This window comes from Triticum aestivum, chromosome 7A (genome assembly GCF_018294505.1).
Source record: "Triticum aestivum cultivar Chinese Spring chromosome 7A, IWGSC CS RefSeq v2.1, whole genome shotgun sequence".
In the NCBI taxonomy this organism is placed as follows: Eukaryota; Viridiplantae; Streptophyta; class Magnoliopsida; order Poales; family Poaceae; genus Triticum; species Triticum aestivum.
The window spans coordinates 263785659-263857747 of NC_057812.1; positions in this window are offsets into that span (position 1 = coordinate 263785659).

Here is a 72089-nt window from a genome sequence, read left to right on the forward strand (position 1 = left end):
TTGTCCCATTTGGGGTAGGTTTGGGTATAAGCTTCTCACAGACCAGAGCTTCTCACAACAAGCGTGATGGCTTCGATAGGGAACGTCCCACCTTTGGGGACAAAATGATATACATTGGCTCTTAGTGCTTTCAATTTTTTTTTCTCTTGTCAACATAGAACAACAGGAGTATTGTGTCAATTTTTGTGATTTTTAGGGTTCGTTTGGACATTTTTATGCATCAACTGAGTTTTCAATGCATTTATGTGCATAATTCAAATTTGAACTACATGCACATGCTCCAGTGCATAGAAATTGGCTGAAAAATCATATCTGTGTCGTTGGGTGCATGCTTAGGTCCCATGCAAGAGATGAGAATGAATTTCAAACACCAGGGCACCGTTGATTGCCAGCAAAACGTTGAGATGCCTGGTTTTTAAATTCTAGTAAATCCAAAACTCGTGTGAAATTCATGAAACTTGTCATGCTATCATGGAGCGACATCAACATGCCGTGGTAAAATTTTTGTCCCATTTGGGGCAGGTTTGGGTATAAGCTTCTCACAGACCAGAGCTTCTCACAACAAGCGTGATGGTTTCGATAGGGAAGGTCCCACCTTTGGGGACGAAACGATATCCATTGCCTCTTATTGCTTTCAAATTTTTTACTTGTGTCAACATAGAACAACAGGAGTGTTGTGTCAATTTTTGTGATTTTTCGGGTTTCATTTGGACATTTTATGCATTAATTAAGTTTTCAATGCATTTATGTGCATAATTCAAATTTGAACTACATGAACATGCTCCAGTGCATATAAATTGGTTGAAAAATCAAATATGTGTCCTTGGGTGCATGCTTAGGTCCCATGCAAGAAATGGGAATGAATTTCAAACACCAGGGCACCGTTGATTGCCGTCAAAACATTGAGATGCCTGGTTTTTAAATTCTAGTAAATCCAAAACTTGTCTGAAATGCATGAAACTTAACATGCTATCATGGAGCGGCATCAACATGTCGTGGTAAAAAATTTGTCCCATTTGGGGCAGGTTTGGGTATATGCTTCTCACAGACTAAAGCTTCTCACAACAAGTATTATGGTTTCGATAGGGAACATCCCACCTTTGGGGACGAAACGATATGCATTGCCTCTTATTGCTTTCAAATTTTTTCTCATGTCAACATAGAACAACAGGAGTGTTGTGTCAATTTTTGTGATTTTTCAGGCTTTGTTTGGACATTTTTATGCATTAACTAAGTTTTCAATGCATTCATGTGCATAATTCAAATTTGAACTACATGCACATGCTCCAGTGCATATAAATTGGTTGAAAAAACAAATATGTGTCCTTGGGTGCATGCTTAGGTCCCATGCAAGAAATGGTAATGAACTTCAAACACCAGGGCACCGTTGATTGCCAGCAAAACATTGAGATACTTTGTTTTTAAATTCTAGTAAATATAAAAGTCATCTGAAATTCATGAAACTTGGCAGGCTAGCATGGAATGGCACCCGACATGTTGTGGTATTTTTCGTGTCCATTTTGAGAGAAGGCACACTCGACTAACAGCCAAGAAAGGTATTCTAAAAAATAGCTGCCACTTTAATATCTCAAACGGTTGTATAATTCATATCATGTGCATTTCTGTTAACCATTCACGTGATGCCATGTGTCTTTGTTTTAATGGCTATAGGAGGTGCCGTGCGGACAACTGCTTGACCTTGACTGAATGGGAGGCGTGCGAGCGGAGTTCAGTGCGCAGGCTGACCGAGAGGCATGCATGCTGTCCTCCAATGCGCAGGCTCACCAAGAAGCGTGCGAGCTGTATGTCGCACAGGCTCACTGGGAAGCGAGCCCTTTGACTTCCATGGCCGCCCGCCTTCCTCTCCATTAATGGTGCACCAGCTGCTGTTTAATACAGGCGGCCTTACTGTTCGCCTCCCATTCCCCTCCCTCCCGCAGACCTCCACCAACGCCATGGCGCAGAATGGTCATCTGCCACTAGTCTTCAAGTTTGGTGAAGTCGACTCTGAGCCGGAGGAGATAGAAAATAAGGAGGAATGGGGCCTCATGCACATGGCCCAGAACAAGTTGGCCGCGATAGTTGCTGCCCCCGCTCCTGTCCTAGCTCCCATCCCCGCGCCCACGCCAGTGACCATCCCCGTAGTATTGGCGGGCTGGTCGCGGAGCACTATCGCAGAGCTGGATGCCACGGGCGTTAGAGAGGTCTCCGCAGACCCGTGCGAACTCATGTACATGCCAGTGCCAGTGCCTGTGCCCGTCCCCGTGCGCGCCCCTCCACCTACCGTGGCGCCGGTCCCCGTGCGTTTGGCTGCACCCGCCGTGCCCCTACCCCTGCCCGTGTGCGCCCCTCCACCCATCGCGGTGCCGGTCCCCATGAGTTTGGCTGCACCCACCATGCACATGCCCGTGCCCATGCGCGTGCCCCCCTCAGCAGCATGGGACGCTGCCATCGACCGCTACCTCGCAGCGGCGCCAGTTGCCGTCCTCCCACGCCCCACCCGTCGATCGCACAACGACATGATGTTTGATCTACAAGTGAAGAACATTTTGTGCTACCTTGAAGACTTTAACAACGGCATCCCAAAGGATGGTAACGACAACAACGGCTCGGCACGCCACCTCCACCGCCGCCGGAAATAGTTCTTTTGGAGGTTTAATACTGTATCTCGAATTCTCGATCATATGAATATAAATTCGCGGTGTGACTGAATGAAGGATATGGTTTGAACGAAGTTGCGTTTTTCTCTCTTAATGTACAGACTTATCAAACAATTTTCTTTTGAAAAAAAACGTTAATGGTTTTTAAATATAAAACACTCATCGCAAACATTTTAGTTAGAACACCCGTATGCAAACCGACAGCTTCCCCAGGAAGCCAAGGGAAAATGTGTCACGCAGGATTTCTGCATCCCTTCAACGCAAACAGTTGTTTTGCATGACCCGTGTGCAACCACGTAGAAACAATCTGGTAAGATTTGCATCTATCATTTTGGGTATGTTGCCATTTGTCAAACTCGAAAGATTGACATTTGTTTACCTAGTAACATTGCCATTTTTCAACCTTGTAATACTGCGATTTGTCAAAATATGTAGCTAAACATCACTAGCACTATCTAATTTTTGCAACTAAAATCACTAGCACTGTTCATATGGACACCACTAGCAGGAGTGAGTTGATGGACGCATGTGCAAATGTACCATTGATTACATACAACAAGTCATCAATCCACAACGACAATGAGGATACACGTTGGGCTATAGATCATTTCCAATAAATCATTCTAGTAAAGTAAAGTTTTTCTCACACAAAAAATAACAAAGCGATGAAATGAACTTCAGCTCAACCACTCGTCGGCATTGGAAACGCTTGCATTGAACCAGAAGTGATTCTCTGAGAAGGGCCAGCTACTGTCAATCTCGAGACCAGCGCAGGACTGATCATGCAGGCTGAAGCGGCCTATGTCAAGAACCATATTGGGATGGTAGGGAAGCATAGAAATGTTCGAGGTATAGATACAGTTGCTTCTCATAAATGGTAGTAACGTTGTGTCAACAACAGCTGGATAGACTTCCACCATCATTGGATAGTTTTGTCCAAGGAGGAGCGAGTTTCCTCCAAGACTTTCAATACTGAACCAGGGAGAAGGTGTTGGCGCTAGTACACTAGTATCCATCCTGAATTCCCTGCAACGGATGTTGGAATAGGTCCGGGGAGTGCGACCATGCGAGACAACACCTGCTTCCTTAGTAACATCAGCAGTGCCCTGTATACAGACAAGAAGAGGTGATCCATCAGAATAAGTTGCCAGACGGCACTAGGTATATGGGTCCTGCTCGTCCTCATGCTCGTGATCATCAACATCGTCATCTCCCCCTTGGTTATAAAAAATCTCAAGTATAGGTGGTGGAATGTTCACAGGACCTTGGAAACACAAGAAGGTTAATTAATTAGTAAAGGGAAACTAGCTAACCCACATGCATGTGGATGAAACAATTATAATTACGGTGGAAGACAAACGTACCAAAAGCATGATGATTCCATGCAAAAACAGTGCCACGAGTGGTGGCACCAAACACAAGACCCTCGTATTGAATTGCATAACAGTACTCATCCGTGTACAGATATTGATTTTTGAGCAATATCCATCGAGGCGTGGAAGTAAGGAAGGCAAAAAGCTTGTCGAAGATAGCAACAACTTCATAGTTCGTGTAATACCAAGAGCAGTTGGGAACTCAACAAATTGCTATCTTCCGTAGACGACAGTTACCGTGATCGTATTTGAACTCACGTAGATCATCTGTGTGCTCAACCTCTGGGCAGTCTGAGATTTTTGGAAGTGGAACCCAATGACGAGTGTACACATTCACAAGTCCCCACTCGCAGTTGTACCCAATATAAACAACCCAATCTTCATTTGCGCCTACCCAATCCTTGCCCTCAAGCGATGGCATCTTAATATCACACATATCATTATCAAGTGGCATCAACTTGCACAAGGCGAGGCTTCAGTCGTCCCGCGCCAGTCGGCAGGGTCACGACGAAGAAGATATGGGAGATAAAACCGCTCCTGTACCCTTGGGTTGCTTGTAATGATGTTATTAGTTGAGTCGAGAATGGTCTTGAACGAACCTACCATGCTAGCCAAGTGATGACATTGCACTGCCCTACAAAAAAAAAGAAACCTTTGTGACATTTTGGGCCGAACAAAAAAAATTATGTCATACTTATGACACTTCTATGACAATAATTGTGACAAAACATGGTATCATCATAGATGTGGTGGCGTCCTACTTCTATGACAAAAAATCATGACAGAAAATGGGCTTTTCGTCCTGGGCGGGTCGGAGACACAGCTGCATGACATTCTTTGGGCCGTCCATGACGGAAAAAACCGTGGTAGAAGCGAGGGCAAGCAAAATATCGAGGTGTTCCCGGTTACGGTGGGTGGTTGGGGCCGAGTGTTGCGCGTTTCTCTCATACACGCACGCGCGTGGGTGCGAGGCGTTGGGCTCTAAGTGAACCCGAGCGATTGCACTGCACGCTATGTGTTACTGAACCACAGTGATCGATCGATGGCTGTTAACTGAACCCGATCGAGGGATTCCTTTTCTACTACTGCTAACTGAAGCCGATCGATGCTGCCTCTGGATGAATAGTGAGTGTTGCTGGGGGGGTTTGGATGAACAGTTCCTGGTGCGGGTGGATGAACAGGACCCCGTGGTGTTGCTTCTGGATGAACAGGACCCCGATCGATCGATCCGGTTGGGGCTGGATGAACAGGACCCCGTGGAGGGCAGGATGAACAGGACCACCCCATGGAGGGCTGGATGAACAGTAGATGGTGGAGGCTGGATGAACAGTAACCCGTGGAGGGGTGGTTGAACGGGAGCCCGTGGAGAGGGTTGGTTGAACAGTAGCCGGTGGAGTAGCGCACGGTGGAGGCTGGATGAACAGGAGCCCATGGATGAACAGTCACAGGTGGAGGCTGGAGGAGGTCGACGGTGGATGAACAGTAGCCCGTGGAGGCTGGAGGGGGTCGATGGTGGAGATAAACAGTATCCCGTTGTCGGTGTCAAAACCGGCGGATCTCGGGTAGGGGGTCCCGAACTGTGCGTGTAAGGATGATGGTAACAGGAGGCGAGGAACATGATGTTTACCCAGGTTCGGGCCCTCTCGATGGAGGTAATACCCTACTTCCTGCCTGATGATCTTGATGATATGAGTATTACAAGAGTTGATCTACCACAAGATCATAGAGGCTAAACCCTAGAAGCTAGCCTATGATGTGATTGTTGTTGTCCTACGGACTAAACCCTCCGGTTTATATAGACACCGGAGGGGGCTAGGGTTACACAGAGTCGGTTACAAGGGAGGAGATCTACATATCCGTATTGCCAAGCTTGCCTTCCACGCCAAGGAGAGTCCCATCTGGACACGAGACGAAGTCTTCAATCTTGTATCTTCATAGTCCAACAGTCCGGCCAAAGGATATAGTCCGGCTGTCGGGAGACCCCCTAATCCAGGACTCCCTCAGTAGCCCCCGAACCAGGCTTCATTGATGATGAGTCCGGCGAGCAGATTGTCTTCGGCATTGCAAGGCGGGTTCTTCTCCAAATTCTGAATATCTGCTGAGTAGTCTCCAGTTCCCCATAAATGTTGCACTTCTTGGCTTCCGCGCCCAATAAGGGCTATCTTCCACGTGTCGAGCGAATGCGAGGAGCCAGGGCATTTTTTCATTTGCCACCCTAGCCATGTAAGTAAACTGTCTATTAAAGAGACGGGGATTCTTAGATCCAGACCACACCATCCTCCCACGGCGAGTATCCATCGGAGCGCGCTCGGAAAAATCCATTCCAACATGGTCGGCCATCGCAGCTCCTCCTCTCGCTCCCGTAGCCCTAAGCCCGGTGATTGGGAGAAGTGTTCCATCCTGCACAACCAATTAGTAGAGTTACAGACCCAGAGATTTCTCCCTCCAGCGTATATGGTCCCCGTTCGAGCCGGGCTCGCCACCTATAATGGCGGGGAGCAAGCGGAGAGCTTCCCCAACCCCTCCAAAGCGGAGCGGGTATGCCTTGTCCCTTATTTACTAAGGGACCTTGGATTTCCAATCCATCCGTTCCTCCGCGGGCTCCTGGAGTTTTATGGCGTCCAGTTGCATAATTTCACCCCTGCTTCCATATTACACATCGCTGGTTATGTTGCCCTTTGTGAGCTGTTTCTGGGCCGCGAATCTCATTTTGAGCTGTGGAAGAGGCTATTCTGCCTTGTGCCCTGTACACAGAAGGGGTCAATATATCAAGTGGGCGGAGCCGAAATATGGCGCATCACTGGGACCGGATACCTATCTGCTACCCCGAAGAAGATGTCCGAAGACTGGCCTTCAGAGTGGTTTTACATGGAGCACGTCCCCCTTCTAGATCCTATTCGGATGGGTCTTCCCGAATTCGACAATGCCCCTTTGAAGAAACGCTGAAGCTGGCGCCCACGGAGCCCTCAAGAGGAAGATAATGGAGAAGTCCTTTACCTTATAGGCCAGATAAAAGTGCTGGCTCAATCCGGACTGACAATAATCGAGGTTATGTCAACATGTATAATGCGGGGCATGCAGCCACTTCAATATCGAGGGCACCCCATGTGGCACTTTAACGGGGAAGATGATGCCACCCGCTGCGGGCGTATGGGACCGGACTCAGTTGCTGCTCTAGCAAAAAAATTGTCCGATTTGTACAAGGGAGAGGAAGAGGAGTTCATCCGTATTAAGCCACGGGATGGATTCTCCATGTACAACCCTCCAAGTTGGGTGAGCTGTCACTTTTTACTCCCAACCTTCCCGCATTCTTCATCATAAATACTCACCTTGCCGTTTCATGGCAGGAACTGCGAAAAGCTGTAACGGAGGTCAACAACCCACCTCCACAACCGGAGGACCCTGACCGGGCCCTCGATCCCGGACTCGAAGAGGATCCAGACATATTTGTGGAGCTGATCGACATGACATTCTATCAATTGAGCTGCGATGATGCCATGGTGGCCATCATAGCCAACTATCCTGGGCTACTCCCTGCATCGCATGTAAGAAAAACCAGAGTCCCAACTGCCGAGAAGGATCCCCTTATATGCACTTCACCTACCATACACATATGGTGTCTTACAGGGAAGGCCCTCGGGACGCCATGCTGAACCCGCAGTGACTCGCCAACAAGGCACACCGAAGCCGGGTAGGCTAAAAAGGAAGGCGGTCAGGACTAAGACGCCGACGGAGAGGTATGATACAGAACCTCGCTCCGTGGTTGTCGTCTTCCTTAAAATGTAATGACGTCCATGTTTCCTAGTAGGAAAAACGCTCGCCGGACTATATCCGGAGAGGTTGCCGATCACGCCTCCACTAGTCGGGCTCCAGGGTCGGACATAGAGGCAAAAGCTAACACGGGGCGAATGTCGGATGCTCCTCCTACATAGGATGCGGATAGACTATCCGCTACAAATCCTGAAGTGGAGAGCGCCATGAATGACAGGCGTCGTCGGGCCGTACTCCGTGACGCTTGTTTCTCCCAAGAGGCGTTCAATGCCTTCAACTCAGGAGACGCGTCCATCCGTGCTGCTCAAAACGGTCTTGCCAGAGCCATGGACCAGTATGTAAAGGATATACGGGTAAGAAAATCTGACGATTATATATATCAGTAGCCCCTGAGACTTGAAACAGTTGACACAACTGATTTAAGGATCATTATTTGTGCAGGTTCTTACAGAGAAGAATACCCAATTGTCTCAAGAGCTGGAAGAGTGCAAAGCCCAGCTATGGGCCGCGGTTGCCATGTTGAAGGAGTCCGAGAAGGCCCCCTCTGGTAACACTTGTTTCCATTGCAAAGAATGACAGGTACCAGATAGTATGCGGTATGCATGCAAATCTAACAATAGATGTTGCAGATGACTCCGGAGTGAATCCGGAGGCCATGCCGGGGAATGCGCAACATGCTAATCGACATCTAAATCCTAACGAGCGCGTGCTTACGCGGGTCAGGCAGGAGACAAAATGATCTCCAGGACGCCAATATCCAGCTGGGCGTGGAACTGAAAGATGTCCAAGCCTAGCTTGCGGAATCCGTGAAGGAGAATAAGCGGCTTCAATGCATCATTTTTAGTAAGTGCTTGAACAAACTTTTGAAAGAGTTTGGCGAAGAAGCCGGCTAACCGAGTTATGTCTGCAGGTATGCTGACGGGTCGTCCCGCGGAGGAGATGACCGGGTCTGTGGGTGATGTTCTACTAGAGCTCTCACAACTGCACGAACAAGTTAGGCAGGTGATGCAGGGTATTGCCCAAGCCTTGTGGCAATCCGCCTCCCCGCTAGGAGGCATGGGGGAGCTTATAGAGAAGCTCAAGGGAGCACGGCAGCGCTTCCGATTATGGAAGATATCAGCCTGCCGACAAGGTGCAAGGGAAGCCTGGGCCATGGTGAAGACACGATATACCAAAGCTGACCCAAACCACATGGCCGAGGTCGGACCTGTTGGGCCCGATGGGAAAGAGATCCCCGACAGTTTGGTGTATGACCAAGTAGAATTACCCGCAAGGTATTCCCAACAGGATTGTAGGCTAGACAGCCTGTTAGATGGTATAGAAGAAGAATTTAGTCAGTCTTAGTGGCTATGTACTTTAAGTGACATATATAATGTCCCTAGCCAGATTGTAAATCATTTGTTATGGCGGACCTTTTCGCTTCGACCTCTGGACCCGATAGTCCGGAGTGTATCCGAATACCCGCTCGGTTATGTAAAAACCGGGGTATGCGTGGAAACCAGACGTAGGGGTCATAAGTACTTGAATAGACAAGTACCCAACTAGCTATGTTATATTACATGGATAGTAAGAAACATCTTCCAGGGAGAATAGTTCCGTTAAGGGTTCCTTTCCCTAGGTACGCATGCCCTAATGTGCATGTCCAAACTGTGAAAAGAGACGCATGCTATAAACATCTGGGGGCATGTATCAAAATAAATAAAAGTCATCTTTTGTTCACCGACCGGATATTCCCTTAAGAACGCTAGCTTTTGGCTTCACCTAGTCTGAGGTACACATCCGGCTGACCCGGCAGTAACAATCGCAGAGGTGCTCCCCTTATGCCCTAGCCGAATTAACGGGAATGTAGGGCATAAATACAAGAGCCAGGCAACCCAGCTTGGCCAAAACTTAAGTCATATCGATGCATATAATGGCGAAAAAAGGTACATGTGGAAGAATAACACATGTGTGGGGCATAAAGCCCAGAAAAATAGTTATATTAAGCTTCTGTACAAGAAGCCCCCAGGTATAATGAGCGCGGTTAGCGCGTCAAGATTGTGTAGTCAAGACACAAGTTAGCCTTTTAAGGCCTTGAGGAGAAGAAAAATGAAGAGAGAAAGAGAGAAAAGACAGATAACGGATATGCAAAAAATTGACGGGGGTAAGGAGACGAACATAGAGTCCGACACTAGGCGTAGAATCTTCGGAGTCTGGCTGCGTTCCATGGGTTTGGCTCGAGTCGATTGTCCGATGCATCCCGCAGACGGTACGCTCCACCGGTCAGAACCTGGTCAATAATGAAGGGACCTTCCCATTTGGGCTTGCGTTTGTTCTTTTTCTTCTCCGGCAGGCGTAGAACTAGTTCGCCAACGTTATAGGTTTTGGCCCGTACTTCTCTGCTTTGATACCTTCGAACTTCTTGCTGATAGAATGCGGAACGGGCTTTTGCCACGTCGCGCTCCTCCTCCAGGGCGTCCAAACTGTCCTGCCGATCGAGCTTGGCCTCTTCTTATTCGTATGTGCGCACTCGAGGTGAGTCATGAATTATGTCGCAAGGCAGAACCGCCTCTGCGCCGTACACCATAAAAAAGGTGTGTATCCGGTAGTGCGATTCGGCGTGGTCTGCAGCCACCATAGTACGGAGTCGAGCTCCTCTACCCAGTGCATGTTTGATTCCTTTAAGGACCACACAAATCTGGGTTTGATGCCGCTCATGATAAGACCATTTGCTTGCTCGACTTGACTGTTAGTTTGTGGGTGATAAACAAAAGCATAATCGAGCTTGATGCCCATGTTACTGCACCAAAGTTTTACCTCGTCGGCTGTAAAGTTCGTGCCGTTGTCAGTTATGATGCTGTGGGGGATGCCATAACGGTGTACAACCCCAGATATGAAGTCTATCACTGGTCCGGATTTAGCCGTTTTAACGCGTTTGGCTTCTATCCATTTGGTGAATTTATCCACCATGACTAGTAAGTATTTTTTCTTATGGGTTCCCCCTTTGAGGGGTCCGACCATATCAAGCCCCCAGACCGCAAAGGGCCAAGTAATGGGGATTGTTTGGAGAGCGGTAGGCGGCATATGGCTTTGGTTTGCAAAAAGCTGGCAACCGACGCAACGTTGGACCAGATCCTGTGCATCTGCTCGGGCCGTCGGCCAATAGAAACCTATACGGAAGGCCTTGCTTACAAGGGCCCGGGCTGCGGCGTGGTGGACGCCGAGTCAAACATGGATTTATGCCAAAAGCTTCCGCCCTTCCTCTTCGGAGATGCACCTTTGAAGGACTCCGGTAGTACTTTTCTTATAAAGCTCTCCCTCGTGGACCTTGTAGGCTTCAGATCGTCGCACTATGCAGCGTGCCTCATTTTGGTCCTCGGGTAGTTCCTGCCTGGTTAGGTAGGCCAGGAATGGTTTAGTCCACGGGGCGATGATGGCCATTATCACATGGGCTGAAGGTGTTATTTCGATGGCAGAGCCTCCGATTGTGTCAGAGTGTTCAGTATCTGGTGTTGTGGCCGGGTCCGGAGTATTGTTACTGGTGTCCCCTTCCCATACCATGGATGGCTTAAAAAGCCTTTCCAAGAAGATGTTAGGTGGGACAGGATCGCGCTTAGCACCGATATGGGCGAGGATATCCTCCACCTGATTGTTTTCCCGAGCCACATGGTGGAATTCAAGCCCCTCGAACCAAGCTGGCATTTTGAGGACGGCGTTGCGATATGCCGCCATTTTCGGATCCTTGGCATCGAAGTCTCCATTTATTTGAGATATTAAGAGGTTCGAGTCCCCACGCACCTCCAGGCATTGAATGCCCATGGAAACTGACATCCGGAGACCATGTAATAGGGCCTCGTATTCGGCTGCGTTGTTGGAGTCTGTGTATAGTATTTGGAGTACGTATTGGACTGTATCTCCGGTGGGGGACGTCAGGACGACGCCAGCCCCCAGACCAGCCAGCATTTTAGAGCCGTCAAAGTGCATGATCCAATTGGAGTACGCACCGTACTCTTTAGGGAGTTCGGCTTCTGTCCACTCGGCGACGAAATCGGCCAGTACTTGCGACTTAATGGCTCGCCGTGGTCTATATGTTATGTCGAACGGGAGGAGCTCGATAGCCCATTTGGCAATCCGGCCCGTGGCATCGCGATTGTTTATTATGTCGTTGAGTGGTACTTCTGAGGCCACCGTAATTAAACACTCCTGAAAGTAGTGTCATAATTTCTGGGATGCCATGAATACCGCGTATGCTTTCTTTTGATAATGTGGCTACCGTGATTTGCATGGAGTGAGGAGAATCGATACATAATATACTGGCTTTTGAAGTGGGAATTTATGTCCATCCGTCTCTTGTTCAATGATGAGCACTGCGCTTACAACGTGGTGAGTTGCCGCTATATATAATAGCATTGGTTCGCCGACATTTGGCGTGGCCAAGATTGGGTTGGTGGCCAGGATGGCTTTTATTTCTTCCAATCCGGTCGTGGCTGCGTCCATCCACTCAAAGTGTTCGGTGCGCCGAAGAAGGCGATAAAGGGGGAGTGCCTTTTCTACTAATCGGGAGATAAAGCGGCTTAAGGCCGCCACACATCCAGTTAACTTCTGGATTTGCTTGAGGTCAGTTGGGATAGCCAACTGCGACAGAGCTCGGATTTTAGCCGGATTTGCTTCAATTCCTCTACTGGAGACGATGAAGCCCAGGAACTTTCCGGTGGGCATGCCAAAAACACATTTTTCCGGATTGAGCTTAATGTCGTATGTTCGGAGATTGTCGAACGTGAGCCTCAAGTCGTCTATTAAGGAGTCGACGTGTCTAGTTTTAACGACCACATCGTCTACGTATGCCTCCACCGTTTTGCCGATTTGCTTTTCCAGACATGTCTGAATCATGCGTTGATACGTTGCGCCGGTGTTTTTGAGCCCGAAGGGCATTGTGTTAAAACAGAAGGGGCCATATGGAGTGATAAATGCCGTTGCGGATTGATCGGACTCCGCCATCTTAATTTGGTGGTAACCGGAGTATGCGTCGAGGAAGCACAATGAGTCGTGTCCTGCGGTGGCGTCAATAATTTGATCGATGCGAGGGAGGGGGAAGGGATCATTTGGGCAAGCCTTATTAAGATCCTTGAAGTCGACGAATAGGCGCCAGGATTTGTCCTTCTTTGGTACCATCACCAGGTTTGCTAGCCAATCTGAATGTTTTATTTCTCTAATGAATCCGGCCTCCAGTAACTTGGCTAGCTCCTCTCCCATGGTTTGTCGCTTAGGTTCAGAGAAACGCCGAAGAGTCTGCTTGACCGGCTTGAATCCCTTTAGAATGTTAAGGCTATGCTCGGCCAGCCTGTGTGGGATTCCTGGCATGTCTGAAGGATGCCAGGCAAATATGTCCCAATTCTCGCGCAGGAACTCCCAAAGTGCGGCGTCTACATCGGGGTTTAACTGTGCCCCGATGGATGCTGTTTTTGTCGGGTCCGTTGGATGGACTTGGAATTTGACTATTTCATCCGCTGGTTTAAAAGAGGTGGACATGGATCTTTTGTCGAGTATCACGTTGTCCCTGTCCACTGTGGAGCGCAGCGCGGTTAATTCCTCCGCCGCAAGGGCTTCAGATAATGCCTCGAGGGCGGCTGTTTTGTTTTTGGCGCAGAGTGCTATGTCCGAATCACTAGCTAGAGTGATGATTCCATTGGGCCCGGGAATTTTGAGCTTCATGTACCCGTAATGGGGTATGGCTTGGAAGATCGTGAATGCCTCCCGCCCTAGAAGGGCGTGGTATCCGCTACTGAACGGGGCCACTTGGAATGTAATTTCTTCGGACCTGTAATTCTCCGGAGTGCTGAATACCACATCTAGTGTGATTTTCCCAGCGCAACGTGCCTCCCGACTGGGGATGATTCCTCGGAAGGTCGTGCTGCTTTGCTCAATACGGTTTCTGTCTATTTCCATTTTTTGAAGAGTCTCCTCATAAATGAGGTTTAGTCCGCTGCCGTCGTCCATGAGCACTTTAGTAAGCTGAAAGCCATCCACAATTGGACTGAGGACCAAGGAGGCTGGTGCTCGGGCTGTTCAGAATTTAGGTTCATCACTGGCATTGAAGATCATAGTCGTGTCGCTCCATGGATTTATTGCTGCCACGTGGCAGACTTCGGCAAGGCTGCGGAGTGCTCGCTTACACCTATTATTTGAGGTGAAGGTCTCGAAGACTGTCAATACTGTATTGTTATCCACGGGATGGTGCTCTGCGGTGTTTTGAATGAGGAGATCCTCACCGCTCTTGGCCACCTGCCGGAGTACCCAACATGCTCTAAGGTTGTGTGTTGGTATGGTATCCGCTGTACTATGAATTTTGCAGGGCCCGTTAAGCCATCCCTCCAATACGGTTCCACGCCCTGTGGTGGGATTTTGCTTCTTTGTAATTGAGTCGGGCGACTTATGAGAATGCACCCTTTTAGCTCGGACTGGGGGTTTTGTTAGAGCCGGATTATCCCAAAAAAAAATTGGGTTTTCCAGGCGCTTTCCATCCACAGTACTTCCGTACTATGGCCGCCAAGTCAGCGAAGTGTGCTATGTCACGGCAACTTATGGCGTTGAGGATTCCCTTGTCCGTACAATTGTTGCAAAAGAACCAAATTGCGTCTTCCTCGCGACAATCCTTGACCTTGTTCATTACAAGGAGGAATCTGGCCCAATAGTGATGTACTGTCTCTTGGGGCTCTTGCCTAATGTCGGAAAGATCGTTTATATCTGGGTGGGTGGGTGGATTTAAGTCCAGACCTTGACCTAATCTGAGACCCAGGGGCGGGGGAGTTTCCGATCTTGGAAGTTCGGGCTCCGGGATGTTGCCCCGCAGGTTCGGCATGCTGCCTGATTCTAGGTTCAGGGTTAGGGCGATGTCCTCCCGTGGAAGGGTATCCGGCTCGGAGAGCTCGGGAATTCGGACATAGTTCGTCCTCAGGATAGAGGAAGAATCACCGCATTGCTCCTCCACCACCGCTATTTGATGGGTGACTAGCGGAGAGTTAATCTCCCTTTGGTCGGGTTTAAGCCCAATCCAATCATAGTCCGTAGCGACTCCTAGAGCGGCGATGCGATCCAAGAGCTTGTTCAAACAGGAGAGATCCATTGGATCCATCTGCTAGGTGAATTTCGAGCCGATGTGGAGGCTATTCTCGATGACCCGAGAAGTCATCGTTGGCACAGCGGCCGAGCGGGCGGTCATGACAAAGCTGCCTAGTCGGAGAGTTTGGCCTACAGCCAGGGCTCCCCCAGAGGTGATGTTGTTCTTGAAAACAAGACGAGCCATCCCTCCTTATGATGACGACACAGTGGAACTCTCAATGAAAGCACCAATGTCGGTGTCAAAACCGGCGGATCTCGGGTAGGGGGTCCCGAACTGTGCGTCTAAGGCGGATGGTAACAGGAGGCGGGGGACACGATGTTTACCCAGGTTCGAGCCCTCTCGATGGAGGTAATACCCTACTTCCTGCTTGATTGATCTTGATGATATGAGTATTACAAGAGTTGATCTACCACGAGATCGTAGAGGCTAAACTCTAGAAGCTAGCCTATGATGTGATTGTTGTTGTCCTACGGACTAAACCCTCTGGTTTATATAGACACCGGAGGGGGCTAGGGTTACACAGAGTCAGTTGCAAGGGAGGAGATCTACATATCCGTATTGCCAAGCTTGCCTTCCACGCCAAGGAGAGTCCCATCCGGACACGAGACGAAGTCTTCAATCTTGTATCTTCATAGTCCAACAGTCCGGCTAAAGGATATAGTCCGGCTGTCCGGAGACCCCCTAATCCAGGACTCCCTCACCCGTGGAGTCCCGTTTTACGGTACGCCACACCCCTCCCGATGTACAGGACCCCCGTTTCGAACGTAGCGCTCCAACACAAGTCTGTTTCCTCCGTTTTGCGGTATGCCACACCCGTCCCGATCAACAGGACCCCCATTTCGACCGTAGGAGGTCCGTTTCCTCCGTTTTGCGCTACGCCTGACCACTCCCGATGAACAGGATCCCGTTTCGACTATGGCCGGCCGAACACAAGGCCGTTTCCTCCATTTTGCGGTATGCCAGGCCTCGTTTCCATCGCCTGTTCCGTCCTAGCCCTCCCGATGAACACGACAACGCATTCCGTTCCGACCTAGCCAGTTGGCTCCCCATGAACACGACAACGACGCAGTTTCTCCATTCCGACCCAGCCATGTACATGACACTGCCCGAGTAGGCGCGAGTAGGCATTCGAGACCCTGCCCGTATGTAAGTACGTGGCCGTATTTTATTTCTTGCACACTGGACGCTGTACATACGTGTACATGCTATGTGCGCACCTCTACTATGACACGTGCGCGCCTCTACATCGACCAGTATGTACATACACGTTCGCGACCAGAATGACAATGCTACGTACGCTTCGACCAGGTGGGTCCTGACTGTCAGGCACTTCCTTGCATGTGAAGATGTAGCTGGTGGGTCCCAGCAGTCAGGGGGCGAATCATTTTTTTTGCCCGGACGCACTTCCTTGCGTGCGAAGATGTAGCTGGTAGGTCCCAGCAGTCAGGGGGAAATGTTTTTTTCGCGAAATACAGTTGCCCGTCCGGTGGGTCCCTGCTGTCAGGTGGAGGAATAATTATTTTGCGCGTAATAAGTTGGCACTTCCTTGCTGCGGCTGTGGACCCAGCCGTCAGCCTCTCCACGTACAGTCCATGTCCGATGGAAGCCGTTCCTTGACCATGTTGACCACACAGCGCCGAGAGCACCAGGGCGGTGGATGACGGTGAAGCCTAGGAAGGGGACGACGCGGAGCCCGGGAAGACGCGACAGTGGAAGCCCGCGCGGAGAGGAGTATGATGGTTCACTGGTTCGACTGCGGTGTGAGGCTGCCGCCGCCTCAGGGCCTGGCCAGCGGTGGGAATAGTAGGGGGCGGCGAGGCCTCCGTGGCAGCACATCCGGCCACGGGAGGCAGGAGCATGCGGCACGACCGGTGCTGCTTTGGGCGTCTGGAGCAAGAAGACCAGAGGTTGAAGAAGCACTACGACCGTTGGATGGACATCGTACGGTCACTGGAGCTAGAATCGTTCATATTGACTATTTGACAAAGCACTCCATCCCCGTCAACTTAGTAGGCCCACAAGTCAGCCACCCACCAAGGTGGGTCCCAACTAGCAGGGGGAGTATTCATTTTTTGTGCGTAATAAGGAGGCACTTCCGGTGGGTCCGAGCTGACAGCTGGGGGAACATTTTTTTCATGAAATACGGTGGCCCGTTCGGTGGGTCCCAGCAGTCAGGGGGGAAACGTTTTTTCGCCAAATACAGTGGCCCGTCCGGTGGGTCCCTGTTGTCAGGTGGAGGAATAATTATTTTTCGCGTAATAAGGAGGCACTTCCTTGTGGCTACCACGGACCCAGCTGTCAGCCTCTGCACGTAGACTACTCTTCCGATGGAAGTCATTCCTTGACCCCGTTGACCACGCTGCCCCGAGAGCACCAGGGCGGTGGATGATGGCGAGGCCTAGGAAGGGGACGACGCGGAGTCGGGGAAGACGCATGGTGGATGCCCACGCGTAGAGGAGTATGAGGGTTCGCTGGTTCGCTGCGGTGTGAGGCTGCCATCGCCGCAGAATAACAGGGGGTGTGGGTGAGTAGAGGGATGGCCTGGCCAGCGGTGGGAGTAGTAGGGGGCTGTGAGGCCTCCGCGGCATCGCAGCCGGCCACGGGAGGCAGGAGCACGAGGCACGACCGGTGCTGCTTTGGGCGGCTGGAGCAAGAAGACCAGAGGTTGAAGAAGCAATACGACCGTTGGATGGACATTGTACGGTCACTGGAGCTAGAATCGTTCATATTGACTAAGTTGAAAAAGCCCTCCGTCCCCGTCAACTTAGTTGCCCCACAAGTCAGCCTCCCACTATTGTGGGTCCCAGCTAGCAGGGGGTATTTATTTTTTTGTGCGTAATAAGGAGGCACTTCCTTGCGTGCGAAGATATAGCTGGTGGGTCCAACCTGTCAGCGGTGGGAACGTTTTTCGCGAAATACAGAGGCCCTTCCGGTGGGTCCCAGCTGTCAGGTGGAGGAATCATTATTTTGTGCGTAATAAGGAGGCATTTCCTTGTGTGCGGCTGTGGACCCAGCTGCCAGCCTCTGCACGCACAGTCTACTTCCGATGGTGTCGTTCGTTGACCACGTTAACCACTCCGCGCTGAGCGCATCCAAGGTGGTGGATGACGGCGAGGCCCCGGATAGCAATGAGCCGGAGATGGGAAGGCGCGGGAGTAGAGTCACACACAGAGAGGTGTATGAGGGTTAACTGGTTTTGGTGCGGTGTGGTTCGGCAGTCGGTGGATAAGAACAGGAGGTGTGGAGGGGTGGAGGGATGGCTTGGCCAAGAATGGTGTAGCCCTTCACAGCGAAGCGTGCTAAGCAGAGCTGTTAGCAGCAGGAGGCGGGAGCAGGTGGTCCCGGCGGCGCTGGAGGAAGAAGACGAGAGATTGAAGATGGATGCCTGTCGTTGGATGTAAATCCAACAACTAACGATGTCAGAATCATTTGTTGACTAAGTTGACAACGACTTGCATTGGGTTCTACCTATTGGGCCACATTTCAACCTCCAAAAATGTGGCACGTATTCAAATCATTTTTCAGAATTTACAGTCTTTTTTTGCGGGGTAGAATTTACAGTCCATTTGATCTCTTTTATTTTGAATTACAGTCCATTAGCTGGGCTGGGTGAACAAATAATGTAGCGTCCATGCGGCCCATTTATGTTTTTCCTAAAAAATTACAGGCCATTTGCACTTTATCGAAATACACGATTTTGCTAGGCTTATTCTATTTATAATGTTGGGGTGGGCGCATCATGTTATCAAAAAATAAACAGGGGCTGAGCATTTTGCTATATATATATATAATCAGTGATTTATTATTACATTGGTCCTTAAATCTTACCAAGCTTTTGTACACAATCGCCAGGATTTTCGTTGCCAAAAAAATACAGGATTTTATTGTTAAGAAATTATTTTTATATGTTAATAAGATGTGGGATATTGTTTTCTTACATATGTAAGTATGTGTTAAATATATGATGATAATAACAATAATATATAATAACATATAAAATAATTTAAATATATATAATATAGTTAGAAGGGAAACATAAGTTGGACCAGGCGTTCCTATTCTTATATAGAAAAATAGAATAGACCTCTGCGTTTCTTCAAAAAAAATACATAAATTGGGCTGCCGATGTTTCAGGAAAAATAAAACCTCGGACGGGAGGTCCATAGGCCGGTCGATACATGACGGCCCTCAAGAAAATACAAACAGGCCTATGGACCTCCCATCCGAGGTTGTGGGATGCGCATGTTAAAAAAAAGCCTAGACGGGGCAGCCCAAAACCCAGCTGATACTTGCTGCCCCAGTGATAATAAATGATACCTGCCAGCTCCCCGGCTTCGTTGTGAATTTATCTCCTATAGTAACTATGTTGAAGCACCTAAAAAATTTAACTATGTTGACAAACCCGTGGGCCCCAACATCAGTATAGCATTAGGAGGAAGTATTTTTTTCAAGGAGGCACTTGCTTGCGTACGGCCATAGACCTGGTGGGTCCCGACTGTCCGCCTCTCCACGTACAGTCCTCTCCAGATTCCTCTCGTTTATTCAGCATGTTCACAACGGCAGACAGCGGTGTCATGACGAGCGCGCAAAGGCGCAAGAGAAGATCCGACCACCTGAGGAAGTGCCTTATTAGTAATGAAACAACTGAACTAGCCTAGTGGTCGAATGACACTACCCGACAGCTAATCCGCCCGGGTTCGATTCCACCTATGCAGAGAAAATATCTCCAAATTTTTTGCCTCTGCCTTTATTGACATGTGGGTCCCAATTGTCATCTACGCACACCACGTCCAACACTTTCCAAAACTTCGTCCCTCGTTTTCTATGTTTTTCGCACACTCGACATTGTGTGGGCATCTTGAAGATAGCATATCTTTTTTACTATGCATCATATGAAGATGTGCTATGCATGAATGTTGATCAGCATGATGTTAACTGGCTGGTAGTTCCAGTTTCGACCATGAATAAAACTTCCAGCATGATGTTAACACTATTTGAAAAGACCGTGTTAATATAAATGCTCTGCCTCTAAAAGTTGTAGTTTCTTATCTGATACTGAACTTGGAGTTTCTTATCCGAAACTGAAACTTGCAGTTTCTTCTCTGAGAATCACCTTTCAGCGACCGAAAGGTAGGGGAACCTCTCCTCTCCATCATCTCCATTCCAAAACCACTGTCTCACCTCTCCCTCTTCTCCATTTCAAAACCACCCCCTCTCCTCTCCATCATCTCCATTCCAAAACCACTGTCACGCCTCTCCCTCTTCTCTATTGCAAGACCACCGTCTCTCCTCCCATCTTCCAAATCTAGCACCAGACCACTTAGAAGGACATCTATGGAGGGGATGCAGCAGCAAATCAGGTAGATCGCTGGCGGAGACCAGGCAAAGTTAGCCAAGTTGAAGGAGAGTTTGACAATGAGTGGGAGATTTCAAGGACGATGAGGGCCATGTGGCAATGTATGTGGAAGAGCGAGACGACGGTGATGAGGGCGGCAATGTAATCCTCGGCGGTAGTCACGCCGCAGTCCTTTGAGTTCATCGAGTATCTCCTCTAGGCAACGGAGCAGACAGATTCGCCCAAGGCGAAAGTCAGGCGGAGGTGGTGGGCGTACAGGTCCAAGGTCGAGCACCTAGAGGATAACGAACCGATCGAGTCCGGTGTGCCGTTCGTGAGGGTGCAGAGCCAGCCGGAGCCACGGGAGTATTCGTTCTCCCACCGCAAGAGCAGGCCGGATGGCGCGACGTCGTTTCCCCATCGTTCTCCATGGTTCCCTCGATGCTCGCCTCATTTCAACAACGTCGGTAGGGTTTAAGGTAAGCTTCGCACTAACCTAATATTCCATCTGCTCATGCTTACAATCAGTGTGAAAACTAATAAAAATCGTGCTCACAATCAGTCTCCGAGTACTACGCCAATCACCCTAAAATAGCTCTACACCTTTGGGTCAAAGTTGAGACACTGTGTACAAATAAAGAAAAATAGATTGGTGCTTCTTTCAGAAAAGAATACACCCCTAGAAAACTGCCAATATAATCTACTAGTATTTTTTTAAGTCTAAGCTACCAGTATTTGGTTAGAGGATTTGCTGCCGAGAAAGATCCGTCCATAGTGAGTGCTACACATCCCACTGATGGTGGTGGATGCCAATGCTTAGATGGAGCAGGGTTGGTGTTGGTAATTTTTACTTGGCACCTCGCACTCTCCATATATGCCGGTTCCATCCGTACATTTGTGCAGTTCCACCCAAATGCAGCTGAATAACCCTGTTTGCACAGATAATGAAAAGGCGTGATTACATTATAGTGGCACTAGTTGATGAAACATACACTAATAAACAAAAGAAAATATTACATCATACTGGAAATCGACCCAAGTCTCCCCGATACACCTTCTACTAGTGATGAACATCGGTGTACAGCGGTAGTACAAGGAGGGGCCTTGAGACATTCAAATCTCTATTTTTGTGCAGATCAACTAAAATTAAGCACCCCAGTTTGCAGAAACGCTTAAACGTTAACAATGGGACTAGTTGATGAAACATACATTAATAAAGAGAAGCACTTTCTTTATCTACATTGGAAATGAAATGATAGAGAGGACACTCGCTCTATTTTAACTGTATTATTACTTCATTTTATCAGTGACACTAGGGTCGAGCAGGTGGTAAACGAGGTGTACCGTGCGTCGCAAGGATGAAGGCCGGGGGTGCTTAGACTAGGATGCTGAAGCTGGCTCGTTCAGTCCCTATCTTCCCACTGATGTTTCTGTGGTAGAATTTGGGTTGTAATCAAAACTTGGTCGAGCTGGTGCTGCGTCCCCCTACCTGCCTAGCTTATGTGGCAAACTTGTCTCCTGCTAGTACTTAGTCCGTTCTAGTAGTAGTTGCATAACTGCCCGTTTACACTGAGATGTTGTCGGATAATGGTTCTCTATGGTTGGGTTTCTTTATTGAAATAGGAGGGAACCCCCTCTTTCGATATATAAAAAACAGTGGCACTAGCGGTGCCAAAACATTGCCTTAAATTAATAGTGCCACTAGATTAAGGTGCAAAATAATAACATTACTACTTTATCATGGCAGTGCCAAAACAGTAGCACAAGAGCAGGATCAACATGCAGGATCTTTGGCAAACAGTCAGACCAAAAAGGAACATACCTTGTGATGAACCATATATGCAGTCAACGCCATCGTAGAAGGGATGACACCAGTCAGCAACATGGATGATTCAATTCGTGGGACCTTTTGGTGCAGTTCACCTAAAATGAAGCAATGTCCCATGAGCTAGCAGCTTCTTCTTCTTCTTCTTTTAAGAAAAGGGCTCCAGCCCCGGTTACATTTCCATCATAAAACGAAACCCACAGAGCTTCTTCTTCATTAGTTGCAATAAAATTGAGCAACATCAAGGTTGGTCATGAAGCTCTTGGAGAGTAGGTGGACCAGGAAAGTTGCATCTCTAACGAAAAGAAGCAACTTATCTTAATGGGAAATTTAGTAGGACATGAAAAAAAGTGCCATTGATTCATATTACTGGAGGCATTACATTGAAAACAACATTGGTTTAACGTGTCCTTACTTTTAATAGTGCGACTGCTACATTTTACCAGTGGCATTACATAAGAGCGGCTCGGGGCAACAAACATCAGAATAGGATATCTGGGTTGGCCCCATTTTTGTTCGGTATATAGCCACCTTATACTGTGTGAGGCTAGCAAATCTAGTGCTGGACTTACTCTATTGACTTGTCCCCCATTCCCCACTTCCCTTCCTTTTTCAACCAATAGATCAGGTTTATATTGAGTTTGTACCGCGTTCCCTTTATTTCCCTATTAGACCTAGAGACCAGTTGGATAGCCAGTCTCTGCTACTTTTCGCCCCCATTATTTCCTCTTTCGACCAAGTCCTAGATTCAGGTAACAAATCTCCCCCACCCCCACCCCCTTTCTTCCTTGTTTGAACCAATTACTACTAGATTCGAGTGCATGAACTAGTTTTACCTCTTAACAGTAAAAAATTAGGTGGTTTTCGAACAGCCGATCGATCCTATCTACACGAGGGGAGCTGAGAAATAGTAAAAGATACAAATGCAGCGACGTCAGAAGCTCGGAAAGTAGAGCAAGACCGGTTTCGAAGGAAGTTATACCCGAGGGTCGCTGGGATGTAGCTAGGTGGGCGGCGGGAGGTCGGATCTTCCCACAGTATGGCAGCGAGGAAGAAGGGGTGGGAGGCCCTCCCTTGCCAGCGATGCTTGGGAGAGAACGGCAAGGCACGCTGATCGGGACATGCCAGCAGTGGGTAAGAGCCATCGCCGAGGACGACCGCATGAACGTGGCACCTTCTCACCTTCCTCGGCGGAGAGGATCCGGCTAGATCTGTGACCAATAGTGAGTAGAGAGAGAGAGAGTGTGTGTGTGGCCACCGTTGTCGTGTTTAGATCAGGAGAGGACGAGACAGTGTGAAGAGAGCAACACTAGCAAGCAAGCACGGAGGCTCCTGCCTATATAGTGGAGTACTAGTTTTCTTTTGTCTACCGGCCGGAGCCGGCTTGACCTCGGCAATGACTGTCGAGAAGTCTTCATGCACGTGCCCCGGAGGCGCAGTTGTCGTCATTTTGATTTGAAGCACCGGATTATAACATATAACACGAAAAATGCCACATGACAAGAAATCATAACCTCACTACCCAAAGGAGACAAGATGAATCCCGACGGTCAAACTAGACGAGGATCAAAGTTCAAATTAAAGATAAACTCGTAGAAAAGGGTCCGTCGATAGATGTGTAATTAACATAGCCGGCTTGACCTAGATGGCATCCGAGTAGTCTTTGTGCATGTGCCCCCAATGACTAGCCCAACTCAGTTGTCGCTGTTTAACCCTCGCAGTGATCCGAAGCACATGACACCTAATTTTGCGAGATGACAAGAAACCTTTTTTAGATTTCTTACCAGAACTACAGCCATGTACAACACAGCCTGCATGATATGTAGATGATAGCCAATCCAGGCGTGTCTGCTGGAGTCTGGTCACATGCATGGACGAATTGATCTTCCGTGTCTTGCAGGGATCGTCCAGGTACCATCGTACTTACTACTTCTATTAACTCACCCGACTTGCGGGGCCCCGGGGAGTGTGCCTATGGTCGGTTCTCAATTGCGGTCCCACATGTGTGTGCAAGAGCAATATGACGCGCGTTCCATTCAAAGAGCGGCGTGCCAGACCGACCGACCGTCTGGGGTGCGACGCGAACGCGATGGGAGTGTTGTATATTTCGTACATGTGTACCGCCATTTTCTTGATGCTTTGCTCCATGGCGCAATCCATGGATACAAAATTAGTATACTGTACTATTTAAAAGTTGAGGGTGGGGCTTTTCCCGCGCAGTAGGCGGGGCAGTTCCGCCTAGTTAGTTCGACAAAGACGCGAGAAGATGAGGGAGTAGGCTGCTGCAAACGTAGGGCTGTGTGATTTGACAGTGAGTTACTGCTGGACAGGTGGGGCCCAGTGATTTGACTTGCCATTATCATTTTAACTGCGGCGCTACAACCGGCTTGAGTCTCTCGATTCCTGACCACCTCCATACAGGTGCCTCTCCCGATGCTCCACCATGTAGAGGCTGGCTCTTGCTTGAGAGCCCACTCCTCCACTTGTTCCTTGCCTCTTTCCCCCAGATATGCAAAAATGCCATGTAAAGTGGGCTTATAGCCCACTATTGTACTTGATCCTACAGGTGCTAAGCCTGCCACATAGGCATAAAGTCTAATGTGGCAAGTTAATTAAGAAGAGACATAGTAGTTTGGTGACCCGAGGAAGAAACAATGATAAGCGTGTGTACCTAGATGAAGCAAACTTAGCAACAAAAACTAAGCACCTATGCATTGGGGACTTGAGTTGCTAAGCCATTTAATGCCCATAGCACCTCATTTAAGTACCATTTCATTGGAAGAGCTCACTCCTTGGCAAATGCAATAAATACTATGAAGAAAGAGATAGAGAGAAGTAAACAAAAAAAATACTCTTATAGCCAACTTTATAGCTAACCTTGTTGTATGAGTGACTAAGTGATGACTATGTATGACATGCCAACATCAGATAGCCTAACGCGCCTTGTTAAATCTCCAAGGGCGCGACCGCGCGAGCGAGGCGACGGTCGTGGTAGGCACGACCATGATACGGGCTGCTGGCAGCCTTTGGATCTGAGATCGAATGGTCGCATGCTAAGTTGCTGAAAATTGGCAGAATAACCCTCCAGGATAGGATATTCACCCATAGGTATAGAATCACGCCATGCAACCATTCGATATCATATCCAAGGGCTCTCGGAAGCCCATATCATGGGAGAATGGAAAGCTTTGTATCACCTATAATTTTCCCGATGCTTGACATGACATCGAAAGCCATTTAATGGGCGTCGAGTAGACATGACATCCAATTGGGCCCCCATAGTACTGTGCATGAATCCATTTATCCACCAGGCAAGCCACTACCCTGCCATTCGCACGCGCCCCCCACTCGATATTTTTACAATCGATAAACCGCTCCTAGTCGTCCCGTCCTTTCACATTACGATAGTTGCACTAATCACAACCCTCCTCCCAAATCCATGGCGTCCCAAATCTCCATGATCGGCGGTGAGTACAAGGTTAGAACCATCACCGGCGATGAGTTATACGTCATCTACACCCGTTCTTCCGCAAAGGTCCAAGAATGCCCTGCTCGCTTCAAACGCATTTTCGAAAACTCAAATGATGAGTGGGTCGCTGGGCTAGATGTTGTGTACACCATAGTCCTGGGAAGCGAGAAGAATCTAAAGGAGTCAGAGAAGAAGAAGCCCGCCGTGATCTAGGTTTGCATGCATGACTTATGATTGGTCTACCACATATGCCATGCCGACGTTGAGTGCCAGAATTTTAAGAATTTCCTCAAGGACGGCTGAGTCAAATTCATTATTGTAGACTTTAGGAACAACAAGGAAATCCTGGGTCGTATAGGCCTCGTTGTAGGCGACCCCTTCGACCTCCAGAAGAAAGGGATGGTCCCCTCCCGTGATCAGGCTTCAATGTTGACCCTGGCAGGAGCCATGGTTCATCCTTCGTATGGTACACTGAAGAAACCTCCGTTCGAGTTTCATCATGCATGGGAGTGGAATGTACTAGATATAGACCACATCCACTATGCTGCAATGGATGGCTACCTTTGTTTCAATATCTAAAAGGGTTGGATGAAGAGCAAGAGCCAAGTGTGCGGTTCAAGCAAAGAAGTATCGGCCAAGAGGGAAGTATCGGCCAAGAGGAAGAGGGACAAGGACGAAGTCGAGGACGTGGATGAGGAGTCCGAGTAAGGTGGTGGTGTCGTTTCTCATGGTGGTTCTAATGCAGTGTCTATCAGATTAGTTGCTTAGTTTAATTTCAGGTGTGCTTAGATTTATTTGAGGGGTGTGTTGTGTTGAGCCCCCAACAAAACTATGTTATGTTTCTTCTCGTTATATTTCATACATTTCATCTTTTAGTTGGTATAGTACTACCACTCGTTTCTTCACATTATATACGTACAATATATATGAGCAACATCTTAGCCAGCAGTTTAGTTGTCAAAGAATGTTTGGGTGCTTAGTTTTGTCAAAGAATTCTAGGGTGCTTAGTTTTATTTGAGGGGTGTGTTGTGCTGGAGACCGATAACTTATCATTGTGAGAATCGGCTTATTTTTGTCATGAAACATGGTCAATGGGTTTGATGTGAAAATAACAATGTCTAATGGCATTTCTAATATACGTTGCCTCCCCCCAGATTTTCTTTAAAGAAGCAACATAGAACTATATGAGTGCCCTGTTAAATTTTGGAATTATTCCGGGTTTGTTTGGCCTTTTTTATACATTAATTGAGTTTCTGCTCATTTAATGTGCATAATTCAAATTTGAACTACAAGCACATGCTCCCGTGCACCAAATTTGATTGAAAAATCACATGTGTGTCCTCGGGTGAATTTCTAGGTCACATGCAAGAAACGATAATGAAATTCAAACATCTGGGCATCGTGGTTCAGTTGAGAACATTGAGAAGCTTGCTTTTAAAATTCTTATAAATCCAAAACACACCTGAAAATCATAAAACTTGGCATGATGTCGTGTCATGGTACTACCATGTTGTGGTAAAAAAATTGCAGAATAGGAACAAGTTTTGGTATAAGTTTCTTGCAAACCGGAGCTTCTCTCAAGAAGGCTCGTGGTTCTGAGAGGGAACGTATCACCTTTGTGTGCATAATTCAAATTTTAAATACAAGCACATGCTCCAGTGCACCAAAGCTGGTTGAAAAATCACATGTGTGTCCTTGGGTAAATTTCTAGGTCCCATGCCAGAAATGGGAATGAAATTCAAACATCTGGGCATCATGGCTCAGCTGGAAACATTGAGAAACTTGGTTTTTAAATTCCTGTAAATCCGAAACACGCACGAAAATCATGAAACTTGGCTTGGTGTCATGACATGGCACCAACATCCCGTGGTAATTTTGCTGTCCGATTTGCGAAGGCGCACACATTAACAATCAACAAAGTCATTTTGGAACAAGTGATGTCACGTTACAGTCGAAAACACAAGTATTATTGAAACCGTGGGCGTTCTATTTACCATTACGTGCCGCCACATGTCCCTTTTTTTATTAGCTAGGAGGCACCGTGCAGGGTAGATATTTGAGTACGGGAGGTGTGCGAGCCCTTTGACCTCCATCTGCCGTCCACCTCTCTCCCAAGGTCTTGATTAATGGCGCCTGAGCCTCTGTTTAATGGCATGGCAATGTCTCACTCGACTGAGATTTAAGAGAGAGAAAAGAAAATCTGAAAAGAAAATTTTGCATGGATCTTGATGTAAGATCCGACGGACCTATATAGCATCTACTGCGACTTATAGCAAGACTGATGAATATATATAAGGACGACGAGACTGGATAATAATTGTCTTACATAATTAGGAAGATAATTAAAAAGCCACATGCGGCTACGCCTAAAATACACAAGGGCAAAAGAAGAAGGAAGATGCATACAACGATCTGGCTTGCTGATCTCTACTTTCTTTATGCGTTGCAGGTCACGGAGACTAGTTCTCGCGACGGGCGATGATCTCTTTCATCAGTTTCGTGTCCTTAATACGCTGCTTGGCAGCATCCATGGATTCCTCCACCAGCCTATTGCGCTCGATGCGGAGCATGGCATTCTCGTCCATAAGTTTCTTGATGATGATGCTCGTCCTCTGCAACAAGGCAGCGGTCTCCTCCTCCTGCTTCACCCTTCCGGCGATATTCGCCCTCAGCAGGTCACGCTCGCCTCGGAGCTTCGCATTGCCCTCCCCTAGTTGTGGGATGACGCCGGTAGCCTCGTCATGCATCCTCGCCCAACCGGAGATCTGATCGATCTGGCTATGGACTATCACATGCATGCGCCTATAAGAGTCCTCGCCTGCTCATGAGAAATTTTCCCAGGCAGCCGCGGCGCGGCGGGACCTCCCTGCTGCTTCGGCGGTGCAGCGGGACATCTCTGCTGCTTCCACGGCATGGCCGGACCAGTCTGCTACATCGACAGCGCGGCGGGACCTCCGTGCTGCTTCGGCGGTGCGGCGGGGCCTCTGTGCTGCTACTGCTGCACGGCTGGACATGTCGGCCGCTTTCGCGGTGAGGCGGGACATCTCTCCCTGGTGGAAATCTCTCGACCCAGAACTGACGCTGGCTATGTCTTGATTGACTTGATTGTTTTTTTGGATGATGAGTTGAGGAGGAATGTGCAGTCATCTTAGCATAGTAGTATTTATAACTGAGTACTACTAATACGCTCCTAAGTGGGAAACCATTTAGGTTGTGATCGGTGTGAATAGGTTTGCAATTAAATATAGCGTGGTAGTAGTAGTAATTTGGAATGTGACGGGACGCGCTCAAAATTTATTGACGGTTCTAGTTTCAAAGTGCGGCACTATTCCCGGATGGCGTAACATTGGCACATTTTCTCGGCCGTGGTGTAGCATATGCCATGGTACTAGTTCTTTTTCTACTGCTGTGTACGTGTAAAAACTGGCACCGTCGGATACATATCTTACACTTGGTGTTCGACAGGAATAGCCTCGTGGCGAGCTATAGACTAGTCTTTTTTTCAGACGCATTACACCTATCTCTCGGGACTTCTCGCACGCACCATCACTGCTCCCTAGGTCGATGCCACCCACATAAAGTTGTACTCTGAGAAGAGGTGCACGCACGCACTCGTCCTCTCTCACACACGCATCTGTAGCTACGAATGGTAGTGTTCTCAACCATCCGATTGGCTCTATGATAGGTTTCACGTTGCTCCTTGGCCTTGAGATTGAGAAGTTTAAAACACGGAGGCTAAGATGGAGGCGCGAGGTTTTGGTTAATGTGCGGGCCGCACACAACACCAACACGACACGAGCTTCGTCTGCCTGGTGCGCATGCAGTCGGGTGAGTTGTCCAAGTATAGACACAACCAGGCCCTCATTGGTATCCGCGCCTCGACTTTGGCTTGTCATAGTGGAGAGTAGCATAGACTAGTTACTAGTCTATGTTACTAGTACCTTCATAGTGGGTAGTGTCATATAGTATATGCATAATTTGGCGACGAGCGCTCTCTATATGTACCACATTTTTCCTTTAATTACATCTTGTTAGTTTTGCTTCATGGCGCAATCCATCGATACTACTACTGTACAAATGTATACATTTTTGGAAGGCTAGAGGGCGGGGCAGTCTAGCTTAGTCCTTTTCACGAGAGGTGAGGGCCTTTGTGATTTGATGGCTCATTACTGCTGGAAGGCGGGGCCTTGTGATTTGACTGCTCGTATAAATGTGCCGACGACCTGAGGAGGAGCAAAGAACCATGTGGTATACTCAAGTTTTCCACTGGAGTACGACGGAGGAGCATGAAACACGGCAGCCATGTGCCATATCCTCTACTCTCTACTCTTATTATATATTACTAGCAAGAGGCATTGTTCTATTGGCGATAAAGAATGATCTAATTTGCTAGTCATCTCATTTTTAGCATTGTTCTATTCATGCCTCGCAGAGAAGGTGACATGTGCGACCAAACACGCGAAGCAAAATAAGAAACATAGGAGCCAAAGAAGAAGGAGAATTATCACCCCAAAAAAGAAGGAAGACGCACACACAAGTATGGGGCGCTGCTCTCACTACATGAAAGGTTGCTGGCCGCGGAGTCGTAACTGCTTCTTTATCACCTCCACGACCTCCATCTCCTTGCGCGTCTCCTCCGCCATCTTCATCATTGTGTCCATGATGCGGGATTTCTTGACGTGAGCCTTCATCATCTGTTCCACCGCCGCATTACGTACCTTGACAGCAGCCGGGTGCTCAATGCGGAGCTTCGCCAACTCCTCCTTCTGTTCCATGACAAGGGCCTGCAACATCTTCATCGAGGAACTACTATTCTCATGCAGCTTCTTCCAGCCGGCATTCTCCTCCTTCAGCAGGTCGAGCTCATGGCAGAGCTTCGCCTTGTCCTCCTGAAGTTGCAGGATTTCGCCGGTCGCCTTCTTCTCCGAGGCAATGCTCTTCTTCAGCAGCATCACCAAGCCGGCGGTCAACTCCGCCTGCTCATTGAGCTCAGCGGGCATTTCGTCGAGGCTCTCCTTCAGCAGCTCCACCAAGCTGTGGATGAACCCCTTCTGCTTATTGAGGTGCTTATTGAGCTGATCGGGCATGCCGTCGAGGGATAACGACTCCAGCGCCGCATGTTCGCCTCCGCATCTAGGGCGCTCCTAGGAGCTATCGCCTGCCCGTGAGAGATCTTTCAAGGTCTCTGCGTGGCGCCGAGCCCTCTCTTTTTTTCCGCAGCCTTGTTTGCCGCTCCCTTGTTACAAGTAGTTCTCGACCTAGAGCTCTGCACACCGGCCATGCCAAGGACGGACGAAGAAGGAGGACTTATGAGGAGGAAGGTAGAGTAATTTTCGGTTAGATAGCTCCCCTTTTTATAACCTAAGTACTAGCACTAGTACTAAAACATGCATAGTGGGAACACGTTCAGGTTTGGTACGTACTGGTAGGTGTGAGTAGGCTTGCACTTAATTGTAGCACTAGTAATTTCGAATGTGATGGGAACAAGCTAAATATTAATTGATGGTTTTTGGTTTCGAGGCCCGAAACGGCTCCCGATGAGTTTAGTGGAACATAAATTTCAAGTAGACTACACTGCTCAGATGCGTAAATATTATGTTACTGTCAAAAATTGGCATAAAATACGAAGGAGACCAATGGAAGTACTACTAGCAACCCATGATTTAACTACTCGCATGCGCGCAGTGGAGTAGTAATTTCTTTCTTCCGCCCTCACGTCCACTCAATTTGCATGCGCTGGATTAATTGACCATCAATGAAGTGAAGGACTTTACATGCGTCAAATTATCGCATGGGGTGGATCTTGGTACAAAATTGCGTCCGCCCATGTACCCGCGTGTGCGTGCGAGGGAATGAGTGCGTGCGTGGCGTGCGTGCACATCTTCGTTTCATGCATGTACCGCTAGTGCGGCTTAGGGAGGACGAGTGCATTCTTCTGGAACCAGCAGCATGTCACTGTGATCAATCCACACAAGGATGTCACGACAACGCCTCCACATGTGCCACGTGGCTTCATGAACTGTAAGAGAGACACTATGTAGGGTGCCATTGTGTTTTGCACATACTCGAAGTACTAGTAAGGTACACGTGCATTGCATGCGTCAGATTTTGCAACCAAATTATGAATAAATACCACACTGTAGCATGTAAGCTCCGAGTAATATATGCATGATGTAGACCTTCGTTTAATTCTTATAGTTCATCTCATTCAAAATCAATTAGTTTTTATAAAAAACCTAGGTCCACTTTGATTCGTAGGATTTCCAAAACGCGGGAATAGGAAGAACATGGGATTAGAGTGGAATGTCGTCTTGAATCCTACAGGATGGTACGAGTGTTTGATTGTGCATAGAAAAAACGCAGAATTCTTTCAAAGTGGTTTGACTGGATGGGATGTTTTCTATGAAATCTAGTGCAAATGAATCATATGGAAAAATTCCTATTGTTTACAATCCTACGAATCAAACAACCAAGATAGGAAAAATTCCTAAGGATTAGAATCCTCCAAAATTCCTTCGAGAATCCTTTGAATCAAAGAAGCCCTTAATCTAGTTTATGATTCATGGAATTGTGCATTGTAAAGCATAAAGTAAAAACAAATAATGGCAATTCAACTAGAAAAAAGTTTGGGCAGTTATGATACGGAAGATTCTAGAACAAAGGAGAACCACTGTTGTGTTTAGATTTGTGCATTATGCTTAAGTTCAACCATGGAGTCTGCTAGATTGTACATGTGGAAAATCCGGTGGGGGGCTAGAAGATGGTGCGAGGGGCCGAGTGGAGGGAGACTATGAAGGAGTGCACAACTGCGAGATCGATATTTAGAGAGAGGGGGCGAGAACGTGCGTTGTTGTGCGCAGTGGTGGATCCATGAAAAATGTCCCATGAGCTAGGGGGCCAAGCATTGCTAATCCTTTACGAGGAGGTCCAATTCATCAACTTAAACCATTTTTACCAGCAATTGTCTAATGATCACATTCATATTAGCCTCGATATATAGTGATGTTAGGGGGGGCAGGGCCCTTGCTGCCCCTGTCTTCGCCATTGTGCGCGCGTCTGAGAGATGAAGCGGAAGGCATGGATGATGAGAGGGGGCGTTGGATATATAATTAATGTGGGTGTATTAGCTATATATGTAATCCTATATAGAGAGGTATAGATTGATCGATGTGGACGTGGGAAAGAGGGTGAGACCTCACTAGATATATAGATTGACCGGTTTATGTGGAAAACTATGAAAGACCTAGCTATACACACACACACACATAGAGGAACATCGATCGTTGCGCATGCACATGAGAGATAAAGAATGCCTGATATGATGGAGAGGGGATGTGTGTGTGTGTGTGCCTTCATGGGAGACCGACCTGAAGAAAAAGATTGCATGTGTGCGATGGATAATGCCGACTGGTAGTGTGTGTGCATGCATGCACGAGAGAAAGTTAGTAGTACAATTATAAAGAGAAGACCAATGTGTGGGTGTAAAAGACTAGGTGAGGTCATAATCAATTTAAAGTTGAATTCAAATATTTGAATAAGACATCATGATGTTTGAAACCCATGCATGCATGAATATAACGGAGATCCGCACGGTGTGGTTTGGAAACGAGCATGTTGTAATGTATACACATTGAACAAGGTCAGACTGGTTTGAATTTGAGATACCGATGGCAGACATCGTTTGGCCACATTGCATCCGTGCATGGACACACTATTCTAATTGGAGATGATGGGTGGCTTTCGCATCACATATCTATATTTATACCCATATATATATTATATTTTTTATATAGTGTGCGGATAACTTTAACTTTGAAAGATGGTCGTTGGATGAGGCCAATCCGATGGTGCAGAGCTGGCAAATTTGAGCACTACTGGCCGTTGGATATCATCTAGATTCCACCAGATTTTGCCACATGTACAATCTAGAAGACTCTATGGTTGAACTTAAGCATAATGCACAAACCTCAAAACACAAGCACTTCTTCTTTGTTCTAGAATCTTCCGTATCAGAATTGCCCAAATGTTTTTCTACATGATTTGTTTTTACTTTATGCCTTACAACGCACAATTCCATGAATCTTAAAATAGATTAGCTTTCTTATAAAAACTAGATGATTTTGAATGAAATGAACTATAAGAATTAAACGAACATCTACATCATGCATATATGACTCAAAGCTTACATGCTATAATGTGGTATTTATTCATAATTTGGTTGCCAAATCTCATGCGTGCAATGCACGTGTACCTTACTAGTCTAAATGGTGTCTGTGTGTGTTGTGCGTGTTAAACACATTGTACGTAGTATATCATACTAGTCTAAATTGTCTTTTTTTTTGGGTACACGTTAAGCTTGTTCTCCCGAAATTTCAAGCCGCGCCTTGTTATGCCGAAATTTCAAGCTAGCGTCTCTGTCTATCGTGCTCCGAAACACCCGCCTCTTCAATCCGCGCCTTGTTACCCCGAAATATTTAAGATAAATCTTTGTCTCGTTGTGCTCCGACAACTCCCTCCATCTCAACCTGCGCCTTGCTATTCCAAAATTACAACGCGTGCGAAAACTCCCACCTCCTGTGAAATCCCGACACGCGAAATGCCCGTGATACCCCTGAACAGAAAGAACCGCCTCAAATCGGTGGGGGTACTTTCGTAACTTACCCCACATTTCGGACAAGTGCGTCCCTAAGCCATGGTTCCCCACTACCATCAAATCCGCCCACCCATTCGTACACCGAGGCCGGCAAAACCCGCGAAGCCCCACACCCTCCTCCGTCCGCCACCCAGCTGGAGCCTATACCCCGACGACGTCGTCCACAACAACACGTCGACGTCACTCATCCACTGTACCAGATGAGGATCCATCGTTGATCTGGTCGTCCCACCGGTTCAGCCACCCCGTCCTCCACCTCCAAGGAGCTACCCCGACGTTCCCCTCGTCTTTCGCACCACCTCCATTCACACACCACCGTCTTCACCTGCACCACCGGAAGAGCATCATCATCACAGTTTCCTCGGATGAAGCTGCGGCCTAATCGGTGCCACGAAAGAGGTTGTACACTAATTGATGCATGTTCTTCTTGATTTGATCTCACGGTGCTGTCGGCGCTCGGTCCCGAGCTGACACGGCGCGGCTCCATCCACGATGGCGTCGCCGGTCACTTCCTCCACGGCGTCGCTCCCTCGGCAGCGACGTCCACATTAGTAGGAGCTGCTGCTGCTTTAGCTCTTGCTCGCGCTACTTCTCTGCTCTTGCTCTCGGTCCCCTGCCTGGTCTGCTCTTGCTCGCGCTGCTGCTCTTGCTTGCGATGCTGCTCTGATTTAGCTACACTTTAGTCGACTGAATCAACTTTTGGGTCAGTCAATTTTCAGGGGGTGGGGGGGATCGCCGGAGTTAAGGAAGAACCAGCCGCAGCGGGGAGGGGGGCTCGCCAGAGAGGTACCCCACTATCTATCTTAGGGTTCAGGGTGGGGGCGGTGGTCGCCGACGGTGGTGGGGCGGTGGCATGGGGATCACTGGAGAAAAAGGTCAACATGGGAGGGGGGCTACATGGATGGCTGGGGCGGCGGCGGACCGGCGGTGGGGAGAGTTTTCGGGGCGGGCGGGGCGACACACCGCCGGCCATGGGCGGCGGGGGGCGGCTGTTTGGCCGGTGCTGGCTGGCGGCTCAGGGGGTGGAGGTTGAAGATAAACTGGAGGCCCTTGATTTCGTATCCAACGGCTACAAAATCGACTGACCAGAGATGAAAAAGTCAGTCGACTGACGTGTAGCCTCACCTCTAGTGCGTTCAGTTTTGATAGTAAAATTCAGTTTCGACAGCAAAATTCAGTTTCGACGGTTAAGTTCAGTTTCGACAGTTAAATTCAGTTTCGACAGTTAAGTTCAGAGATGAGCGGCTGATGCATACATCTAGCACTTTGTGGTTATGTATTTTAGGTCATCTATTGGAGATGCTATTAGAATTCCACTCAGGTTAACATTGTCTCTCTTGTCCTGCTTTAGCCTCGGCGTCGTACAACTCACCGGAGCTGCTCCAACGACGAAACCCTCCATCACAGTGGAATAGTACCTCGGGCTCTATCTCCAGACACCTAAGATCTTCTTCCCCTCCTCCGACAGCCAAGTCAGTCGGAGCATCCTCACCGGCTAACCCAATCACGATGAGATCGACATGGCTTTGCCAAAGAGGTTGTACACTTCCTGTGGTTTGACTTAATCTCACCATGCTTCTTTGCATCCCGTGATCTTCCAATTCTTGTGAACCAAACACCCAGATTGGCAGAATCCTGTGTTTTTAAATTCTCTATTTTACACGTGCATTCCTATCCTATTCCTATCTATTTCCTATCCCTGCATTGTTAGAATCCTCAAATTCAAACAAGCCCTTACACAATTACTTCTGTTACAGATATTTGTCAAAGAAAACCTTGTGTGGTTTGTCGTGCTCCTCGGTGCTATGTTCCACCCCAGCTCAGCTGCTCCAACGACGGAAGTGTTCACCACAGCAGGGATCTGCTCTCCAGACTGTCTTTCGCCGCCTCATATCTTCTTCCCCGCCGCCGGCAGCCACGACAACTGCATTAGCATCATCAACTGAGCAGATGACCTTGAGGACAACACGGGTCCGCTAGAGAGGTCGGACTCTTCCGTGTCTGCTTACGTTATGCATTGCTTAATATGATGACATGCTAATTTATCGTCGTGTTCACCTATTAGACTCCAACTCAGGTCCAAACTTATGTTGAAACTTGAGTTTTAAAATGGTTTAGGGGTACATATTGGGGCAGCAATCAGTACTATCTGGTTAATCTCGGGTGTCTACTATGAGTTTCATGTTGCGTGCAAACAAACATTAAAGGAGCCATTATCTGTATTTTTTAACTAAAGCTATTATCTTCCTGCTATCATTTGTTTTGGGTCTATCCACAGTTTGCTACCATCACTCTGGAGTTGTGCATGCACTCCTTACATAATCTCTCTATGTTTTATTCCTATGCATGTCGGTTATTTTACACAATGGAACTGAACATGTAGAGCAAAAGAGATGACCCTTGCTTGGCAATAAAATTTCATGCAGACGTCGCTCCATGGTGGGCACAAAGGCAGCCCCCCTCCACCCATTTCGAATCGTAATCAAGAGGAAGATAACTGTTCTGAGGGGGATTCAGAAGCAGAAGACCACTCCTAGTTACCCCATGCGGTCTTCGCTTTAACTTGGCATGCTGATGTTTGTAAAATCATGCATATGGTGCCTTGATACGTGTCCAACGTATCTACTTTTCCAAACACTTTTGCCCTTGTTTTGGACTCTAACTTGCATGATTTGAATGGAACTAACCTGGATTGATGCTGAGTTCAGCAGAATTACAATGGTGGTATTTATGTGCAGCAGCAAACGTTTTCGGAATGACCTGAAACTTCACGGAGCCACTTTTCAGAAAATAAGAAAAATACCTGCAAAAGATGAAGGCCAGGGGGCCCACCACCTCTCCACGAGGGTGGGCGGTGCGCCTGCCCCCTAGGGCGCACCCGCTACCTCGTGGGCCCCCTATTGACTCTCCGACTCCAACTCCATATATTGAGTTTCGGGGAGAGAAAAATCAGGGAGAAGAAATCATCACGTTTTACGATACGAAGCTGCTGCCAAGCCCTAAAACCTCTAGGGAGGGCTAATCTGGAGTCCGTTTGGGGCTCTGAAGAGGGGAATCCGTCGCCATCATCATCATCAACCATCCTCCATCACCAATTTCATGATGCTCAATGCCGTGCGTGAGTAATTCCATCGTAGGCTTGCTAGACGGTGATGGGTTGGATGGGATCTATCATGTAATTGAGTTAGTTTTGTTAGGGTTTGATCCCTAGTGTCCACTATGTTCTGAGATTGATGTTGCTATGACTTTGCTATGCTTAATGCTTGTCACTAGGTCCCGAGTGCCATGATTTCAGATCTGAACCTATTATGTTTTCATCAATACATGAGTGTTCTTGATCCTATCTTGCAAGTCTATAGTCACCTATTATGTGTTATGATCCGTTAACCCCGAAGTGACAATAATCGGGATACTTACCGGTGATGACCGTAGTTTGAGGAGTTCATGTATTCACTATGTGTTAATGCTTTGTTTCGGTTCTCTATTAAAAGGAGGCCTTAATATCCCTTAGTTTCCGTAAGGACACCGCTGCCACGGGAGGGTAGGACAAAAGATGTCATGCAAGTTCTTTTCCATAAGCACGTATGACTATATTCGGAATACATGCCTACATTATATCAATGAACTGGAGCTAGCTCTGTGTCACCCTAGGTTATGACCGTTACATGATGAACCGCATTCAGCATAATTCTCTATCACTAATCCATTGCCTACGAGCTTTCCATATATTGTTCTTTACTTATTTACTTTCCCCTTGCTATTGCTATCATCATTGCAAAATACCAAAAACATTGCTTTTACTATGGTTACCTTTTGTTACCGTTATCACTACTATCATATTACTTTGCTACTAAACACTTTGCTGCAGATATTAAGTTTCCAGGTGTGGTTGAATTGACAACTCAGCTGCTAATACTTGAGAATATTCTTTGGCTCCCCTTGTGTCGAATCAATAAATTTGGGTTGAATACGCTACCCTCGAAAATTGTTGCGATCCCCTATACTTGTGGGTTATCAAGACTATTTTCTGGCGCCGTTGCCGGGGAGCATAGCTCTATTCTTTGAGTCACTTGGGATACATATCTGCTTATCATTATGAAGAAATTGAGAGATCCAAAAACCAAGATCTACCCCTCAACTACGAGGGGAGGTAAGGAACTGCCATCTAGCTCTGCACTTGATTCACCTTCTATTATGAGTAAGTTTGCGACACCTACACCTGCTTCTGCTATTCGTTCTGATATGTCGCATGTTATTGATGATGCCACTTTTGCTATGCATGATACTTATGATGAAACTACCTCTATGCCTGATACTACTGTGCCACTTAGTGACTTTCTTGATGAACAACTTGCTAGGGCTAGAGAGATTGAAAATATTGAATCTGATGATACTGATGAAAGTGATGATGAAGAATCACTTGTCATTCCTAAGGGTTATGTTTTTGATCAAGAAGCTTCTTTAGCTATTTTAGCTTGCAAAAATAGAAATGAAGTCAAAAGGTTATTAGCTAAATGAAGTAAGCAATCTCTAAATGCTAGAATGAAACCTGACCCTGCTTTTGCTACTTGACCTATCTTTGTTACTAATAAGGATTATGAATTCTCTGTTGAGCCTGATATAATTACTTTGGTTGAATCTGATCCTTTTCATGGTTATGAATCTGAAACTCTTGTGGAACATCTTACTAAATTGAATGATATAGCCACCCTATTCACTAAAGATGAGAGAACTCGCTACTTTTATATCCTTAAAATATTTCCGTTCTCATTAAAAGGTGATGCTAAGATATGGTTTAATTCTCTTGATCCTGGTTGTGTGCGTAGTCCCCAGGATATGATTTATTACTTCTCTGCTAAATATTTCCCTGCTCATAAGAAACACGCTGCTTTAAGGGATATATATAATTTTGTGCAAATTGAAGAAGAGAGTCTACCGCAAGCTTGGGTGAGGCTTCTCCAATTACTTAATGCTTTGCCTGATCATCCTCTTAAGAAAAATGAAATACTTGATATCTTTTATAATGGACTAACCGATGCCTCCAGAGATTACCTGGATAGTTGTGCTGGTTCTGTTTTCAGGGAAAGAACACCGAATGAAGCTGGAATTCTATTGAATAATATGTTGACAAATGAAAATAATTGGACACCTCCGGAGCCAATTCCTGAGCCTATTCCTAAACCAACTCCAAAGAAGAGGGGTATTCTATTTCTCAGTCCTGAAGATATGCAAGAGGCAAAGAAATCTATGAAAGAAAAAGGTATTAAAGCTGAAGATGTTAAGAATTTACCTCCTATTGAAGAAATACATGGTCTTAATTTACCGCCTGTTGAAGAAACATCTAATCTTAATCCTTTACCTATTGAAGAAACTCATGGTCTTGATAACCCGACACAGGTAGTAAAGGTAAATTCTCTCTATAGATATGATAAAGCTGAAATCCCATTTACTAAATTTGCTAGCCCATGCTTAGATGAGTTTGATAAATTTATGGCTAAGCAAGAAGACTTTAATGCTTATTTTGGTAGACAATTGAAATACAATTCAAATATGCTTGAACACTTGGGTGATTATATGGCTAATGTTAAAGGTGAACTTAAACTTATTAGTAAACATGCTTCTATGGTTACCACTCAAGTAGAACAAGAACTTAAAGATCAAAATGATTTGCTCAATGAATTGAATAGTAAACATAATGATAATGCTGTTAGAGTGGCTACTAGAACTGGTAGAATGACTCAGGAACCTTTGTATCCTGAAGGCCATCCTAAGAGAATTGAGCAAGATTCTCAGAGAAATAATATAGATGCACCTAGTTCTTCTAAAAAGAAGAAAAAGAAAAATGATAGGAATTTGCATGCTTCTAGTGATCCTATTGTTGAAACACCTGAGAATCCAAATGATATTTCTATTTCTGATGCTGAAACTCAATCTGGTAATGAACCTGAAATTAGTGGTAATGTTAATGATAATGTTCATAATGATGCTCAACCTAGTAATGATAATGACATAGAAATTGAACCTGTCGTTGATCTTGATAACCCACAATCAAAGAATCAACGTTATGATAAAAAGAGTTTGTTGCTAGGAAACATGGTAAAGAAAGAGAGCCTTGGGTTCAGGAACCCATGCCTTTTCCTCCCAAATCATCCAAGAAAAAGGATGATGAGGATTTTGAGTGCTTTGCTGAAATGATTAGACCTATCTTTTTGCGTATGCGATTAACTGATATGCTCAAAACCAATCCTTATGCTAAGTACATGAAAGATTATTACAAATAAAAGAAAGATACCGGAAGCTGAAATTTCCACCATGCTTGCTAATTATACTTTTAAGGGTGGAATACCAAAGAAACTTGGAGATCCAGGAGTACCCACTATACCATGCTCCATTAAAAGAAACTATGTTAAAACTGCTTTATGTGATCTTGGAGCCGGTGTTAGTGTTATGCCTCTCTCTTTATATCGTAGACTTGATTTAAATAAGTTGGCACCTACTGAAATATCTTTGCAAATGGCTGATAAATCAACTGCTATACCTGTCGGTATTTGTGAGGATGTGCCTGTTGTAGTTGCAAACGTTACTATTTTAACGGACTTTGTTATTCTTGATATTACCGAGGACGATAGTATGTCTATTATTCTTGGAAGACCCTTTTTGAATACTACAGGGGCTGTTATTGATTGCACTAAAGGCAATGTCACTTTTCATGTTAATGGTAATGAGCACATGGTACACTTTCCGAGGAAACAGCCTCAAGTTCATAGTATCAACTCTATCGGAAAAATTCCATCGATTATATTTGGAGGTTTTGAATTTCCTCTTCCTACTGTCAAGAAGAAATATGATATTATTATTATTGTGGATGTGCATATCCCCGTTGAGGTAACATAGTGTTATTCGAAATTTCTCCGGTTCCATGTTATTCGGAATGAGTTCGTTAACAAGACTTGATCAACCTTGTTAGTGGATTCCTTTTGATGATCATGAGATGGATGAAACTAGAAGGCACAACCTTCTGTACCCCACTTTTTACTTTCTGTTATTTATATTAAATAAAATAAAAATAAATATTTTTCTGTCTGTTATCTGATTATCCGTGCAATATAAAAATACTTCGAAAATAAAAGTTCTCCAAATGCCCTAAAATTTAGATATGATTTTTTTCCAGAATTTTTGAGAATTTTTGGCACAAAGAACACAGCAGGGGGGCCAACCACCTGCCCACGAGGGTGGAGGGCGTGCCCTACCCCCCTGAGCGTGCCCCCTGCCTTGTGGGACCACGGTGGCCCTCCTCCACTTATTCCTGCACCCACACACTTCATCTTCCTCCCACAAACACGAATATCTAGCTCAAGCACGAGCTCTAGCTCATCTTGCTGGCATTTTCGATCTCCTTGCTCAAAGAACCTCTCACAAAACTGCTTGGGGAGATTGTTCCTTGGTATGTGACTCCTCCATTGGTCCAATTAGTTTTTGTTCTAGTTCTTTATTCATTGCAAATTTTTGCTGCTTAGGTGACCCTGTTATTGAGCTTGCATGTCAAATTTATATGGTCAAAAGTAGTTTTGATGCATGATATAGGCCCTAGGCACTTGTAGGAGTAGTTGCTATCAATGTTATTGACTTTGGTTTACCTTTATTTTGAAGTTACTAAAAAATTTCAGAATTTTTCAAAAAATGATGAGGAGACTTTTGAGGGGCTCATCGAGCCAAAGCTCGAAGGAAAAGGCACCGAAGCCTAAGTATAATCTGCCTCGCACCACGGAGGTTCGGGCGTGTGAATGGCCTTCCGAGGATTTCTTGAGAGCAGTCAAGATTTATGAAGATTTTCATGAATTGGCTCAGAATGCAGGCCTTACCGCTTTCCTCCAAGACCAATGCGATCAGTATCTCTTACTCACAAATATCTTTGTGCAAAACTTTCATTTCCATTCTAGGAGCTCACCACCTACGGTGGAGTTTTATTTGTATGATGAGCATAAGGAGATGTCACTTTATGATTTTTGTCGGGCTTGTTTAGTCCCTTTTGAGGGAAAGATAGAAGAACCACATCGCGATGATGTGGAGGGGTTTATTGATACTATCACTGTAGGGGAAACAAGGAAGGTTTCCGATGCACGAATCACTAGCATACATTTTCCTATTTTACGTTATTTTGCATTATTTGCTAGTCGTTGTTTAATTGGTCGCGGAAACTGTGGAAACCTTAGTATCCCTGATATTATTATTTTGCTCCACGGTTTATATGGTGATAACTCTGTTAGTATGGGCGGCATTATTGCTAAACGGTTAAGTCTGAACCGTACAAAGGGCCCCATCTTTGGAGGCATCTATGCTTCACGCCTAGCTGCACATTTTAACATACCTGTTAGGCATTATGAGAAGGAAGAAAAAGTGCTGCCTCGTGTTTATTTAGATTATAGAAGTATGGTGGCACATGATTTTATTGTTAAGAATAGGGAAGGAGAGCTTAAATATCAATTGTTCTTTAATAAACATCATCCTGAGACTATTACCCTGCCTGCTCCTTCTTTGTTTGATTTATCTGTAGGCACGTACCTTGTTCCGTTGAAGGCTATTCATGCCTACCGAAACCCATCACCAGCTGTGGAGCCAGAGCCGGAACCACAAGTTGATCCTTCACGACAGTCTAATTACCAGTGGGATCCGGAGATGATTGTCAGCCAGTGGCAATTGGAGTCTTCCTCTTCTTCTTCTCAGTAAGACCCCAACTATTATTATGGATATCCGCCAGGCCAGCCGTGGCCATAGACCAACTTAGGCCAAAAGCCTAAGCTTGGGGGAGTACGTATTTCCCACCGACATTACATTTATGATTCACACACTCATTGCTAGATGTCGGTGCTCATACTTTTTCATTGTATCATCCATGCTAGTTTATTTTCCTTTTTTTGTGCTTTCTTCTTGTGTGTTTGATAAACCTTAAGAAAAAACCAAAAAAAATAGTTGTAGCTCTTAGTTAGTTTACTTTCCATGCTTGTAGTAGTAATTAAAAAGAAAACCCAAAAAGATTTCATGTTCTTCTTTTTCTTGTTGGGAGCTCTCCCGTGTAAATAGTTTTATTTCTTTTCTTTTCTTTGGGGGTCGATAGGAGAAGACCATAATTAAATTGTTGAAGTGGCTCTTATATGCATTATTGTTTATCTGACAAAAGAGCCCACATTGCCTTGTCTTCTCCTGTTTACTGAATGCTTGCAGATTCCAGCTTAGTCCAATGCATGTGCACTGTTATTATTATTCACATCGTTCGGTCGTGCAAGTGAAAGGCAATTATGATGATGTATGATGGACTGGCTGAGATGAGAAAACCTGGTATGAACTCGACCTCTTTTGTTTTTGTAAATATGATTAGTTCATCGTTCCTGATTCAGCCTATTATGAATAAACATGTTTGTAATGACAACTAGAGATCATAGTTTCTTATGCCATGCTTGATTAGCTATGAGTTATAATGGTTTACCTTGCGTGCCAACATGCTATTAAAATGGTTATGATGTGGTATGATAGGGTGGTATCCTCCTCTGAATGATTTAAGTGACTTGACTTGGCACATGTTCACGCATGTAGTTGAAACGAAATCAACATAGCCTTCACGATATTTATGTTCATGGTGGATTATATCCTACTCATGCTTGCATTCGGTGTTAATTAATTTTAATGCATGTTCATGACTGTTGTCGCTCTCTAGCTAGTCGCTTCCCAGTCTTTTGCTAGCCTTCACCTGTACTAAGCGGGAATACTGCTTGTGCATCCAACTCCATAAACCCCAACGTTATTCCATATGAGTCCACTATACCACCTATATACGGTATCTACCTGCCGTTCCAAGTAAATTTGTATGTGCCAAACTCTAAACCTTCAAATAAATATCCTGTTTTGTATGCTCGAATAGCTCATGTATCAACTAGGGTTGTCCGTATCTTCCATGTTAGGCGGGTTATTCTCAAGAGGAGTGGACTCCGCTCCTCACTCATGAGATAAACGGCTGGTCACCGGGATGCCCAGTCCCATGCTTTATGCAAACTAAATCAAAATAATTGCAAACAAAACTCCCCCTGGGACTCTTGTTAGTTGGAGGCACTCGTTGTTTTGAGCAAGCCATGTATTGATGCTTGCTGGTGGAAGGGGGAGTACAAACTTTACAATTCTGTTTGGGAACCGCCTATAATGTGTGTAGCATGGAAGATATCGCCATCTCTTGGTTGTTATGTTGACATGAAAGTATACCGCTCAAAATATTATTCACCTCTGTTTCAAAACCGAACTCTGGCACCTCTACAAATCCCTGCTTCCCTCTGCGAAGGGCCTATCTATTTACTCTTATGCTAAGTCATCATCCTCTTATTAAAAAAGCACCAGTTGGAGAGCACCGCTGTCATTTGCATTCATTATTGTTAGTTTACATTTAGTATGAGTTGACTGGATCTCTTTTTCCATGAATTACAATGTCTAGTCAGTCATTGGTCTTTAAAGGTGCTCTGCATTTATGTTTTGCGGTCTCAGAAAGGGCTAGCGAGATAACATCTTGTTATATCATATTATGATTGTTTTGAGAAAGTGTTGTCATCCGAGATTTATTATTATTGCTTGCTAGTTCATTATTGCATTGATATGAGTAAACTTGAGACCTATGCATTATTGTGAATGTGGTTAGTTATAATCTTTGCTGAAAACTTGAATGTTGGCTTTACATATTTACAACAAGAAGAGAAAACAGAGTTTGTATAAGTTTTTCTTTATCACTTTCAGTTTGTCAACTGAATTGCCTGAGGACAAGCAAAGGTTTAAGCTTGGGGGAGTTGATACGTCTCCAACGTATATACTTTTCCAAACACTTTCGCCCTTGTTTTGGACTCTAACTTGCATGATTTGAATGGAACTAACCCAGACTGACGCTGTTTTCAGCATAATTACCATGGTGTTATTTATGTGCAGGAGCAAACGTTCTCCGAATGACGTGAAACTTCACGGAGCCACTTTTCAGAAAATAAGAAAAATACCTACAAAATATGAAGGCCAGGGGGCCCACCACCTCTCCACGAGGGTGGGGGGCGCGCCCCCTACCTCGTGGGCCCCCTGTTGACTCTCTGACTCCAACTCCATATATTGAGTTTCGGGGAGAAAAAAATAAGGGAGAAGAAATCATCGCATTTTACGATACGGAGCCGCCGCCAAGCCCTAAAACCTCTAGGGAGGGCTGATCTGGAGTCCGTTCGGGGCTCCGGAGAGGGGAATCCGTCGCCATCGTCATCATCAACCATCCTCCATCACCAATTTCATGATGCTCACCGTCGTGCCTGAGTAATTCCATCATAGGCTTGCTAGACGGTGATGGGTTGGATGGGATCTATCATGTAATCGAGTTAGTTTTGTTAGGGTTTGATCCCTAGTGTCCACTATGTTCTGAGATTGATGTTGCTATGACTTTGCTATGCTTAATGCTTGTCACTAGGGCCCGAGTGCCATGATTTCAGATCTGAACCTATTATGTTTTCATCAACATATGAGTGTTCTTGATCCTATCTTGCAAGTCTATAGTCACCTATTATGTGTTATGATCTGTTAACCCCGAAGTGACAATAACCGGGATACTTACCGGTGATGACCGTAGTTTGAGGAGTTCATGTATTCACTATGTGTTAATGCTTTGTTACGGTCCTCTATTAAAAGGAGGCCTTAATATCCCTTAGTTTCCGTAAGGACCCCGCTGCCACGGGAGGGTAGGACAAAAGATGTCATGCAAGTTCTTTTCCATAAGCACGTATGACTATATTCGGAATACATGCCTACATTATATCAATGAACTGGAGCTAGTTCTGTGTCACCCTAGGTTATGACTGTTACATGATGAACCGCATCCGGCATAATTCTCTATCACCGATCCATTGCCTACGAGCTTTCCATATATTGTTCTTCGCTTATTTACTTTCCCGTTGCTATTGCTATCATCACTGCAAAATACCAAAAACATTTCTTTTACTACGGTTACCTTTTGTTACCGTTATCACTATTATCATATTACTTTGCTACTAAACACTTTGCTGCAGATATTAAGTTTCCAGGTGTGGTTGAATTGACAACTTAGCTGCTAATACTTGAGAATATTCTTTGGCTCCTGTCGGTGTCAAAACCGGGGGATCTCGGGTAGGGGGTCCCGAACTGTGCGTCTAAGGCGGATGGTAAAAGGAGGCAGGGGACACGATGTTTTACCCAGGTTCGGGCCCTCTTGATGGAGTTAAAACCCTACGTCCTGCTTGATTAATATTGATGATATGGGTAGTACAAGAGTAGATCTACCACGAGATCAGAGAGGCTAAACCCTAGAAGCTAGCCTATGGTATGATTGTATGTTATTGTTGTGTCCTACAGACTAAAACCCTCCGGTTTATATAGACACCGGAGAGGGTTAGGGTTACACAAGGTCGGTTACAAAGGAGGAGATATACATATCCGTATTGCCTAGCTTGCCTTCCACGCCAAGTAGAGTCCCATCCGGACATGAGACGAAGTCTTCAATCTTGTATCCTCATAGTCCAACAGTCCGGCCAAAGGATATAGTCTGGCTGTCTGGAGACCCCCTAAACCAGGACTCCCTCAGTAGCCCCTGAACCAGGCTTCAATGACGATGAGTCCGGCGCGCCGTGTTTTCTTCGGCATTGCAAGGCGGGTTCCTCCTCTGAATACACCACGGAAGAATTTGAGTACAAGGATAGTGTCCGACCCTGAAAAATAAGTTCCACATACCACCGTAGAGAGAATAGTATTTCCACAAATCTAATCAGCTGACTTGTTTTGGCAACATGACATTAAGCCATGGCCCGGTGATTATTCAAAATGTTTCCTTTAACTAGCCCCACACATAATGCGAGGCAGTTTTTTGACACGTCTTGTCAAAGCAGAGATCGTGTCCCCCTTATTACGGGATTCTCATCAATACGGGCATCGGTAACCCAACCGCGCCATTGATTACGGCGCTTGGGGGATAAGCGAGTTTTACCAGGCTAGTGGGGCGCATAGTTTTGGCCGCCCATATAAAGGGACAAGGATTCACCTTTTCATCCACGCCTTCTTCCTTCTTTGCTCATCCATTTTCGCACACTCGAGCTCCAGCGCCCTAGTCCGCATTTCGCACTTCAACCTTCTCCAACCATGTCCGAAGCGGGAGGCAAGTGGATGGCTTCCTCCGTTATGGAGGGACACATCAAAAAGATGCGCGGAGCCGGATACCTAGCCGCGAATATCATGCATCGGCTGCCCGCTGCGGGGCAGATCGTCCCTACCCTGGAACCTCATGAGAGGGTAGTTTTCCTCCACCACTTCCTCCGCGGACTGGGGTTTCCCCTCCATCCATTCGTCTGTGGTCTCATGTTCTACTATGGGCTGGACTTCCATGATCTGGCCCCGAACTTCGTCCTCAACATTTCGGCGTTCATCGTCGTGTGTGAGGCTTTCCTCCGCATCCGGCCCCACTTCAGCCTGTGGTTAAAGACCTTCAATATCAAGCCGAAGGTGGTGGGCGGCCAACAAGCAGAATGCGGTGGAGCCATGGTGGGCAAGATGCCCAACATTATATGGCTTGAAGGCTCCTTCATGGAGACCATAAAGGGGTGGCAATTGGCGTGGTTCTACATCACCGAGCCGCGCGACACCAAATGGGTGGCTGCCCCTAAGTTTCGATCCAGATTCCCCACACGGCTTACTTCCTGGAAAGAGAAGGGCTTGTCGTGGGGTTCATCTATGGAGCTGGACGGACTCCAGAAATGTATCTTGAACATGGCAAGCAAGAAGCTCAAGCTTGTCAACATAGTCCAGGTCATGCTCGTCCGCCGGATCCTCCCTTGCCAACAATGGGACTTAAACTTGTGGGAGTTCGACCCGGCCCAGCACCAGACTCTGAGTGAGCTCTTCGACACGACGCACAAGGAAGTCTGGAAGGTGTTGTTCAAGGGCGCAGAGGTCCCTCCCTCTCTCACCGAAGACCGCAGGCTAAGCGCGAAGCGCCGAGTGCATTTGGTGAGTTCCATACATCCGGTAGGATATTTTATTTCCCCTAGATTAATCATGCACGGGGTCTGATCTCCATGCCTTTGACAGGACTGGGTGGAGACGTCGGGGCAAATTAACTGTCCGTCCCCTCTGCCCGAAGACACTGCGGACGCTCTCCTTACGGAGATGCTGACTCCGGCCCCTTATAAGGTGCCGGAAAAGACCAAGAAGGCCAAGGGAACACGAAAGAGTTCCCGATGCTAGGTGAGGGAGTCCTGGATTAGGGGGTGTTCAGATAGCCGAACTATACCTTCAAGCCGGACTCCTGGATTATGAAGATGCAAGATTGAAGACTCCGTCCCGTGTCCGGGAGGGACTTTCCTTGGCGTGGAAGGCAAGCTTGGCGATACGGATGTTCAGATCTCCTACCATTGTAACCGACTCTATGTAACCCTAACCCTCTCCGGTGTCTATATAAACCAGAGGGTTTTAGTCCATAGGATAACATACACATCAACAATCATACCATAGGCTAGCTTCTAGGGTTTAGCCTCTCTAATCTCGTGGTAGATCTACTCTTGTACTACCCATATCATCAATATTAATCAAGTAGGACGTAGGGTTTTACCTCCATCGAGAGGGCCCGAACCTGGGTAAAACTTCGTGTCTCTTGCCTCCTGTTACCATCCGGCCTAGACGCACAGTTTGGGACCCCCTACCCGAGATCCGCCGGTTTGACACCGACATTGGTGCTTTCATTGAGAGTTCCTCTGTGTCGTCGCCATCAGGAAGGATGCCTCGCCCCGTCTTTAAAGACGGCACCGTTGCTAAGGGAGCTTTAGCTGTCGGCCAAACCCGCTGGCTAGGTGGTTTTCTTATGACCACCTGTTCGACTTCTGCGCCGACGATGACCTCTCGAGCCATCGAAAACAATCTTCATGTCAACTTGGAACTTGCCGAGCAGTTAGATCCAATAGAGCTTTCCTCCATAAACGAGCTCTTGGATCACTTCGCCGCCCTGGGAGTCGCTACGGATTACGACCAGATTGGGCCTAAAACCGATCTGAGAGAGATTAACTCTCCCCAAGCCACCCATCATGTTACCGTGGTAGAAGGACAGTTTGGCGACCCTTCATCTATCTTAAGGACTCGCTACATCCGGATTCCCGATCCCTCCAAGCCAGATGTCCGTGGAGGGGAGGATATCACTCAAGACCTGAACCTAGAATCAGGCGACGGACTGGATTCATTGGACGACATCCAGGAATCCAAATTTTCGAGTTCGGAAACTCCTCAGCCTCTGAGCCTCAGAAGGGGTAAGGCTTCGGATTTAATTCCACCCACCCACCCGAACATTAGCGATCTATCCCAAATCAGGCAAGAGCCCAAAGAAATAGTACATCATTACTGGGCCAGATTCCTCCTGGTTATGAACAGGATAAAGGGCTGCCACGAGGAAGACGCAATTTCATCCTTCTGCAATAATTGCACGGACAAGGGAATACTCAACGCCATAAGTCGCCGTGATATTACACGCTTCGCTAACTTAGCGTCCATAGTACGGAAGTACTGTGCGATGGAAAGCGCCCGGAAAACCGAAACAAAATTTTGGGACAATCCGGCCCTTAAGGCAAGCCCAGTCCGAAATAAAAGGGTGCATCATCGCCAGACACCCGGGTCAAACTCCAAAAGGCAAAAACCCTCTACAGGGCATGGAACCGTACTGGAAGGATGGCTTAATGGACCCTGTAAAATTCATAGTACAGAGGACGCCACACCAACTCACAGCCTTAGAGCATGTTGGATACTTCGGCAGGTGGCCAAAATTGGCGAAAATCTCCTAATTCCGGAGGCCACAGAAAGCCACCCCAGAGACACCAATACGGTATTAACAGTCTTCGAGACCTTCGCATCAAATAATATGCGAAAAAGGACACTCCACAGCCTTGCCGAAGTCTACCAAGTAGCAACAATAAACCCATGGAGTGACGCGGCCATCACCTTTAACGCCAGTGATGAACCTAAATTCCGAACAGCCCGAGCACCAGCTGCATTGGTCCTCAGTCCAATAGTTGACGGCTTTCGTCTTACCAAGGTACTCATGGACAGTGGAAGCGGATTGAACCTCATTTATGAGGAAACTCTTCAAAAAATGGATATAGACTGGAACCGCATCATGCGAAGCAGCACAACCTTTAGAGGAATAATCCCCAGTCGGGAAGCACGCTGTATAGGAAAAATCACACTAGATGTGGTGTTCGGCACGCCGAACAATTACAGGTCCGAAGAGGTCACGTACCATGTGGCCCCGTTCAGCAGCGGTTATCACGCTTTGCTAGGGCGGGAAGCATTCACAATCTTCCAAGCAATACCCCATTACGGGTACATGAAGCTCAAGATGCCCGGGCCTAACGGGATCATCACTCTCGCTAGTGATCCAGACACAGCACTCCGTGCCGAAAACAAGAAAGCCGCACTGGCCCTCGAGGCACTATCCGAAGCCCTAGCGGCTGAGGAGCTGACTGCGCTACGCTCTATGGTGAATAGGGACGATGTGGTACTCGACAAAAGATCCAAATCCACCTCCTTTAAACCAGCGGACGAAATAGTCAAATTCCAAGTCCATCCAACGGACCCCAATAAAACAGCTTCCATCAGGGCACAGTTAAACCCTGATGTCGACGCCGCATTGCGAGAGTTCCTACGAGAGAACTGGGACATTTTCTCCTGGCACCCTTCAGACATGCCAGGAATCCCATGCAGGCTGGCCGAACATAGCTTAAATATACAAACAGGATTCAAACCTGTCAAACAGGCTCTCCGGCGTTTTTCCGAACCTAAGAGACAGGCTATGGGAGAGGAGCTAGCAAAGCTATTAGAGGCCGGATTCATCAGAGATATAAAACATCCGGACTGGCTAGCAAACCTGGTGATGGTACCAAAGAAGGACAAATCCTGGTGCCTGTGTGTTGATTTTAAAGACCTTAACAAGGCTTGCCCAAAGGATCCCTTCCCCCTCCCCCGCATCGATCAAATTATCGATGCGACCGCAGGACACGATTCTTTGTGTTTCCTCGACGCATATTCCGGCTACCATCAAATCAAGATGGCAGAACCAGACCAAGCCGCAACGGCATTTATCACACCATACGGGCCATTCTGCTTCAACACGATGCCCTTCGGGCTCAAAAACGACGGCGCAACATATCAGCGCATGATTCAGACATGTTTGGCAAGCCAGATCGGTAAAACAGTGGAGGCATATGTAGATGATGTGGTCGTCAAAACAAGACATGTTGAATCTCTAGTAGATGACTTGAGGCTCACATTTGATAATCTCCGAACATACGACATCAAGCTCAACCCGGAAAAATGCGTTTTCGGCGTTCCAGCCGGAAAGCTCTTGGGCTTCATTGTATCCAGCAGAGGAATTGAAGCAAATCCAGCCAAGATCCGAGCTCTTTCACAACTGGATACCCCGAAGGACCTCAAACAAATACAAAAGTTAACCGGATGTGTGGCGGCTCTAAGCCGCTTTATCTCCCGCTTGGGAGAAAAGGCCCTTCCCCTTTACCGCCTCCTTCGGCGCACCGAACACTTCAAATGGACGGACGCAGCCATGGCCGGACTCGACGAAATAAAAGCCATACTGGCAACAAACCCAGTCCTGGCCACGCCAAACACCGGCGAACCAATGCTATTGTACATCGCAGCAACACATCAGGTTGTAAGCGCAGTGCTCGTCGTCGAACGAGAAACGGATGGACACAAATTCCCCCTTCAAAGGCCGGTCTATTATGTGTCCACTGTCCTCACTCCCTGCAAATCATGGTACCCGCATTATCAAAAGATTGCGTATGCGGTATTCATGGCATCCCGGAAGCTACGACACTACTTTCAAGAGTGTTCAATAACAGTAGTCTCGGAAGTACCACTTAACGACATTATAAACAACCGTGACGCAACGGGCTGGATTGCGAAATGGGCCATCGAGCTCCTCCCGTTCGACATAACTTATAAGCCACGACGAGCCATCAAGTCACAAGTTTTGGCCGACTTCGTCGCAGAATGGAAGTACAGCACATATTCAAATTGGACTATGCATTTCGACGACTCCAAAATGTTGGCTGGACTGGGGGCTGGCGTCATTTTAACGTCCCCGACAGGAGACACAGTTCAATACGTACTACAGATTCTATACATGAACTCCAACAATGCAGCCGAATATGAGGCCCTTCTACATGGTCTCCGGATGGCAGTATCCATGGGCATCCAACGCCTAGAGGTGCGCGGGGACTCGAACCTCGCAATCTCCCAAATAAATGGAGACTTCGATGCCAAGGATCCGAAAATGGCAGCATACTGCAACGCCGTCCTAAAAATGTCAGCTCGGTTCGAGGGACTCGAATTTCACCATATAGCCCGGGAAAATAATCAGGCGGCAGACGTCCTGGCACGCATCGGCGCAAAACGCGATGTAGTCCCCCCCCCAACATCTTCTTGGAAAGGCTTTTCAAGCCATCCGTGGCATGGGAAGGGGAGCCAAACAGTAACAGGCCGGACCTAACCGCACTGCCCGACACCGAACATTCTAACACAATCGGAGGCTCTGCCATTGAAATAACACCTTCAGCCCACGTAATAATGGCCGGCATCGCCCCATGGACAGAACCATTCCTTGCCTACCTTACTCGGCAGGAACTCCCCGAGGACCAAAATGAGGCACGCTGCATAGTGCGGCGATCCAAAGCCTACAGGGTCCACGAGGGAGAGCTTTATAAGAAAAGCACTACCGGAGTCCTTCAAAGGTGCATCTCCGAAGAGGAGGGGCGGAATCTCCTGGCTGAAATCCATGCCGGACTCGGCGGTCATCACACTGCAGCCCGGTCCCTGGTAAGCAAGGCCTTCCGTACAGGCTTTTATTGGCCGACGGCCCAGGCAGACGCTCAGGACTTAGTCCAACGATGCACGGGCTGCCAGCTCTTTGCAAATCAAAGCCATATGCCACCCACCGCCCTCCAAACTATCCCCATCACTTGGCCCTTTGTGGTCTGGGGGCTTGATATGGTTGGACCCCTTAAAGGCGGAACCCACAAGCACAAATACCTACTAGTCATCGTGGATAACTTCACCAAATGGATAGAAGCCAAGCCTGTTAAGACGGCCGAATACGAACCTGTGATAGACTTCATATCCGGGGTTGTGCACCGTTACGACGTCCCCCACAGCATCATCACTGATAATGGCACGAACTTTATGGCCGACGAGGTAAAACTCTGGTGCAAAAACATGGGCATAAAGATCGATTATGCTTCCGTCTATCACCCACAAACTAACTGCCAGGTCGAATGTGCAAATGGTCTTATCATGAGCGGCATCAAACCCAGACTAGTGCGGTCCCTAAAGGAATCCAACACGCACTGGGTAGAGGAGCTCGACTCCGTACTCTGGGGGCTGCGGACCATGCCGAATTGCACCACCGGATACACACCATTCTTCATGGTGTACGGCGCAGAGGCAGTTCTGCCTTGCGACATAATTCATGACTCACCTCGAGTGCGCATGTATGAGGAAAGAGAAGCCGAGCTCGATCGGCAGGACAGTTTGGACGCATTAGAGGAGGAGCGTGACCTGGCGAAAGCCCGTTCCGCATTCTATCAATAGCAAGCTCGAAGATACCAAAGCAGAGAAGTACGGGCCAAAAATTACAACGTTGGCGAATTAGTTCTACGCCTGCCGGACAAGAAAAAGGACAAACTCAAGCCCAAGTGGGAAGGTCCCTTCATAATTGACCAAGTCCTGACTGGTGGAGGGTACCGCCTGCGAAGTGCATCGGATAACCGACTCGAGCCAAACCCATGGAACGCAGCCCGTCTCCAAAGATTCTATGCCTAGCGCAGGATCCTGTGTTCGTCTCCTTACTCTGTCCATTTTTTATATACTGTCCGTCTTACATTTCTCTCCTTCTCCCTTTTTCTCTCTGTTATAACGTTTAAAGGCTCACAAAATGATGCACTATCTGCACTCAGTAAACCTGGGGGCTTCTTTAAACAGAAGCTTATTTATACGGGCTTCATGCCTAACACATGTGTCAAACTTCCGCATGTACCTTTTATTCACCATTATATGCATTGATATGAATTAAGTTTTGGCCAAGCTGGGTTGCCTGGCTCCTGTGCTTACCCCTACGTTCCCGATTATTCGTCTAGGTGGTAAAGGGAGCACCTCTGCGATTGCTACTGCCGGATCAGCCGGACGTGTACCTCAGACTGGGTGAAGCCAAAAGCTAGCGTTCTTAAGAGAACATTCGGTCGTTGAAACTAAAGATGATCTTTTTCTTTGTCTATGTGCCCCCAGGCGTTTTTCCTGCGTTTCTTTTCGCAGCATGGACATGCACTTTAGGGCATGCCCATCAGGGAAAGGAACCCCTAACAGAACTATTCTCCCTGGAAGATGTTTCTTACTAACCATGTAATATAACATAACTAGTTGGGCACTTGTCTGTTCACGCACTAATGACCCCTACGCCTGGTCTCCACGCATTCCCCGGTTCCTATATAACCGCATGGGAATTCGGACACACTCCGGACCGTCAGGCCCCGAGGTTGAAGCGAAAAGGTCGGCCATGACAAATGATCTACAATCCGGCTAGAAGGCATTATAAATATCAATTCGATTACATAGTCATTTTGACTGATTGTATTCCTCTTCAATACCATCTAACGGGCTGTCTAATTTACAGTCCTGCTGGGAGTACTTTGCAGCCAACTCTACTTGGTCGTACACTAAGCTTACAGGGATTTCCTTCCCATCGGGCCCTATAGGACCGACCTCGGCCATGTGGTTGGGGTCAGCCTTTGAGTACCGCGTCTTCACCATGGCCCAGGCCTCCCTAGCGCCTTGACGGCAGGCTGATATCTTCCACAATTGGAAGCGCCGCCGTGCTCCCTTTAGCTTCTTTGCAAGCTCTCCAATACCTTCGGGCATGGAGACGGATGGCCACAGGGCCTGGGCGACACCTCGCATCGCCTGCCGAACTCGATTGAGCAGTTGCGAGAGCTTGGGAAGAAGGTCACCCGTAGAACCGGGCATCTCCTCCACCGGACGACCTGTTAACACACCTACAGACATTGCTCTGTCAGTCGACTTCCCCGCCGAACTTTCTTTCAAATGGTTCGTTCAAGCACTTACTAAATATGCCGCGCCGAAGCCGCTGATTCTCCTTCACGGAGTCTGATAGCTGGGTACGAACATCTTTCAGCTCGACGCCCAGCCGGGTGTTGGCATCTTGGAGAACGTTCTTCTCCCCCATCACCTTTAATAGCACCCTCTCACCAGCCTTTAGCTGGCGTCGGAGATGTTGCTTGTCCGGATTCAATCCGGCGCCATCTGCAATTTTATTTGTCAGATTCGCACCAAAGCCGTGCTTCACGAAATACTTATCTATCGAAATGTATATTACCAGTGGGGGCCTCCTTAGGCTCCCCTGTCGTGGCTAGTGCGGCCTCCAGTTGGGCTTTGCACTCTTCCAGCTCCTGGGACAGTAGGGAATTCTTTTCTGTAAGACCCTGCATATCAAATGATCCTTAAACCAGTTATTCTAACTGTTTCAAGTCTCGGGGGCTACTGCTACATAGATATTTACCAAAATTTTCTTACCCGTATGTCTTTTACATATTGCTCCGTGGCTCTGGCTAGACCATTTTGAGCGGCACGGAGGTGCGCATCTCCCGAATTGAAGGCATCTAATGCCTCTTGAGAGAAGCAAGCGTCGCGAAGAATTGTCCAGCGACGCCTGTGGTTCATGGCACTTTCCACCTCAGAGTTGGTGGCAGACAACCCGTCCGCATCCTCCATCGGAGGAACGCCCGGCACGCGCCGTACATTCTCCTTCACCCCCGGACCAGGCTTTGGAGCCTGGCTGGTGGAGGCGCGATTGGCAGCCTCTCCGGATATAGTCCGGCGAGGTCTCTTTGTCCTGAAGAGGGCGCGAGTGACAAATGTGCCTCGAAGGTATAACAACTGGGATAGAGGGGCGCGCCATACCTTTGCGCTCATGCCTCGGTCCGGACTGCACCTCTTTTCTGCCCACGGGGCCCTGCGGCCCCTCGTTGGCTCGTCGCCGCGGGTTCGGCCTTCCGCCTCAACAACCTCCCCTGCAAAGTTCGGTTGCAATCAGGAAATTGAACATGCATGGACAGACACCTATCCGGGGTACTGGGACTTCGATCTTAGGTACCTGGGGCATCGGGATTAGCCCTGGGTAATCGGCTGTAATGGCCACCAAGGTGTTGTCCTCGCTCAATTGATGGAACACTCCATCAATCAGCTCCACAAATATGTATGGATCCTCTTGAGAGGCCGGGTCGAGAGACAGTCCTGGGTCCTCAGGTTGTGGAGGCGGGCTGCTTATTTCCTTAATAGCTCGGCGCAGTTCCTGTGTTGAGGTCATTAGACTAAGTATTTAACAATGGGAACACTAAACGGATGAGCAAGTAGATGCGACCACTTACCCAGCTTGGGGGATTGTGCATAGATAATCCACCCTATGGGTTGACGCGGAGAAATTCCTCCTCTTCTCCCTTGTACAAAGTGTACAAGATCTTTAATAGAACGGCAGCTGAATCTGGCCCATTACGGCCGTAGAGGGTGGCGTCGTCCTCCCCGTTGAAATCCCACATGGGGTGGCTTCTATACTGAAGCGGCTGCACCCCCCGCATGATGCATTCGGCCATAACTCCGATCATGGTTAGTCCGGAATGGGCCAACAATCTTATTTGGCCCATGAGGTAAATGATGTTCTTGTCACTTTCCCTTTGAGGGCTCCGTGGACGCCAGCTTAGGCGCTTCTTTAAGGGAGCACTATCAAATTCTGGGAGGCCGATCCAGACAGGATCCGGCAGCAGGACGTCTTCTATATAGAACCATTCCGAGGGCCAATCTTCGGACGCCTTCTTTGGAGTTTCGGACAGATATCCGATCCCAGCGATGCGCCATACTTCCGCTCCGCCCACTTAATATATTGACCCTTTCTTGGAATGGGGCACGAGCAAAACAGCTCCTTCCACAGTCCGAAATGAGCTTCAATACCCAAGAACAGCTTGCAAAGGGCTACAAAGCCCGTGATATGCAATACTGAGGCAGGCGTGAGATGATGTAGCTGGAGGCCGTAGAACTCCAGCAGCCCCCGGAGAAATGGGTGGATGGGAAATCCAAGCCCCCTTATTAAGTAAGGGACAAGGCACACCCACTCTCCTTTGGATGGATTAGGGGCATTCTTTGCTTGCTCTCCACCGTTGTAGACAGCAAGACCGGCTCGAACCGGGACCATATAGGCCGGGGGGAGAAATCCCTTGGTCTGGAGCGTCACTAGCTCGCTATGCGGAGTGGAACATCTCTCCCAATATCCAGGCTTAGGGCTGGAAGGGCGAGTGGAGGAGTTGCGGTGGCTGGCCATGGTGGAATGGACCTTTGTCGGATGCGCTCTGATGAACACTTGTGGAGGGGAGAAGGTGTGTATTGGATCTAAATCCTCGTCCCCTTAAATAGGGCAGCTCATTTTTGCGGCTAGGGGTGTGAACGAAAAAACACTCAGACTTTTCATATTCGTTTGACACGTGGGAAATGGCCATTATTGGGCGTAGAAGCTAAGGAGCGCAACATCTACAAGAAACTGGACTTTATTCAAACAGGTACACAGAATTTGGAGGAGAACCCGCCTTGCAATGCCGAAGACAATCTGCGCGCCGGACTTATCGTTGTTGAAGCCTGGTTCGGGGGCTACTAAGGGAGTCCTGGATTAGGGGGTGTTTGGATAGCCGAACTATACCTTCAAGTAGGACTCCTAGATTATGAAGATTCAAGATTGAAGACTCTGTCCCATGTCCGGAAGGGACTTTCCTTGGCGTGGAAGGCAAGCTTGGCGATACGGATGTTCAGATCTCCTACCATTGTAACCGACTCTATGTAACCCTAACCCTCTCCGGTGTCTATATAAACCGGAGGGTTTTAGTCCGTAGGACAACATACACATCAACAATCATACCATAGGCTAGCTTCTAGGGTTTAGCCTCTTGTACTACCCATATCATCAATATTAATCAAGCAGGACATAGGCTTTTACCTCCATCGAGAGGACCCGAACCTGGGTAAAACTTCATGTCCCTTGCCTCCTGTTACCATCCGGCCTAGACGCACAGTTTGGGACTCCCTACCCGAGATCCGCCGGTTTTGACACCGACACCAGGCGTCATCGTACTTATCGTCCGATAACTCCGCGACGCACTCCTCCCTCGAAGACGAGGAGGAAGATGAATATGCTCCCCCTCCAGTCGGGGGAGACAAGAAAAGGAAGGCCGCCCCTACTGGGGGGCGAAGGGTCCAGGAAGGGAAGGACTCTCCTTCCGGATTACTCCACCACCGCCGCCGAAGGCGAAGACGAGTGGCTACTCAGGGCCAATCCCCTGGTGAAGTCGTAAGTATTCGGATACCAGAGTAACTCATAGCATTACTTTGTCGCATTGTTTCTCCTAACACCGAATTATGATTATGCAGACCGCCACGAGCCTGTATCGACGTATCGTCGGGTGGCTCCCTGGGCTCATCGGATATGGATAGCGATCCACTTCCGACCGCCACCTCCCCTTGCCCTATGGACAACACCGAGGTATTGTCTCAAGAGGCACCGGTTCGAGGGGAGACAGTCCCGGAGGCGCCTCAAGGCGACCTTCTGGACCCTGGGAGCAGAGGGAGCAAGGCTCCCGAGGGCTCTGAGTTCGGCCATCAGCCGAACACCGTGCCGGAACCTCCAATGGTTCTGGATTCAGGCAGGCGGCCTCCTTCCAAAAGGGGCAAGACGCCTGTGCTGGTGACCTCTGTCCAACTAGAGGCACCGGACAATCTGCTGGGAACGCTTCGTAGCGCTTCCATCAACGAAGAGCACCGCACTATTATGAGTGCGGTGGTCCAGAAGGTTCAGTCCGCCAAGAGCGGACTGACTGAAGCCTGTGCCAGCCTTCTAACAGGCTTTGAGGTAATTGTTTGAAATATGGGGAAAAATATTACCGCATAGATAGTAGCCCCTGATGCTCTGTTCGGTGTTCACAAAGAAGAGCCGAACAGAGGATCAAACAATATCGCAGGAGTCTAATATAAGTATGTCGATATGCGCATGCAAGCTTCGCTGCTGGCCACTGCCGCACAGACTGCGGAGGTTGCCGCATTGAAGCAGGACCTCGAGGGGTCCAAGAAAGTGCTCGGCCTTGCCAAGAGGCAGCTCGAGGAGAACAAGGGTAAGTAATACCCTGTCTATAGATATGTATATATAAAAGAAGATGCAATTGCAAAATGACGGGATCATCGTAAATTTGCCAGGGGCCACGACCGAGGTGGTGACCCTGAAGCAAGTGCTATCCGAGGCCGAAGACAGAGCGGCCAAGGAGCGCACCAAGCGGGAAAGGCGGGAGGCACGGGTGGGCGAGGTGCAACAAGAGCTCCAAGCTCTCGTGTCGAAGCATGAGGCATTGGAGCGTGACTCGAAGACGTGAGAGTCCGAGCTTGCCGCAACCCTCGAAAGCGCAAAGAGTGCCAAGGACGAAGCCCAAAAGGCCCTCCAGGAGATTGATGCGATGAAGAAGATAGCAGCAGGTAAGGCATTCTATATGCAAAGCAAGCATGTGAAAGTAAATTACCTGTTACTTACCCGAATCCGGAGCTCTCCAGGAGCATTCGCAGATTTTCCACGTAGTGTGTCGGATGCCGCACAATTTTACCAGGCCGAGGAGGGAAGCTCAACGGATAAGCTGTTCTGGTCTCAGTATACTGGGACTGAACACCTGATGCCTCTGAGTGACCAGCTGAAGTAACTGGTCGAGCTGCACAAGGCGGCCGAACAGGCCATGAAGGGCTTTATAATCCGGCTGTGGCCTGGCGACGCCCTTCCGAACAGCTACTTCGGCCTAGTGAGGCGGTTTGTGGATGCCTGCCCACGGCTGGAAGTCGTCAAGCGGTCCGTCTGCATCGAAGGTGCACGCCGGGTTTTCGCCCGTGTGAAGGTGCAATGGGCCAAGCTAGACGCCGTGAAGCTGATCAAGGAAGGGCCGTCGCAGGGCAAGGAGCATCGCCACACTGAGATGTACTATGAGGGTGTCCTGAAGGGTGCCCGTCTCATAGTGGATGAGTGTGCAAAAGATGTAATATTTGAATGAACTTGCTCGTGTAATCCTGTATTATGAAAACTTGTTCATATGCGCTATGCAATGCTTGTTTGAATTTGAAATATTACCTTCTGTTCGGCTGTTTATCAAATCTGAGAGATGGCTAGTCGTCGGCTTCTGCCCCGATGCCACGAGTGCTGGAGTGTTCGGGATAAACCTGAGCACTCTTGTTCCCATTTTTGGGTCCTTCGAGGGAGGCGCTCAGCACGACGAACAAGGCAATCGGACTAATAATGCTTTATCACTCTCACTTAGCCATAGAATTCTATAATTTTAAATTTCGGCGAAGTCCCTGGTATCTGGAAGGCCGAATCAGGGGCGCGATACACGCCTTAAGCCGGACAGAGCCGACTCCTCTTTCTAAGTGGCGTAAGTCTTTAAGGACTCGAAAACCTCTCGAACAACGACAAGTCTGTCGCCTTATCATGATAGTCAGTTTTAGCTTTCTCTACTGAGGTGCTTAGCCCGGCAGAACCAGGGCACAATCATAGTAGTTCTCCCAGTGCTACCTTAGCCGATATAGCGGAACGTAAGGTACCAAAACATGGGAGCCGAGCAAACCTAACTATTGACCCAAGACATGATTCAGAGCTGATGCATATAATGTTATAAGTTCGAGGTGCCGCACTTGTGAAAGTGTTCGGACTTCTCACACCATATTGTGGGGTACTTAAGCCCCTGGTGTATTGGCCGTACCAAAGTGTACGGTTGCAAGGTGTCATTAATGAACATATATATATAAAAGAAGAATGCAATAATAGTCTTAATGTTATGCATTGTTTATTAAAAACGTGTGTTAGAGCAGAATGATACAGGTAGTGCGATAAGCAAAAAGTAGGACTATGTCCCCTCCAAGGGCAAGCTGAGGAATAATATTAAAGCAAGTATTTCACTCCTTATTGTAATCCACCTGGGAGATCCGTGGTGTGATGTAGCTTTCTGCCTCCTTGGTTGCTGCATCATGTGTTCGGCAATCATGCTGCCGGACAGGGTTTCTAGAGATTAATGTCGTGAAAGAGAGAAAAATATCAAAGCGGGAAGCCCCTAGTGTGGTTTAAGCCACATCTTGGGGCGTGCCGTGGTCGTGCCCCCTCCCCTACCTATCCCCATGGTATTTTTAATGCGTAATTATGTACGTGTGGCATGAGTTTCGCCGCTTGGCTTGGGCCGGGGTGGGGGCCGCATTGCTATGCAAGCTCGGAACGTGCCAGGCGGTCCTGTTGCCGATTACTCCGGGCGCGCTTGAAGGTGTTCGGGTCCTTAAACGCCGAACTAGTGGCTTGCCTTAAGAGGCTGCTTTGCACTTCCGCTGCGAGGGCCACAGTGTGCTCCTCCGTTCGGAGAGAGCGCTCTGTGTTTCCATTAACTGTAATGACCCCCTGAGGTCCTGGCATCTCGAGCTTGAGGTATGCATAATGCGGTACCGCATTGAATCTCGCAAATGTGGTTCGCCCGAGTAGTGCATGATAACCACTGCGGAACGGGACTATATCAAAGATTAACTCTTCGCTTCAGAAGTTATCCGGGGATCTGAAGACCACTTCCAGTGTGATTGAGCCTGTGCAATGGGCCTCAACACCTGGTATGACACCTTTAAAGGTCGTTTTTGTGGGTTTCATCCTTGAGGGGTCTATACCCATTTTGTGCACCGTGTCCTGGTAAAGCAGGTTCAGGCTGCCGCCACCATCCATAAGGACTCGAGTGAGGTGAAATCCGTCAATAATTGGGTCTAAGACCAGTGCGGCGAATCCGCCATGACGGATACTAGTGGGTGGTCCCTTCGATCGAAGGTGATCGGACAGGAGGACCATGGGTTGAACTTTGGGGCGACTGGCTCCAACGCATATACGTCCCTGAGCGCACGCTTCCGCTCCCTCTTGGGGATGTGGGTTGCGTATATCATGTTCACCATCCGCACTTGTGGGGGGAACCTCTTCTATCCTCCGGTATTCGGCTGCCGGGGCTCCTCCTCGTCATCGCTATGTGGCCCCTTATATTTGTTTTTGGCAATTAGCTTGCCGGCCTGCTTGAACACCCAACAATCCCTATTGGTGTGGTTGGCTGGCTTGTCGGGGGTGCCGTGTATTTGACACGAGCGATCGAGTATATGGTCCAAACTGGACGGGCCCGGAGTGCTTCTTTTGAATGGCTTTTTCCACTGACCGGGTTTAGAGCCTTTGAATCCGGCATTAACTGTCGTGTCCTCGGTATTGTTGCTGTTAATGCGACGCTTATGTTTGTTGCGACGTGACCTGCTACTTCCATCCTTGGTATTCAAAGTACCATGCTTCTTTGATATGTTGTTACTGCAAGCCAGCCAGCTATCTTCTCCCGCACAAAAGCGGGTCATGAGTGTCGTGAGGGCTGCCATAGATTTCGGCTTTTCCTGACCAAGGTGCCTGGCTAGCCACTCGTCGCGGATGTTGTGCTTGAAAGCTGCTAGAGCCTCTGCATCCGGACAGTCAACGATTTGATTTTTCTTTGTTAGGAACTGTGTCCCGAATTGACTGGCCGATTCCTCTGGCTGCTGAATTATGTGGCTCAAGTCATCGGCATCTGGTGGTCGCACATAAGTGCCCTGAAAGTTGGCAGGAATGCGGCTTCCAGATCTTCCCAATAGCCAATGGACTCTGCTGGCAAGCTGTTGAGCCAATGCCGAGCTGGTCCTTTAAGTTTCAGTGGGAGGTATTTAATGGCGTGTAGATCATCACCGCGTGCCATGTGGATATGCAGGAGGAAATCCTCGATCCATACCACAGGATCTGTTGTGCCGTCGTATGATTCTATATTTACGGGTTTGAAACCCTCTGGGATTTGATGATCCATTACTTCGTCTGTGAAGCATAAGGGGTGTGCGGCGCCTCTATACTGGGCTATATCGCGACGCAGCTCTAATGAGTCTGCCCACTGTGTGTGGCCTAGCCGGGTTTACTTTTATTGTATCCGGTGTGACGTTTATTGTCTCGCATAGTGGCGCGTCCTCGTGATTCGTAGATTGATCTTGCATGCTTTGCTTTGTCCTCCAATATGTCTCGTAGGTCTGGCGTATTTCCCCATGCCTTTTTATTTGAATGGCGTCGGGGTGTAGGCTGAGATTTTGGCTGGAATGCCTCTCTGTCGCGGCCACGGGGTGGCCGATCAGCCGCATCATACGCTTCTTCCTCTAGTCAGGGTAACAGCCTGCATTTTGGGTAACTCTTGGAGGGGCGTTCGAGTTTATATTCCTCGGCCGCCAGGACTTCAGTCCATCTGTCAGCTAGCAGATCTTGATCAGCTTGAAGCTGCTGCTGCTTTTTCTTAAGGCTATTTTCTGTGGCTATAAGCCGGCGCTTGAAGCGCTCTTGTTCGACGGGATCCTCTAGCACAATAAATTCATCATCATTGAGGCTTGCCTCGTCTTCGGAGGAGGCATGTAATTATCATCCTCCGCCTCTCCATTTGCCGCTCTCTCTGGAGGGCTGGCCTCTCCACCCTCCTGTCCTAGATCATGCTGGAGGGGATTATTGCCATCTTTGGCACTATCCAGAGTGTTATTATCTCCTGTGCCGGTATCACCACTTTTGCTTTGGCGGGACTTATAGCGGCGCCGCTGATGTCGGCGCTTGGGTTGCTTCTTGGAGGGGTCATCCTCCGCTGTCTCGTCGCCATTGCCTTCTTTGGGTGTGTCCACCATGTATATATCGTATGATGAGGTGGTTGTCCAGTGCCCTGTGGGCAGTGGTTCCTCTTCGTCCCCCGCATCGTCGTCCATACCGTCAATGTCTTCGGAGTCAAAGTCGAGCATGTCGGTTAAGTCGTCGATAGTGGCTACTAAGTGAGCGGAGGGTGGGCAGCGAATTTCTTCGTCATCCGCATCCTAATCCTGCCGGACATAGTTCGGCCAGGATCCTCCTGACAAGGAGAGAGACCTTAATGAGTTCAGTATGTCGCAAAGGGCGAGTGCTGAAAAATATCTGCGGAGGTGAACTCCATGATCGGCGTCCAATCGGATTCGCTAGGAATGGGCGCAGGCGGTTTGGAGTCCATGGCCGGAGAAGGATCCGGCAGTTTGACAACACGGCTCTCATGAAGGGTAAGGTCGATATCCGGCTCGATCGCCGCTGAGGATACGACCTCCTTGACGGGGTCTATCCACTCGTCTATGGATGGCGCAACTGGCTCCGAATTGAGGCTCGGAGCGGCTGCCGGTGCGATCTCCTGAATTCGGTCCGAAGGTAGAGCTAAATCATACTCATCGTGATCGCGTGGCGCACAAGGCAGGGGCTCGAATCCGTCAAAGATCGAGTCTCCGCGGATATCGGCCATGTAATTTAAGTTTCCAAATCTGACCTGATGGCCAGGGGCGTAGCTTTCGATCTGCTCCAGATGGCCAAGCGAGTTGGCCCGCAGTGCGAAGCCGCCGAACACAAAGATCTATCCGGGGATAAATTCTCACCCTGGACTGCATCACTATCGATGGTAGAAGGAGCCATCAAGCCTAACGGCGACGACACAGAGGAACTCTCAATGAAAACACCAATGCCGGTGTCAAAACCAACGGATCTCGGGTAGGGGGTCCCGAACTGTGCGTCTAAGGCAGATGGTAACAGGAGGCAGGGGACACGATGTTTTACCCAGGTTCGGGCCCTCTTGATGGAGGTAAAACCCTACGTCCTGCTTGATTAATATTGATGACATGGGTAGTACAAGAGTAGATCTACCACGAGATCAGAGAGGCTAAATCTTAGAAGCTAGCCTATGGTATGATTGTATGTTATTGCTGTGTCCTACGGACTAAAACCCTCCGGTTTATATAGACACCAGAGAGGGTTAGGGTTACACAAGATCGGTTACAAAGGAGGAGATATACATATCCCTATTGCCTAGCTTGCCTTCCACGCCAAGTAGAGTCCCATCCGGACACGAGATGAAGTCTTCAATCTTGTATCTTCATAGTCCAACAGTCTGGCCAAAGGATATAGTCCGGCTGTCCGGAGACCCCCTAATCCAGGACTCCCTCAGCTCCCCTTGTGTCGAATCAATAAATTTGGGTTGAATACTCTACTCTCTAAAACTGTTGCGATCCCCTATACTTGTGTCTTATCATGCCTTGCATTGCTTACTGTATACATCAAAGATGTCATATGCTTAGTTTAGACATGCTTTGTGTCAATACCATCTGTTTAGTTTCTTTATCGTATATGTGAATGATGCAATGCCATCTTGTTTAGCCAGGCATCATATATGTGAATTTTGCAATGCCACCCTGGTTAGCCAGTCATCTTATATGTGAATTATATCATGACATCATTTTTTATTACATGTTAAATTTGTCAACAATTTTAGTACATTCAATTACTCTTCCTATGCATCAGCCATTCGGCACGGTCATGAAAAAATCTGGAGTGGAAACAAGGTCTTCAGAGCAGACAATGCTATCTGACGAAGCGCATGTCTTGCTGGTTACATATAGCTCCTCAGAGGAGGATTCAGAGACAGATGACCAGTCCTATTCCCCCCCCCCGAGGTACATGCTCTAACTTGGTAGGGTTATGTTGCTCATATCGTGCGTATGGTATCTTGCATTGCTATGTCATTTGCTTAGTTTAGACATGCTTTGTGTGAATGCCATCTGTTTAGTGTCTAATTACCATATATGTGAATTATGCAATGCCATCTTGTTGCAAGACATTATATATGTGAATTATGCAATGCTATCTTGTTGCAAGGCATTATATATGTGAATTATGCAATGCCATGTTGTTTAGCCAAGCGTCATATATGTGAATTATATCATGTCCTCCTTTTTTGTATTTCTCATTGCTTTTGTCGACAATGTTTGTATATTCAACTACTCTTCCTGTGCATCAAGCATTTGAATTGGTGATGGAGAAATCTGGAGTGAAACCAAGGTTTTTAGAGTAGACAATGCTACCTGGTGAAGCTGATATCTTGATGGTTATAGATAGCTCTTCAGAGGAGGATTCAGAGGAAGATGATCAGTCCTATTATCCCCCTGAGGTGTATGCTCAAACTTGGCAGGCTTATATTACTCATATCATGCATATGTTGTATTGCAATGCTTAGTTTTTACATCATATACACGATATTGAATGCCATCTCCTTAGTTAACACATCATATATGCGATTGCCCTCTGCTCACTTCCTTAGTATATAAATCATATATTTGAATTATATCATGCCATGATGTTTACATAGACATCATGTATCTAAATTATGGCATGCCAACCCATTTTCTAAACACATAATATAGTTATATAATCACATCCTGTTCACACTTCACATAGTCATCATATTTTGAATTATGTCATTCTATCCGTGAATTATATCATGCCATCATGTTTCCATCGATGGCATGTTTGTGATTTATGGCATGCCAACCACTTTAATAGACACATCGTATAGTTATATCATGTCATCCTGTTTCATAGTCAGCATATTTTGAAGTATGTCATTCTATCCTGTTTAGTTAGCCATCATACATGTGAAATTGTGTCATGCTATCCTGTTTAATTAGCCATCATATATGTATGTCCTGTTGTTCTATTTGGTTAGACAACATAAATGTGAATTATTTCATGCCCTGTTTTCTTCCCTACTATCCATTGCAGCTGTCTATCTTACAATGTTTGTGCATTCGATTACTTTTCTTGTTTATCAGTCATTTCAATTGGAGGGGGTGATGGCAGTATCTGTGGGAGTAAAAACACGGTCTTCAGAAAAGATCGTGCTACCTGTCGATGGAGATAGAACCACGGTTGTACTTTCCCAAGAACCAGCCCCACCACACATAACCTAGACTCACGCAGATTGTACCCCTATCCAGTTGGACAGAGAACCAGCTACACCCCTTCTAACCCCAACCCCAGCAGATAGTAACCCAGTTCTCGTTGACACAGCACCGTCCCCACCACAGAGCACCCAAACACGAGCAGTTAGTAAGGCAACTGCAGTGCCCAAAGCACGAGGACCACCACTCCGAACACCAAGTCAATGCTTAAAGCAGAAGAAGAATTGTTCTCAGGTTAGGTTCCGTAGCTATGGTTCATACTACTTTTCTCTTGCATCACTGTATTTACTCATACCAACTAATTTCAAATTTTAAGGATGCAATTGAAACTCCAATGGCGCAATAGGTATGTTTTAAACTTGTTTGCTGTTGTAACTTGCTCTATGTTGATTTCAGTTTCAATTGAATAAACAGTTACATTCTCATGCCATGCACCTAACAAGTGTTGTTATTGTTGTGTAGTTTCCCACACTTATATTCTGTCTAAGCTGCTTTGTCTTAAATAGATATGATTCGAACGGTATATATCTTGATTTGGCAACATAAACTAGAATGATATAGACCATACAGTGACCATACTACATAGATATATGTTTGTTTCATGCTGTTATCCTGTCCACCTTACTACTGAACTGGTTTACCAAAATGAGTTTCATATACTACATTGTAAACCTGTGATGTGTTTGTTTGTTTCTCTTTTAGAATGCAGATAAAATATTGGAGAAGAGTACCCCATTATGCAATGGTACAGGAAGTAATGCAGATAAGGTTCAAGATAGTGAGACATCCCTGTTGGTCTCCAAGAACGCTGATAAAAACTATATTGAAGACACTGAGACAACCCCAAAGTCCTGTCTTGATGTAGTGTTCGAGTTACTGGCTACTACTGCTGGCACCAGCTCTTCGAACTTGCTGCCTGAATCAGTTCGGCTTCTTGAGTCTCAACTTCAAGTTGAAAGACATCGACCAGATGTTATGCGACAGGAAGCCGAAGGACTGAGGAAGTCCCTGCAGAATTCAGATGCATACTTTCTGGTGCAACAACAAGTGCTGGAGGATTTAAGCGCCAAACAAGAGAAACTTAATAAGCTTGCTAAGCATCTTGCCAGCATTATGGGTACCCAGGATATTGTTTCTTGAGCTCTTCTGAAGTGGTTTCAGTTTTGGACTAGTTTTGCTGCAGCGTTTATATGCAGCTTTGTTCCCTATATTTGCACTGGTGGCGAACTTTGATGCCCAGTGGATGTAACATGTGTAATAGCCGTGGGCTAGCGTAAGTTGCTTGCCTGTTTATTTCCTTATTGTCTTGTTTATTTGTTTTCTTGTAATCAGTGCAGTTCTTTTTCCGTAGTTTGCTAGTGGCCGCAATAACCTATTTTTAAAACTAGGCCACATTAACCATGGGCTACATATTTACTATAGTTAACATGGGCCTCGTACGGGCCATAGAAACAATGGACCTTCTAAGGGCCGTGATAACCCACAAGTATAGGGGATCGCAACAGTTTTCGATAAGTAAGAGTGTCGAACCCAACGAGGAGCTAAAGGTAGAACAAATATTCCCTCAAGTTCTATCGACCACCGATACAACTCTACGCACGCTTGACGTTCGCTTTACCTAGAACAAGTATGAAACTAGAAGTACTTTGTAGGTGTTGTGGGATAGGTTTGCAAGATAATAAAGAGTACGTAAATAAAAAGTAGGGGCTGTTTAGATAAAGAAACAATAAAGTAAATATAGCGAGTGTGGAAAAGTGGTGGTAGGAGTTGTGAAATTGCCCCTAAGCAATTGACTACTTTACTAGACCGATAGCATGTATTATGTGGGAGAGGCCACTGCTAGCATGTCATCCATTACTTGGAATTATATGCACTTATGATTGGAACTATTAGCAAGCATCCGCAACTACTAATGTTCATTAAGGTAAAACCCAACCATAGCATTAAGATATATTGGTCCCCCTTCAATCCCGTATGCATCAATTTCTATGCTAGGTTGAAGCTTCTGTCACTCTTGCCCTCCAATACATAGTCCTATAAACATACAACTAACCCTATGGTGTGATCCACGCGCGCGCTCATATGATCGGCACCAAAGGACAGCAACATAACCACAAGCAAATTAAATCAATCATAGCAATTCATCAACCACTGATAGGACAACGAAAATCTACTCAGACATCATAGGATGGCAACACATCATTGGATAATAATATGAAGCATAAAGCACCATGTTCAAGTAGAGGGTACAGTGGGTTGACGGAGAGTGGACCGTTTTAGATAGAGGGGGGAAGGTGATGGAGATGTTGGTGAAGATGGCAGAGGTGTTGGTGAATATCGCGGTGATGATGATGATGGCCATGGCGGCGTTCCGGCGCCACCGGAGGAGAGGGGGAGAGGGGCCCCCTTCTTCCTCTTCTTAGTTGACCTCCTCCCTAGATGGGAGAAGGGTTTCCCCTCTGGTCCTTGGCTTCCATGGCATGGGTGGGGCGAGAGCCCCTCCGAGATTGGATCTATCTCTTTGTTTCTCTCTGGTTCTGCGTTCTGTTCTGGCTCTGTTTGGCTGTTTCGTATATATATATATATATATATATATATATATATATATATATATATATATATATATATATATATGGAGATCCGTAACTCCGATTGGCTTGAAACCTTCGCTGTGATTTTTTTTCCGAATATTAGCTTTCTTGCGGCAAAATAAAAGCGTCAAACGCCTTAAGGTGGGCTCACGAGGGTAGGGGGCGCGCCCCCCTGCCTCGTGACCATCTCGGGCACTGGTTCGCGTTGATTTTCCTTCCGAATTTTCCATATTTTCCAAAAATAAGCTCCGTCTGTTTTTATCCCGTTTGGACTCCGTTTGATATGGATATTATGCGAAACCAAAAACATGCAACAGACAAGAACTGGCACTGGGCACTGGATCAATATGTTAGTCCCAAAAATAATATAAAAAGTTGCCAAAAAGTATATGGAAGTTGAATAATATTGGCATGGAACAATCAAAAATTATAGATACGATGGAGACGTATCAGCATCCCCAAGCTTAATTCCTGCTCGTCCTCGACTAGGTAAATGATAAAAAAGATATTTTTTGATGTGGAATGCTACCTAGCATAATCTTGATCATATGTCTAATAATGGCATGAATATTAAGACACGAGTGATTCAAAGCAATAATCTATCTTTTGACATAAAGACAATAATAATTCAAGCCTACTAATAAATCAATCATGTCTTATCAAAATAACATGGCCAAAGAAAGTTATCCCTACAAAATCATATTGTCTGACTATGCTCCATCTTTACCACACAAAATATTCACATCATGCACAACCCCGTTGACAAGCCAAGCAATTGTTTCATACTTTTGACGTTCTCAAACCTTTTCAACTTTCACGCAATACATGAGCGTGAGCCATGGACATAGCACTATAGGTGGAATAGAATATGATGGTGGAGAAGACAAAAAGGAGAATATAGTCTCACATCAACTAGGCGTATCAACGGGCTATGGAGATGCCCATCAATAGATATCAATGTGAGTGAGTAGGGATTGCCATGCAACGGATGCACTAGAGCTATAAGTGTATGAAAGCTCTAACTGAAACTAAGTGGGTGTGCATCCAACTTGCTTGCTCATGAAGACCTCGGGCATTTGAGGAAGCCCATCATCGGAATATACAAGCCAAGTTCTATAATGAAAATTCCCACTAGTATATGAAAGTGAAAGCATAGGATACTCTCTCTATGAAGAACATGGTGCTACTCTGAAGCACAAGTGTGGTAAAAGGATAGTAACATTGCCCCTTCTCTCTTTTTCTCTCATTTTTTTCTCTTTTTTTTGGTGGGCTTCTTTGGCCTCTTTTTTTATTTGGGCTTCTTTGACCTCTTTTATTTTTTTTGTAAAGTCCGGAGTCTCATCCCAACTCTATGGGGGAATCATAGTCTCCATCATCCTTTCCTCACTGGGGCAATGCTCTAATAATGATGATCATCACACTTTTATTTACTTATAACTCAATATTACAACTCGATATCTAGAACAAAGATATGACTCTATATGAATGCCTCCGGCGGTGTACCGGGATGTGCAATGATCTAGCGTAGCAATGACATCAAAAAACGGACAAGCCATGAAAACATCATGATAGCTATCTTACGATCATGCAAAGCAATATGATAATGAATGCTCAAGTCATGAATATGATGATGATGGAAGTTGCATGGCAATATATCTCGGAATGGCTATGGAAATGCAATGATAGGTAGGTATGGTGGCTGTTTTGATGAAGGTATATGGTGGGTATAAGGTACCGGCGAAAGTTGCATGGTACTAGAGAGGCTAGCAATGGTGGAAGGGTGAGAGTGCGTATAATCCATGGACTCAACATTAGTCATAAAGAACTCACATACTTATTGCAAAAGTTTATTAGTCATCGAAACAAAGTACTACGCGCATGCTCCTAGGGGGATAGATTGGTAGGAAAAGACCATCGCTCGTCCCCGACCGCCACTCATAAGGAAGACAATCAATAAATACCTCATGCTCCGACTTCATCACATAATGGTTCACCATACGTGCATGCTACTTGAATCACAAACCTCAACACAAGTATTTCTCAATCTCACAATTACTCAACTAGCACGACTCTAATATCACCACCTTTATATCGCAAAACTATTGCAAGGAATCAAACATATCATATTCAACGATCTACAGGTTTATGTACGATTTTATGACTAACCATGTGAATGACCAGTTCCTGTCATCTCTCTAAATAGATATAAGTGAAGCAAGAGAGTTTAATTCTTTCTACAAAAGATATGCCCACGCTCTAACAAATATAAGTTAAGCAAAAGAGCATTCTACAAATGGC